The following is a 72,089-nucleotide window of genomic DNA, read 5'->3' as shown; positions in this document are numbered from 1 at the left end:
AAAAAATATTTGCTGAGATTGCTGGAGACTCGTAACTTTTTTAAGCTTGGCAACCCCTTTCAATGAAAGTGTTTCTCGCCAGTCACTCCTTAGGGCTACATCAAGAGGAAACAAAACATAGAGATAGAACTTGAAACTACTTTATTGTGTCAAGTTTCAAGAAGCTAGCACAAACCGTGTTGGATTTAGAGTTCCAAATACATCTATCAATATAGGAGAAAACAGTGTGAAACGCCAAAATTCAAACTGTTTCTGGAAATGAACGCTTCAACATAGAAGAACGAAATTTGGGGAACCAAGTGGGCTGATGGTACTGATCATTACCTGAAAGTATCATCCAGTTTGGGTGAAAAAATATTTGCTGAGATTGCTGGAGACTCATAATTTTTGGAAGCTTGGCAACCCCTTTCAATGAAAGTGTTTCTCGCCAGTCACTGCTTTGGGCTACATCAAGAGGAAACAAAACATAGCGATAGAACTTGAAACTACTTTATTGTGTGAAGTTTCAAGAAGATAGCACAAACCATGTTGAATTTGCAGTTCCAAATACATCTATCAATATAGGAGAAAACAGTGTGAAACGCCAAAATTCAAACTGTTACAGGAAATCGAACGCTTCTACATAGAAGAACAGAATTTGGGGATCCAAGTGTGCCTAGTGTACTGATCATTACCTGAAAGTATCATCCAGTTTGGGTGAAAAAATATTTGCTGAGATTGCTGGAGACTCGTAATTTTTTGAGGCTCGGCAACCCCTTTCAATGAAAGTGTTTCTCGCCAGTCACTCCTTAGGGCTACATCAAGAGGAAAGAAAACATAGAGAGAGAACTTGATACTACTTTATTGTGTCAAGTTTCAAGAAGCTAGCACAAACCGTGTTGGATTTGCAGTTCCAAATACATCTATCAATATAGGAGAAAACGGTGTGAAACGCCAAAATTCAAACTGTTACTGGAAACGAACGCTTCAACAAAGAAGAACGAAATTTGGGTAACCAAGTCGCCTTATTGTACTGATCATTACCTGAAAGTATCATCCAGTTTGGGTGAAAAAATATTTGCTGAGATTTCTGGAGATTCGTAATTTTTGGAAGCTTGGCAACCCCTTTCCATGAAAGTGTTTCTCTCTAGTCACTGATTAGGGCTACATCAACAGGTTACAAAACATAGAGATAGAACTTGAAACTACTTTCTTGTGTCAAGTTTCAAGAAGCTAGCACAAACCGTGTTGGATTTAGAGTTCCAAATATATCTATCAATATAGGAGAAAACAGTGTGAAACGCCAAAATTCAAACTGTTACTGGAAATGAACGCTTCAACATAGAAGAAAGAAATTTGGAAAACCAAGTGGGCTTAGTGTACTGATCATTACCTGAAAGTATCATCCAGTTTGGGTGAAAAAATATTTGCTGAGATTGCTGGAGACTCCTAATTTTTGGAAGCTTGGCAACCCCTTTCAATGAAAGTGTTTCTCGCCAGGCATCTGCTTAGGGCTACATCAAGAGGAGACAAAACATAGAGATAGAACTTGAAACTATGTTATTGTGTCAAGTTTCAAGAACCTAGCACAAACCGTGTTGGATTTCGAGTTCCAAATACATCTATCAATATAGGAGAAAACAGTGTGAAACCCCAAAATTCAAACTGTTACTGTAAACGAACGATTCAACATAGAAGAACGAAATTTGGGGAACCAAGTGGCCTGAGGGTACTGATCATTACGTGAAAGTATCATCCAGTGTGGGTGAAAAAATATTTGATGAGATTGCTGGAGACTCGTAATTTTTGGAAGTTGGCAACCACTTTCAATGAAAGTGTTTCTCGCAAGTCACTGCTTAGGGCTACATCAAGAGGAAACAAAACATAGAGATAGCACTTGAAACTACTTTATTGTGTCAAGTTTCAAGAAGCTAGCACAAACCGTGTTGGATTTAGAGTTCCAAATACATCTATCAATATAGGAGAAAACAGTGTGAAACGCCAAAATTCAAACTATGACAGAAAACGAACGCTTCACATAGAAGAACAAAATTTGGGGAACCAAGTGGGCTGAGTGTACTGATCATTACCTGAAAGTATCATCCAGTTTGGGTGAAAAAATATTTGCTGAGATTGCTGGAGACTCCTAATTTTTGGAAGCTTGGCAACCCCTTTCAATGAAAGTGTTTCTCGCCAGGCATCTGCTTAGGGCTACATCAAGAGGAAACAAAACATAGAGATAGAACTTGAAAATATGTTATTGTGTCAAGTTTCAAGAAGCTAGCAGAAACTGTCTTGGATTTAGAGTTCCAAATACATCTATCAATATAGGAGAAAACAGTGTGAAACGCCAAAATTCAAAGGGTTACTGGAAACGAACGCTTCTACATAGAAGAACGAAATTTGGGGAACAGAGTGGGCTTAGTGTACTTATCATTACCTGACATTATCATCCAGTATGGGTGAAAAAATATTTGCTGAGATTGCTGGACATAATTTTTGGTAGCTTATGAAAGTGTTTCTCGCCAACACTGCTTAGGGCTACATCAAGAGGAAAGAAAACATAGAGATAGAACTTGAAACTGCTTTATTGTGTCAAGTATCAAAAAGCTAGCACAAACCGTGTTGGATTTCGAGTTCCAAATACATCTATCAATATAGGAGAAAACAGTGTGAAACCCCAAAATTCAAACTGTTACTGTAAACGAACGATTCAACATAGAAGAACGAAATTGGGGGAACCAAGTGGCCTGAGGGTCCTGATCATTACGTGAAAGTATCATCCAGTGTGGGTGAAAAAATATTTGATGAGATTGCTGGAGTCTCGTAATTTTTGGAAGTTGGCAACCACTTTCAATGAAAGTGTTTCTCGCAAGTCACTGCTTAGGGCTACATCAAGTGGAAACAAAACATAGAGATAGCACTTGAAACTACTTTTTTCTATCAAGTTTCAAGAAGCTAGCACAAACCGTGTTGGATTTAGAGTTCCAAATACATCCACCAATATAGGAGAAAACAGTGTGAAATGCCAAAATTCAAACGGTTACTGGAAACGAACGATTCAACATAGAAGAACGTAATTCGGGGATCCAAGTGGGCTTAGTGTACTGATCATTACCTGGGTGTATCATCCAGTTTGGGTGAAAAAATATTTGCTGAGATTGCTGGATACTCGTAATTTTTGGAAGCTTGGCAACCCCTTTCAATGAAAGTGTTTCTCGCCAGTCACTCCTTAGGGCTACATCAAGAGGAAACAACACATAGAGATAGAACTTGAAACTACTTTATTGTGTCAAGTTTCAAGAAGCTAGCACAAACCGTGTTGGATTTAGAGTTCCAAATACATCTATCAATATAGGAGAAAACAGTGTGAAACGCCAAAATTCAAACTGTTTCTGGAAACGAACGCTTCAACATAGAAGAACGAAATTTGGGGAACCAAGTGGGCAGAGGGTACTGATCATTACCTGAAAGTATCATCCAGTTTGGGTGAAACAATATTTGCTGAGATTTCTGGAGATTCGTAATTTTTGGAAGCTTGGCAACCCCTTCCCATGAAAGTGTTTCTCGCCAGTCACTGCTTAGGGCTACATCAAGAGGAAACAAAACGTAGAGATAGAACGTGAAACTACTTTGTTGTGACAAGTTTCAAGAAGCTAGCACAAACCCTGTTGGATTTAGACTTCCAAATACATCTATTAATATAGGAGAAAACAGAGTGAAACGAAAAAATTCAAACTGTTACTGGAAATGAACGCTTCAACATACAAGAACGAAATTTGGGGAACCAAGTCGCCTTAGTGTACTGATCATTACCTGAAAGTATCATCCAGTTTGGGTGAAAAAATATTTGCTGAGATTTCTGGAGATTCGTAATTTTTGGAAGCTTGGCAACCCCGTTCCATGAAAGGGTTTCTCGCCAGTCACTGCTTAGGGCTACATCAAGAGGAAACAAAACATAGAGATAGAACTTGAAACTACTTTGTTGTGTCAAGTTTCAAGAAGCTAGCAGAAACCGTGTTGGATTTAGAGTTCCAAATACATCTATCAATATAGGAGAAAACAGTGTGAAACGCCAAAATTCAAACTGTTACAGGAAATCGAACGCTTCTACATAGAAGAACAAAATTTGGGGATCCAAGTGTGCCTAGTGTACTGTTCATTACTTGAAAGTATCATCCAGTTTGGGTGCAAAAATATTTGCTGAGATTGCTGGAGACTCGTAATTTTTGGAAGTTGGCAACCACTTTCAATGAAAGTGTTTCTCGCCAGTAACTGTTTTGTGCTACATCAAGAGGAAGCAACACATAGAGATATAACTTTAAACTACTTTATTGTTTCAAGTTTCAAGAAGCCAGCACAAACCCGTTGGATTTGGAATTCCAAATAAAACTATCAATATAGGAGAAAACACTGTGAAACGCCAAATTTCAAACGGTTACTGGAAACGAACGCTTCAACATAGAAGAAAAAAATTTGGGGATCCAAGTGAGCCTAGTGTACTGATCATTACCTGAAAGTATCATCCAGTTTGGGTGAAAAAATATTTGCTGAGATTTCTGGAGATCCGTAATTTTTGGAAGCTTGGCAACCCCTTTCCATGAAAGTGTTTCTCGCAAGTCACTGCTTAGGGCTACATCAAGAGGAAACAAAACATAGAGATAGAACGTGAAACTACTTTGTTGTGACAAGTTTCAAGAAGCTAGCACAAACCCTGTTGGATTTAGACTTCCAAATACATCTATTAATATAGGAGAAAACAGAGTGAAACCTAAAAATTCAAACTGTTACTGGAAATGAACGCTTCAACATAGAAGAACGAAATTTGGGGAACCAAGTCGCCTTATTGTACTGATCATTACCTGAAAGTATCATCCAGTTTGGGTGAAAAAATATTTGCTGAGATTGCTGGAGACTCCTAATTTTTGGAAGCTTGGCAACCCCTTTCAATGAAAGTGTTTCTCGCCAGGCATCTGCTTAGGGCTACATCAAGTGGAGACAAAACATAGAGATAGAACTTGAAACTATGTTATTGTGTCAAGTTTCAAGAACCTAGCACAAACCGTGTTGGATTTCGAGTTCCAAATACATCTATCAATATAGGAGAAAACAGTGTGAAACCCCAAAATTCAAACTGTTACTGTAAACGAACGATTCAACATAGAAGAACGAAATTTGGGGAACCAAGTGGCCTGAGGGTACTGATCATTACGTGAAAGTATCATCCAGTGTGGGTGAAAAAATATTTGATGAGATTGCTGGAGACTCGTAATTTTTGGAAGTTGGCAACCACTTTCAATGAAAGTGTTTCTCGCAAGTCACTGCTTAGGGCTACATCAAGAGGAAACAAAACATAGAGATAGCACTTGAAACTACTTTATTGTGTCAAGTTTCAAGAAGCTAGCACAAACCGTGTTGGATTTAGAGTTCCAAATACATCTATCAATATAGGAGAAAACAGTGTGAAACGCCAAAATTCAAACTATGACAGAAAACGAACGCTTCACATAGAAGAACAAAATTTGGGGAACCAAGTGGGCTGAGTGTACTGATCATTACCTGAAAGTATCATCCAGTTTGGGTGAAAAAAATATTTGCTGAGATTGCTGGAGACTCCTAATTTTTGGAAGCTTGGCAACCCCTTTCAATGAAAGTGTTTCTCGCCAGGCATCTGCTTAGGGCTACATCAAGAGGAAACAAAACATAGAGATAGAACTTGAAAATATGTTATTGTGTCAAGTTTCAAGAAGCTAGCAGAAACTGTCTTGTATTTAGAGTTCCAAATACATCTATCAATATAGGAGAAAACAGTGTGAAACGCCAAAATTCAAAGGGTTACTGGAAACGAACGCTTCTACATAGAAGAACGAAATTTGGGGAACAGAGTGGGCTTAGTGTACTTATCATTACCTGACATTATCATCCAGTATGGGTGAAAAAATATTTGCTGAGATTGCTGGACATAATTTTTGGTAGCTTATGAAAGTGTTTCTCGCCAACACTGCTTAGGGCTACATCAAGAGGAAAGAAAACATAGAGATAGAACTTGAAACTGCTTTATTGTGTCAAGTATCAAAAAGCTAGCACAAACCGTGTTGGATTTCGAGTTCCAAATACATCTATCAATATAGGAGAAAACAGTGTGAAACCCCAAAATTCAAACTGTTACTGTAAACGAACGATTCAACATAGAAGAACGAAATTTGGGGAACCAAGTGGCCTGAGGGTCCTGATCATTACGTGAAAGTATCATCCAGTGTGGGTGAAAAAATATTTGATGAGATTGCTGGAGTCTCGTAATTTTTGGAAGTTGGCAACCACTTTCAATGAAAGTGTTTCTCGCAAGTCACTGCTTAGGGCTACATCAAGTGGAAACAAAACATAGAGATAGCACTTGAAACTACTTTTTTCTATCAAGTTTCAAGAAGCTAGCACAAACCGTGTTGGATTTAGAGTTCCAAATACATCCACCAATATAGGAGAAAACAGTGTGAAATGCCAAAATTCAAACGGTTACTGGAAACGAACGATTCAACATAGAAGAACGTAATTCGGGGATCCAAGTGGGCTTAGTGTACTGATCATTACCTGGGTGTATCATCCAGTTTGGGTGAAAAAATATTTGCTGAGATTGCTGGATACTCGTAATTTTTGGAAGCTTGGCAACCCCTTTCAATGAAAGTGTTTCTCGCCAGTCACTCCTTAGGGCTACATCAAGAGGAAACAACACATAGAGATAGAACTTGAAACTACTTTATTGTGTCAAGTTTCAAGAAGCTAGCACAAACCGTGTTGGATTTAGAGTTCCAAATACATCTATCAATATAGGAGAAAACAGTGTGAAACGCCAAAATTCAAACTGTTTCTGGAAACGAACGCTTCAACATAGAAGAACGAAATTTGGGGAACCAAGTGGGCAGAGGGTACTGATCATTACCTGAAAGTATCATCCAGTTTGGGTGAAACAATATTTGCTGAGATTTCTGGAGATTCGTAATTTTTGGAAGCTTGGCAACCCCTTCCCATGAAAGTGTTTCTCGCCAGTCACTGCTTAGGGCTACATCAAGAGGAAACAAAACGTAGAGATAGAACGTGAAACTACTTTGTTGTGACAAGTTTCAAGAAGCTAGCACAAACCCTGTTGGATTTAGACTTCCAAATACATCTATTAATATAGGAGAAAACAGAGTGAAACGAAAAAATTCAAACTGTTACTGGAAATGAACGCTTCAACATACAAGAACGAAATTTGGGGAACCAAGTCGCCTTAGTGTACTGATCATTACCTGAAAGTATCATCCAGTTTGGGTGAAAAAATATTTGCTGAGATTTCTGGAGATTCGTAATTTTTGGAAGCTTGGCAACCCCGTTCCATGAAAGGGTTTCTCGCCAGTCACTGCTTAGGGCTACATCAAGAGGAAACAAAACATAGAGATAGAACGTGAAACTACTTTGTTGTGTCAAGTTTCAAGAAGCTAGCAGAAACCGTGTTGGATTTAGAGTTCCAAATACATCTATCAATATAGGAGAAAACAGTGTGAAACGCCAAAATTCAAACTGTTACAGGAAATCGAACGCTTCTACATAGAAGAACAAAATTTGGGGATCCAAGTGTGCCTAGTGTACTGTTCATTACCTGAAAGTATCATCCAGTTTGGGTGAAAAAATATTTGCTGAGATTGCTGGAGACTCGTAATTTTTTGAGGCTCGGCAACCCCTTTCAATGAAAGTGTTTCTCGCCAGTCACTCCTCAGGGCTACATCAAGAGGAAAGAAAACATAGAGAGAGAACTTGATACTACTTTATTGTGTAAAGTTTCAAGAAGCTAGCACAAACCGTGTTGGATTTGCAGTTCCAAATACATCTATCAATATAGGAGAAAACGGTGTGAAACACCAAAATTCAAACTGTTACTGGAAACGAACGCTTCAACAAAGAAGAACGAAATTTGGGTAACCAAGTGGGCTTAGTGTACTGACCATTACTTGAAAGTATCATCCAGTTTGGGTGCAAAAATATTTGCTGAGATTGCTGGAGACTCGTAATTTTTGGAAGTTGGCAACCACTTTCAATGAAAGTGTTTCTCGCCAGTAACTGTTTTGTGCTACATCAAGAGGAAGCAACACATAGAGATAGAACTTTAAACTACTTTATTGTTTCAAGTTTCAAGAAGCCAGCACAAACCCGTTGGATTTGGAATTCCAAATAAAACTATCAATATAGGAGAAAACACTGTGAAACGCCAAATTTCAAACGGTTACTGGAAACGAACGCTTCAACATAGAAGAAAAAAATTTGGGGATCCAAGTGAGCCTAGTGTACTGATCATTACCTGAAAGTATCATCCAGTTTGGGTGAAAAAATATTTGCTGAGATTTCTGGAGATCCGTAATTTTTGGAAGCTTGGCAACCCCTTTCCATGAAAGTGTTTCTCGCAAGTCACTGCTTAGGGCTACATCAAGAGGAAACAAAACATAGAGATAGAACGTGAAACTACTTTGTTGTGTAAGTTTCAAGAAGCTAGCACAAACCGTGTTGGATTTAGAGTTCCAAATACATCTATCAATATATGAGAAAACAGAGTGAAACCTAAAAATTCAAACTGTTACTGGAAATGAACGCTTCAACATAGAAGAACGAAATTTGGGGAACCAAGTCGCCTTATTGTACTGATCATTACCTGAAAGTATCATCCAGTTTGGGTGAAAAAATATTTGCTGAGATTGCTGGAGACTCCTAATTTTTGGAAGCTTGGCAACCCCTTTCAATGAAAGTGTTTCTCGCCAGGCATCTGCTTAGGGCTACATCAAGTGGAGACAAAACATAGAGATAGAACTTGAAACTATGTTATTGTGTCAAGTTTCAAGAACCTAGCACAAACCGTGTTGGATTTCGAGTTCCAAATACATCTATCAATATAGGAGAAAACAGTGTGAAACCCCAAAATTCAAACTGTTACTGTAAACGAACGATTCAACATAGAAGAACGAAATTTGGGGAACCAAGTGGCCTGAGGGTACTGATCATTACGTGAAAGTATCATCCAGTGTGGGTGAAAAAATATTTGATGAGATTGCTGGAGACTCGTAATTTTTGGAAGTTGGCAACCACTTTCAATGAAAGTGTTTCTCGCAAGTCACTGCTTAGGGCTACATCAAGAGGAAACAAAACATAGAGATAGCACTTGAAACTACTTTATTGTGTCAAGTTTCAAGAAGCTAGCACAAACCGTGTTGGATTTAGAGTTCCAAATACATCTATCAATATAGGAGAAAACAGTGTGAAACGCCAAAATTCAAACTATGACAGAAAACGAACGCTTCACATAGAAGAACAAAATTTGGGGAACCAAGTGGGCTGAGTGTACTGATCATTACCTGAAAGTATCATCCAGTTTGGGTGAAAAAAATATTTGCTGAGATTGCTGGAGACTCCTAATTTTTGGAAGCTTGGCAACCCCTTTCAATGAAAGTGTTTCTCGCCAGGCATCTGCTTAGGGCTACATCAAGAGGAAACAAAACATAGAGATAGAACTTGAAAATATGTTATTGTGTCAAGTTTCAAGAAGCTAGCAGAAACTGTCTTGGATTTAGAGTTCCAAATACATCTATCAATATAGGAGAAAACAGTGTGAAACGCCAAAATTCAAAGGGTTACTGGAAACGAACGCTTCTACATAGAAGAACGACATTTGGGGAACAGAGTGGGCTTAGTGTACTTATCATTACCTGACATTATCATCCAGTATGGGTGAAAAAATATTTGCTGAGATTGCTGGACATAATTTTTGGTAGCTTATGAAAATGTTTCTCGCCAACACTGCTTAGGGCTACATCAAGAGGAAAGAAAACATAGAGATAGAACTTGAAACTGCTTTATTGTGTCAAGTATCAAAAAGCTAGCACAAACCGTGTTGGATTTCGAGTTCCAAATACATCTATCAATATAGGAGAAAACAGTGTGAAACCCCAAAATTCAAACTGTTACTGTAAACGAACGATTCAACATAGAAGAACGAAATTTGGGGAACCAAGTGGCCTGAGGGTCCTGATCATTACGTGAAAGTATCATCCAGTGTGGGTGAAAAAATATTTGATGAGATTGCTGGAGTCTCGTAATTTTTGGAAGTTGGCAACCACTTTCAATGAAAGTGTTTCTCGCAAGTCACTGCTTAGGGCTACATCAAGTGGAAACAAAACATAGAGATAGCACTTGAAACTACTTTTTTCTATCAAGTTTCAAGAAGCTAGCACAAACCGTGTTGGATTTAGAGTTCCAAATACATCCACCAATATAGGAGAAAACAGTGTGAAATGCCAAAATTCAAACGGTTACTGGAAACGAACGATTCAACATAGAAGAACGTAATTCGGGGATCCAAGTGGGCTTAGTGTACTGATCATTACCTGGGTGTATCATCCAGTTTGGGTGAAAAAATATTTGCTGAGATTGCTGGATACTCGTAATTTTTGGAAGCTTGGCAACCCCTTTCAATGAAAGTGTTTCTCGCCAGTCACTCCTTAGGGCTACATCAAGAGGAAACAACACATAGAGATAGAACTTGAAACTACTTTATTGTGTCAAGTTTCAAGAAGCTAGCACAAACCGTGTTGGATTTAGAGTTCCAAATACATCTATCAATATAGGAGAAAACAGTGTGAAACGCCAAAATTCAAACTGTTTCTGGAAACGAACGCTTCAACATAGAAGAACAAAATTTGGGAAACCAAGTGGGCAGAGGGTACTGATCATTACCTGAAAGTATCATCCAGTTTGGGTGAAACAATATTTGCTGAGATTTCTGGAGATTCGTAATTTTTGGAAGCTTGGCAACCCCTTCCCATGAAAGTGTTTCTCGCCAGTCACTGCTTAGGGCTACATCAAGAGGAAACAAAACGTAGAGATAGAACGTGAAACTACTTTGTTGTGACAAGTTTCAAGAAGCTAGCACAAACCCTGTTGGATTTAGACTTCCAAATACATCTATCAATATAGGAGAAAACACGGTGAAACGCCAAATTTCAAACGGTTACTGGAAACGAACGCTTCAACATAGAAGAAAAAAATTTGGGGATCCAAGTGAGCCTAGTGTACTGATCATTACCTGAAAGTATCATCCAGTTTGGGTGAAAAAATATTTGCTGAGATTTCTGGAGATCCGTAATTTTTGGAAGCTTGGCAACCCCTTTCCATGAAAGTGTTTCTCGCAAGTCACTGCTTAGGGCTACATCAAGAGGAAACAAAACATAGAGATAGAACGTGAAACTACTTTGTTGTGTAAGTTTCAAGAAGCTAGCACAAACTGTGTTGGATTTAGAGTTCCAAATACATCTATCAATATATGAGAAAACAGAGTGAAACCTAAAAATTCAAACTGTTACTGGAAATGAACGCTTCAACATAGAAGAACGAAATTTGGGGAACCAAGTCGCCTTATTGTACTGATCATTACCTGAAAGTATCATCCAGTTTGGGTGAAAAAATATTTGCTGAGATTGCTGGAGACTCCTAATTTTTGGAAGCTTGGCAACCCCTTTCAATGAAAGTGTTTCTCGCCAGGCATCTGCTTAGGGCTACATCAAGTGGAGACAAAACATAGAGATAGAACTTGAAACTATGTTATTGTGTCAAGTTTCAAGAACCTAGCACAAACCATGTTGGATTTCGAGTCCAAATACATCTATCAATATAGGAGAAAACAGTGTGAAACCCCAAAATTCAAACTGTTACTGTAAACGAACGATTCAACATAGAAGAACGAAATTTGGGGAACCAAGTGGCCTGAGGGTACTGATCATTACGTGAAAGTATCATCCAGTGTGGGTGAAAAAATATTTGATGAGATTGCTGGAGACTCGTAATTTTTGGAAGTTGGCAACCACTTTCAATGAAAGTGTTTCTCGCCAGTCACTCCTTAGGGCTACATCAAGAAGAAACAAAACATAGAGATAGCACTTGAAACTACTTTGTTGTGTCAAGTTTCAAGAAGCTAGCACAAACCGTGTTGGATTTAGAGTTCCAAATACATCTATCAATATAGGAGAAAACAGTGTGAAACGCCAAAATTCAAACTATGACAGAAAACGAACGCTTCACATAGAAGAACAAAATTTGGGGAACCAAGTGGGCTGAGTGTACTGATCATTACCTGAAAGTATCATCCAGTTTGGGTGAAAAAAATATTTGCTGAGATTGCTGGAGACTCCTAATTTTTGGAAGCTTGGCAACCCCTTTCAATGAAAGTGTTTCTCGCCAGGCATCTGCTTAGGGCTACATCAAGAGGAAACAAAACATAGAGATAGAACTTGAAAATATGTTATTGTGTCAAGTTTCAAGAAGCTAGCAGAAACTGTCTTGGATTTAGAGTTCCAAATACATCTATCAATATAGGAGAAAACAGTGTGAAACGCCAAAATTCAAAGGGTTACTGGAAACGAACGCTTCTACATAGAAGAACGAAATTTGGGGAACAGAGTGGGCTTAGTGTACTTATCATTACCTGACATTATCATCCAGTATGGGTGAAAAAATATTTGCTGAGATTGCTGGACATAATTTTTGGTAGCTTATGAAAGTGTTTCTCGCCAACACTGCTTAGGGCTACATCAAGAGGAAAGAAAACATAGAGATAGAACTTGAAACTGCTTTATTGTGTCAAGTATCAAAAAGCTAGCACAAACCGTGTTGGATTTCGAGTTCCAAATACATCTATCAATATAGGAGAAAACAGTGTGAAACCCCAAAATTCAAACTGTTACTGTAAACGAACGATTCAACATAGAAGAACGAAATTTGGGGAACCAAGTGGCCTGAGGGTCCTGATCATTACGTGAAAGTATCATCCAGTGTGGGTGAAAAAATATTTGATGAGATTGCTGGAGTCTCGTAATTTTTGGAAGTTGGCAACCACTTTCAATGAAAGTGTTTCTCGCAAGTCACTGCTTAGGGCTACATCAAGTGGAAACAAAACATAGAGATAGCACTTGAAACTACTTTATTCTATCAAGTTTCAAGAAGCTAGCACAAACCGTGTTGGATTTAGAGTTCCAAATACATCCATCAATATAGGAGAAAACAGTGTGAAATGCCAAAATTCAAACGGTTACTGGAAACGAACGATTCAACATAGAAGAATGTAATTCGGGGATCCAAGTGGGCTTAGTGTACTGATCATTACCTGGGTGTATCATCCAGTTTGGGTGAAAAAATATTTGCTGAGATTGCTGGATACTCGTAATTTTTGGAAGCTTGGCAACCCCTTTCAATGAAAGTGTTTCTCGCCAGTCACTCCTTAGGGCTACATCAAGAGGAAACAACACATAGAGATAGAACTTGAAACTACTTTATTGTGTCAAGTTTCAAGAAGCTAGCACAAACCGTGTTGGATTTAGAGTTCCAAATACATCTATCAATATAGGAGAAAACAGTGTGAAACGCCAAAATTCAAACTGTTTCTGGAAACGAACGCTTCAACATAGAAGAACGAAATTTGGGGAACCAAGTGGGCTGAGCGTACTGATCATTACCTGAAAGTATCATCCAGTTTGGGTGAAAAAATATTTGCTGAGATTGCTGGAGACTCATAATTTTTGGAAGCTTGGCAACCCCTTTCAATGAAAGTGTTTCTCGCCAGTCACTGCTTTGGGCTACATCAAGAGGAAACAAAACATAGCGATAGAACTTGAAACTACTTTATTGTGTGAAGTTTCAAGAAGCTAGCGCAAACCATGTTGAATTTGCAGTTCCAAATACATCTATCAATATAGGAGAAAACAGTGTGAAACGCCAAAATTCAAACTGTTACTGGAAATGAACGCTTCAACATAGAAGAAAGAAATTTGGAAAACCAAGTGGGCTTAGTGTACTGATCATTACCTGAAAGTATCATCCAGTTTGGGTGAAAAAATATTTGCTGAGATTGCTGGAGACTCCTAATTTTTGGAAGCTTGGCAACCCCTTTCAATGAAAGTGTTTCTCGCCAGGCATCTGCTTAAGGCTACATCAAGAGGAGACAAAACATAGAGATAGAACTTGAAACTATGTTATTGTGTCAAGTTTCAAGAACCTAGCACAAACCGTGTTGGATTTCGAGTTCCAAATACATCTATCAATATAGGAGAAAACAGTGTGAAACCCCAAAATTCAAACTGTTACTGTAAACGAACGATTCAACATAGAAGAACGAAATTTGGGGAACCAAGTGGCCTGAGGGTACTGATCATTACGTGAAAGTATCATCCAGTGTGGGTGAAAAAATATTTGATGAGATTGCTGGAGACTCGTAATTTTTGGAAGTTGGCAACCACTTTCAATGAAAGTGTTTCTCGCCAGTCACTGCTTAGGGCTACATCAAGAGGAAACAAAACATAGAGATAGCACTTGAAACTACTTTATTCTGTCAAGTTTCAAGAAGCTTGCACAAACCGTTTTGGATTATGAGTTCCAAATACTTCTTCAATATAGGAGAAAACAGTGTGAAATGCCAAAATTCAAACGGTTACTGGAAACGAACGATTCAACATAGAAGAACGTAATTAGGGGAACCAAGTGGGCTTAGTGTACTGATCATTACCTGAAAGTATCATCCAGTTTGGGTGAAAAAATATTTGCTGAGATTGCTGGAGACTCGTAATTTTTGGAAGCTTGGCAACCCCTTTCAATGAAAGTGTTTCTCGCCTGTCACTCCTTAGGGCTACATCAAGAGGAAACAAAACATAGAGATAGAACTTGAAACTACTTTATTGTGTCAAGTTTCAAGAAGCTAGCACAAACCGTGTTGGATTTAGAGTTCCAAATACATCTATCAATATATGAGAAAACAGAGTGAAACCTAAAAATTCAAACTGTTACTGGAAATGAACGCATCAACATAGAAGAACGAAATTTGGGGAACCAAGTCGCCTTATTGTACTGATCATTACCTGAAAGTATCATCCATTGTGGGTGAAAAAATATTTGCTGAGATTTCTGGAGATGCATAATTTTTGGATGCTTGGCAACCCCTTTCCATGAAAGTGTTTCTCTCTAGTCACTGCTTAGGGCTACATCAACAGGTTACAAAACATAGAGATAGAACTTGAAACTACTTTCTTGTGTCAAGTTTCAAGAAGCTAGCACAAACCGTGTTGGATTTAGAGTTCCAAATATATCTATCAATATAGGAGAAAACAGTGTGAAACGCCAAATTTCAAACTGTTACTGGAAACGAACGCTTCAACATAGAAGAAAGAAACTTGGAAAACCAAGTGGGCTTAGTGTACTGATCATTACCTGAAAGTATCATCCAGTTTGGGTGAAAAAATATTTGCTGAGATTGCTGGAGACTCCTAATTTTTGGAAACTTGGCAACCCTTTTCAATGAAAGTGTTTCTCGCCAGGCATCTGCTTAGGGCTACATCAAGAGGAAACAAAACATAGAGATAGAACTTGAAACTATGTTATTGTGTCAAGTTTCAAGAACCTAGCACAAACCGTGTTGGATTTCGAGTTCCAAATACATCTATCAATATAGGAGAAAACAGTGTGAAACCCCAAAATTCAAACTGTTACTGTAAACGAACGATTCAACATAGAAGAACGAAATTTGGGGAACCAAGTGGCCTGAGGGTACTGATCATTACGTGAAAGTATCATCCAGTGTGGGTGAAAAAATATTTGATGAGATTGCTGGAGACTCGTAATTTTTGGAAGTTGGCAACCACTTTCAATGAAAGTGTTTCTCGCAAGTCACTGCTTAGGGCTACATCAAGTGGAAACAAAACATAGAGATAGCACTTGAAACTACTTTATTCTATCAAGTTTCAAGAAGCTAGCACAAACCGTGTTGGATTTAGAGTTCCAAATACATCCATCAATATAGGAGAAAACAGTGTGAAATGCCAAAATTCAAACGGTTACTGGAAACGAACGATTCAACATAGAAGAACGTAATTTGGGGATCCAAGTGGGCTTAGTGTACTGATCATACCCTGGGTGTATCATCCAGTTTGGGTGAAAAAATATTTGCTGAGATTGCTGGAGACTCGTAATTTTTGGAAGCTTGGCAACCCCTTTCAATGAAAGTGTTTCTCGCCAGTCACTCCTTAGGGCTACATCAAGAGGAACGAAAACATAGAGATAGAACTTGAAACTACTTTATTGTGTCAACTTTCAAGAAGCTGGCACAAACCATGTTGAATTTGCAGTTCCAAATACATCTATCAATTTAGGAGAAAACAGTGTGAAACGCCAAAATTCAAACTGTTACAGGAAATCGAACGCTTCTACATAGAAGAACAAAATTTGGGGATCAAAGTGGGCCTAGTGTACTGATCATTACCTGAAAGTATCATCCAGTTTGGGTGAAAAAATATTTGCTGAGATTGCGGGAGACTCGTAATTTTTTGAGGCTCGGCAACCCCTTTCAATGAAAGTGTTTCTCGCCAGTCACTCCTTAGGGCTACATCAAGAGGAAAGAAAACATAAAGAGAGAACTTGATACTACTTTATTGTGTCAAGTTTCAAGAAGCTAGCACAAACCGGGTTGGATTTGCTGTTCCAAATACATCTATCAATATAGGAGAAAAGGTGTGAAACGCCAAAATTCAAACTGTTACTGGAAACGAACGCTTCAACAAAGAAGAACGAAATTTGGGTAACCAAGTGGGCTTAGTGTTCTGATCATTACTTGAAAGTATCATCCAGTTTGGGTGAAAAAATATTTGCTGAGATTGCTGGAGACTCGTAATTTTTGGAAGTTGGCAACCTCTTTCAATGAAAGTGTTTCTCGCCAGTCACTGTTTTGTGCTACATCAAGAGGAAGCAAAACATAGAGATAGAACTTGAAACTACTTTATTGTGTCAAGTTTCAAGAAGCTAGCACAAACCGTGTTGGATTTAGAGTTCCAAATACATCCATCAATATAGGAGAAAACAGTGTGAAATGCCAAAATTCAAACGGTTACTGGAAACGAACGATTCAACATAGAAGAATGTAATTTGGGGAACCAAGTGGGATTAGTGTACTGATCCTTACCTGGGTGTATCATCCAGTTTGGGTGAAAAAATATTTGCTGAGATTGCTGGAGACTCGTAATTTTTGGAAGCTTGGCAACCCCTTTCATTGAAAGTGTTTCTCGCCAGTCACTCCTTAGGGCTACATCAAGAGGAAACAAAACATAGAGATAGAACTTGAAAATACTTTATTGTGTCAAGTTTCAAGAAGCTAGCACAAACCGTGTTGGATTTAGAGTTCCAAATACATCTATCAATATAGGAGAAAACAGTGTGAAACGCCAAAATTCAAACTGTTTCTGGAAACGAACGCTTCAACATAGAAGAACGAAATTTGGGGAACCAAGTGGGCTGAGGGTACTGATCATTACCTGAAAGTATCATCCAGTTTGGGTGAAAAAATATTTGCTGAGATTGCTGGAGACTCATAATTTTCGGAAGCTCGGCAAACCCTTTCAATGAAAGTGTTTCTCGCCAGTCACTGCTTTGGGCTACATCAAGAGGAAACAAAACATAGCGATAGAACTTGAAACTACTTTATTGTGTGAAGTTTCAAGAAGCTAGCACAATCCATGTTGAATTTGCAGTTCCAAATACATCTATCAATATAGGAGAAAACAGTGTGAAACGCCAAAATTCAAACTGTTACAGGAAATCGAACGCTTCTACATAGAAGAACAAAATTTGGGGATCCAAGTGTGCCTAGTGTACTGATCATTACCTGAAAGTATCATCTAGTTTCGGTGAAAAAATATTTGCTGAGATTGCTGGAGATTCGTAATTTTTTGAGGCTCGGCAACCCCTTTCAATGAAAGTGTTTCTCGCCAGTCACTCCTTAGGGCTACATCAAGAGGAAAGAAAACATAGAGAGAGAACTTGATACTACTTTATTGTGTCAAGTTTCAAGAAGCTAACACAAACCGTGTTGGATTTGCAGTTCCAAATACATCTATCAATATAGGAGAAAACGGTGTGAAACGCCAAAATTCAAACTGTTACTGGAAACGAACGCTTCAACAAAGAAGAACGAAATTTGGGTAACCAAGTGGGCTTAGTGTACTGACCATTACTTGAAAGTATCATCCAGTTTGGGTGCAAAAATATTTGCTGAGATTGCTGGAGACTCGTAATTTTTGGAAGTTGGCAACCACTTTCAATGAAAGTGTTTCTCGCCAGTAACTGTTTTGTGCTACATCAAGAGGAAGCAACATATAGAGTTAGAACTTTAAACTACTTTATTGTGTCATGTTTCAAGAAGCCAGCATAAACCCGTTGGATTTGGAATTCCAAATACAACTATCAATATAGGAGAAAACACTGTGAAACGCCAAATTTCAAACGGTTACTGGAAACGAACGCTTCAACATAGAAGAAAAAAATTTGGGGATCCAAGTGAGCCTAGTGTACTGATCATTACCTGAAAGTATCATCCAGTTTGGGTGAAAAAATATTTGCTGAGATTTCTGGAGATTCGTAATTTTTGGAAGCTTGGCAACCTCTTTCCATGAAAGTGTTTCTCGCAAGTCACTGCTTGGGGCTACATCAAGAGGAAACAAAACATAGAGATAGAACGTGAAACTACTTTGTTGTGTTAAGTTTCAAGAAGCTAGCACAAACCGTGTTGGATTTAGAGTTCCAAATACATCTATCAATATATGAGAAAACAGAGTGAAACCTAAAAATTCAAACTGTTACTGGAAATGAACGCTTCAAAATAGAAGAACGAAATTTGGGGAACCAAGTTGCCTTATTGTACTGATCATTACCTGAAAGTATCATCCAGTTTGGGTGAAAAAATATTTGCTGAGATTGCTGGAGACTCCTAATTTTTGGAAGCTTGGCAACCCCTTTCAATGAAAGTGTTTCTCGCCAGGCATCTGCTTAGGGCTACATCAAGAGGAAACAAAACATAGAGATAGAACTTGAAACTATGTTATTGTGTCAAGTTTCAAGAACCTAGCACAAACCGTGTTGGATTTCGAGTTCCAAATACATCTATCAATATAGGAGAAAACAGTGTGAAACCCCAAAATTCAAACTGTTACTGTAAACGAACGATTCAACATAGAAGAACGAAATTTGGGTAACCAAGTGGCCTGAGGGTACTGATCATTACGTGAAAGTATCATCCAGTTTGGGTGCAAAAATATTTGCTGAGGTTGCTGGAGACTCGTAATTTTTGGAAGTTGGCAACCACTTTCAATGAAAGTGTTTCTCGCCAGTAACTGTATTGTGCTACATCAAGAGGAAGCAACACATAGAGATAGAACTTTAAACTACTTTATTGTGTCATGTTTCAAGAAGCCAGCACAAACCCGTTGGATTTGGAATTCCAAATACAACTATCAATATAGGAGAAAACACTGTGAAACGCCAAATTTCAAACGGTTACTGGAAACGAACGCTTCAACATAGAAGAAAAAAATTTGGGGATCCAAGTGAGCCTAGTGTACTGATCATTACCTGAAAGTATCATCCAGTTTGGGTGAAAAAATATTTGCTGAGATTTCTGGAGATTCGTAATTTTTGGAAGCTTGGCAACCTCTTTCCATGAAAGTGTTTCTCGCAAGTCACTGCTTGGGGCTACATCAAGAGGAAACAAAACATAGAGATAGAACGTGAAACTACTTTGTTGTGTTAAGTTTCAAGAAGCTAGCACAAACCGTGTTGGATTTAGAGTTCCAAATACATCTATCAATATATGAGAAAACAGAGTGAAACCTAAAAATTCAAACTGTTACTGGAAATGAACGCTTCAAAATAGAAGAACGAAATTTGGGGAACCAAGTTGCCTTATTGTACTGATCATTACCTGAAAGTATCATCCAGTTTGGGTGAAAAAATATTTGCTGAGATTTCTGGAGATTCGTAATTTTTGGAAGCTTGCAACCCCTTTCCATGAAAGTGTTTCTCTCTAGTCACTGATTAGGGCCACATCAACAGGTTACAAAACATAGAGATAGAACTTGAAACTACTTTCTTGTGTCAAGTTTCAAGAAGCTAGTACAAACCGTGTTGGATTTAGAGTTCCAAATATATCTATCAATATAGGAGAAAACAGTGTGAAACGCCAAATTTCAAACTGTTACTGGAAACGAACGCTTCAACATAGAAGAAAGAAATTTGAAAACCAGGTGGGCTTAGTGTACTGATCATTACCTGAAAGTATCATCCAGTTTGGGTGAAAAAATATTTGCTGAGATTGCTGGAGACTCCTAATTTTTGGAAGCTTGGCAACCCCTTTCAATGAAAGTGTTTCTCGCCAGGCATCTGCTTAGGGCTACATCAAGAGGAAACAAAACATAGAGATAGAACTTGAAACTATGTTATTGTGTCAAGTTTCAAGAACCTAGCACAAACCGTGTTGGATTTCGAGTTCCAAATACATCTATCAATATAGGAGAAAACAGTGTGAAACCCCAAAATTCAAACTGTTACTGTAAACGACCGATTCAACATAGAAGAACGAAATTTGGGGAACCAAGTGGCCTGAGGGTACTGATCATTACGTGAAAGTATCATCCAGTGTGGGTGAAAAAATATTTGATGAGATTGCTGGAGACTCGTAATTTTTGGAAGTTGGCAACCACTTTCAATGAAAGTGTTTCTCGCAAGTCACTGCTTAGGGCTACATCAAGTGGAAACAAAACATAGAGATAGCACTTGAAACTACTTTATTCTATCAAGTTTCAAGAAGCTAGCACAAACCGTGTTGGATTTAGAGTTCCAAATACATCCATCAATATAGGAGAAAACAGTGTGAAATGCCAAAATTCAAACGGTTACTGGAAACGAACGATTCAACATAGAAGAACGTAATTTGGGGATCCAAGTGGGCTTAGTGTACTGATCATTACCTGGGTGTATCATCCAGTTTGGGTGAAAAAATATTTGCTGAGATTGCTGGAGACTCGTAATTTTTGGAAGCTTGGCAACCCCTTTCAATGAAATTGTTTCTCGCCAGTCACTCCTTAGGGCTACATCAAGAGGAACCAAAACATAGAGATAGAACTTGAAACTACTTTATTGTGTCAAGTTTCAAGAAGCTAGCACAAACCGTGTTGGATTTAGAGTTCCAAATACATCTATCAATATAGGAGAAAATAGTGTGAAACGCCAAAATTCAAACTGTTTCTGGAAACGAACGCTTCAACATAGAAGAACGAAATTTGGGGAACCAAGTGGGCTGAGGGTACTGATCATTACCTGAAAGTATCATCCAGTTTGGGTGAAAAAATATTTGCTGAGATTGCTGGAGACTCCTAATTTTTGGAAGCTTGGCAACCCCTTTCAATGAAAGTGTTTCTCGCCAGTCACTGCTTTGGGCTACATCAAGAGGAAAGAAAACATAGAGATAGAACTTGAAACTACTTTATTGTGTGAAGTTTCAAGAAGCTGGCACAAACCATGTTGAATTTGCAGTTCCAAATACATCTATCAATATAGGAGAAAACAGTGTGAAACGCCAAAATTCAAACTGTTACAGGAAATCGAACGCTTCTACATAGAAGAACAAAATTTGGGGATCAAAGTGGGCCTAGTGTACTGATCATTACCTGAAAGTATCATCCAGTTTGGGTGAAAAAATATTTGCTGAGATTGCGGGAGACTCGTAATTTTTGGAAGTTGGCAACCACTTTCAATGAAAGTGTTTCTCGCCAGTCACTGTTTTGTGCTACATCAAGAGGAAGCAAAACATAGAGATAGAACTTGAAACTACTTTATTGTGTCAAGTTTCAAGAAGCTAGCACAAACCGTGTTGGATTTAGAGTTCCAAATACATCTATCAATATAGGAGAAAACAGTGTGAAACGCCAAAATTCAAACTGTTACTGTAAACGAACGCTTCAACAAAGAAGAACGAAATTTGGGTAACCAAGTGGGCTTAGTGTACTGATCATTACTTGAAAGTATCATCCAGTTTGGGTGAAAAAATATTTGCTGAGATTGCTGGAGACTCGTAATTTTTGGAAGTTGGCAACCACTTTCAATGAAAGTGTTTCTCGCCAGTCACTGTTTTGTGGTACATCAAGAGGAAGCAAAACATAGAGATAGATCTTGAAACTACTTTATTGTGTCAAGTTTCAAGAAGGTAGCACAAACCGTGTTGGATTTAGAGTTCCAAATACATCCATCAATATATGAGAAAACAGTGTGAAATGCCAAAATTCAAACGGTTACTGGAAACGAACGATTCAACATAGAAGAATGTAATTTGGGGAACCAAGTGGGATTAGTGTACTGATCCTTACCTGGGTGTATCATCCAGTTTGGGTGAAAAAATATTTGCTGAGATTGCTGGAGACTCGTAACTTTTGGAAGCTTGGCAACCCCTTTCAATGAAAGTGTTTCTCGCCAGTCACTCCTTAGGGCTACATCAAGAGGAAACAAAACATAGAGATAGAACTTGAAACTACTTTATTGTGTCAAGTTTCAAGAAGCTAGCACAAACCGTGTTGGATTTAGAGTTCCAAATACATCTATCAATATAGGAGAAAACAGTGTGAAACGCCAAAATTCAAACTGTTTCTGGAAATGAACGCTTCAACATACAAGAACGAAATTTGGGGAACCAAGTGGGCTGATGGTACTGATCATTACCTGAAAGTATCATCCAGTTTGGGTGAAAAAATATTTGCTGAGATTGCTGGAGACTCATAATTTTTGGAAGCTTGGCAACCCCTTTCAATGAAAGTGTTTCTCGCCAGTCACTGCTTTGGGCTACATCAAGAGGAAACAAAACATAGCGATAGAACTTGAAACTACTTTATTGTGTGAAGTTTCAAGAAGATAGCACAAACCATGTTGAATTTGCAGTTCCAAATACATCTATCAATATAGGAGAAAACAGTGTGAAACGCCAAAATTCAAACTGTTACAGGAAATCGAACGCTTCTACATAGAAGAACAGAATTTGGGGATCCAAGTGTGCCTAGTGTACTGATCATTACCTGAAAGTATCATCCAGTTTGGGTGAAAAAATATTTGCTGAGATTGCTGGAGACTCGTAATTTTTTGAGGCTCGGCAACCCCTTTCAATGAAAGTGTTTCTCGCCAGTCACTCCTTAGGGCTACATCAAGAGGAAAGAAAACATAGAGAGAGAACTTGATACTACTTTATTGTGTCAAGTTTCAAGAAGCTAGCACAAACCGTGTTGGATTTGCAGTTCCAAATACATCTATCAATATAGGAGAAAACGGTGTGAAATGCCAAAATTCAAACTGTTACTGGAAACGAACGCTTCAACAAAGAAGAACGAAATTTGGGTAACCAAGTCGCCTTATTGTACTGATCATTACCTGAAAGTATCATCCAGTTTGGGTGAAAAAATATTTGCTGAGATTTCTGGAGATTCGTAATTTTTGGAAGCTTGGCAACCCCTTTCCATGAAAGTGTTTCTCTCTAGTCACTGATTAGGGCTACATCAACAGGTTACAAAACATAGAGATAGAACTTGAAACTACTTTCTTGTGTCAAGTTTCAAGAAGCTAGCACAAACCCTGTTGGATTTAGAGTTCCAAATATATCTATCAATATAGGAGAAAACAGTGTGAAACGCCAAAATTCAAACTGTTACTGGAAATGAACGCTTCAACATAGAAGAAAGAAATTTGGAAAACCAAGTGGGCTTAGTGTACTGATCATTACCTGAAAGTATCATCCAGTTTGGGTGAAAAAATATTTGCTGAGATTGCTGGAGACTCCTAATTTTTGGAAGCTTGGCAACCCCTTTCAATGAAAGTGTTTCTCGCCAGGCATCTGCTTAGGGCTACATCAAGAGGAGACAAAACATAGAGATAGAACTTGAAACTATGTTATTGTGTCAAGTTTCAAGAACCTAGCACAAACCGTGTTGGATTCAGAGTTCCAAATACATCTATCCATATAGGAGAAAACAGTGTGAAACGCCAAAATTCAAACTATGACAGAAAACGAACGCTTCACATAGAAGAACGAAATTTGGGGAACCAAGTGGGCTGAGTGTACTGATCATTACCTGAAAGTATCATCCAGTTTGGGTGAAAAAAATATTTGCTGAGATTGCTGGAGACTCGTAATTTTTGGAAGCTTGGCAACCACTTTCAATGAAAGTGTTTCTCGCCAGGCATCTGCTTAGGGCTACATCAAGAGGAAACAAAACATAGAGATAGAACTTGAAAATATGTTATTGTGTCAAGTTTCAAGAAGCTAGCAGAAACTGTCTTGGATTTAGAGTTCCAAATACATCTATCAATATAGGAGAAAACAGTGTGAAACGCCAAAATTCAAAGGGTTACTGGAAACGAACGCTTCTACATAGAAGAACGAAATTTGGGGAACAGAGTGGGCTTAGTGTACTTATCATTACCTGACATTATCATCCAGTATGGGTGAAAAAATATTTGCTGAGATTGCTGGACATAATTTTTGGTAGCTTATGAAAGTGTTTCTCGCCAACACTGCTTAGGGCTACATCAAGAGGAAAGAAAACATAGAGATAGAACTTGAAACTGCTTTATTGTGTCAAGTATCAAAAAGCTAGCACAAACCGTGTTGGATTTCGAGTTCCAAATACATCTATCAATATAGGAGAAAACAGTGTGAAACCCCAAAATTCAAACTGTTACTGTAAACGAACGATTCAACATAGAAGAACGAAATTTGGGGAACCAAGTGGCCTGAGGGTCCTGATCATTACGTGAAAGTATCATCCAGTGTGGGTGAAAAAATATTTGATGAGATTGCTGGAGTCTCGTAATTTTTGGAAGTTGGCAACCACTTTCAATGAAAGTGTTTCTCGCAAGTCACTGCTTAGGGCTACATCAAGTGGAAACAAAACATAGAGATAGCACTTGAAACTACTTTTTTCTATCAAGTTTCAAGAAGCTAGCACAAACCGTGTTGGATTTAGAGTTCCAAATACATCCACCAATATAGGAGAAAACAGTGTGAAATGCCAAAATTCAAACGGTTACTGGAAACGAACGATTCAACATAGAAGAACGTAATTCGGGGATCCAAGTGGGCTTAGTGTACTGATCATTACCTGGGTGTATCATCCAGTTTGGGTGAAAAAATATTTGCTGAGATTGCTGGATACTCGTAATTTTTGGAAGCTTGGCAACCCCTTTCAATGAAAGTGTTTCTCGCCAGTCACTCCTCAGGGCTACATCAAGAGGAAACAACACATAGAGATAGAACTTGAAACTACTTTATTGTGTCAAGTTTCAAGAAGCTAGCACAAACCGTGTTGGATTTAGAGTTCCAAATACATCTATCAATATAGGAGAAAACAGTGTGAAACGCCAAAATTCAAACTGTTTCTGGAAACGAACGCTTCAACATAGAAGAACGAAATTTGGGGAACCAAGTGGGCAGAGGGTACTGATCATTACCTGAAAGTATCATCCAGTTTGGGTGAAACAATATTTGCTGAGATTTCTGGAGATTCGTAATTTTTGGAAGCTTGGCAACCCCTTCCCATGAAAGTGTTTCTCGCCAGTCACTGCTTAGGGCTACATCAAGAGGAAACAAAACGTAGAGATAGAACGTGAAACTACTTTGTTGTGACAAGTTTCAAGAAGCTAGCACAAACCCTGTTGGATTTAGACTTCCAAATACATCTATTAATATAGGAGAAAACAGAGTGAAACGAAAAAATTCAAACTGTTACTGGAAATGAACGCTTCAACATACAAGAACGAAATTTGGGGAACCAAGTCGCCTTAGTGTACTGATCATTACCTGAAAGTATCATCCAGTTTGGGTGAAAAAATATTTGCTGAGATTTCTGGAGATTCGTAATTTTTGGAAGCTTGGCAACCCCGTTCCATGAAAGGGTTTCTCGCCAGTCACTGCTTAGGGCTACATCAAGAGGAAACAAAACATAGAGATAGAACGTGAAACTACTTTGTTGTGTCAAGTTTCAAGAAGCTAGCAGAAACCGTGTTGGATTTAGAGTTCCAAATACATCTATCAATATAGGAGAAAACAGTGTGAAACGCCAAAATTCAAACTGTTACAGGAAATCGAACGCTTCTACATAGAAGAACAAAATTTGGGGATCCAAGTGTGCCTAGTGTACTGTTCATTACCTGAAAGTATCATCCAGTTTGGGTGAAAAAATATTTGCTGCGATTGCTGGAGACTCGTAATTTTTTGAGGCTCGGCAACCCCTTTCAATGAAAGTGTTTCTCGCCAGTCACTCCTCAGGGCTACATCAAGAGGAAAGAAAACATAGAGAGAGAACTTGATACTACTTTATTGTGTAAAGTTTCAAGAAGCTAGCACAAACCGTGTTGGATTTGCAGTTCCAAATACATCTATCAATATAGGAGAAAACGGTGTGAAACACCAAAATTCAAACTGTTACTGGAAACGAACGCTTCAACAAAGAAGAACGAAATTTGGGTAACCAAGTGGGCTTAGTGTACTGACCATTACTTGAAAGTATCATCCAGTTTGGGTGCAAAAATATTTGCTGAGATTGCTGGAGACTCGTAATTTTTGGAAGTTGGCAACCACTTTCAATGAAAGTGTTTCTCGCCAGTAACTGTTTTGTGCTACATCAAGAGGAAGCAACACATAGAGATAGAACTTTAAACTACTTTATTGTTTCAAGTTTCAAGAAGCCAGCACAAACCCGTGGGATTTGGAATTCCAAATAAAACTATCAATATAGGAGAAAACACTGTGAAACGCCAAATTTCAAACGGTTACTGGAAACGAACGCTTCAACATAGAAGAAAAAAATTTGGGGATCCAAGTGAGCCTAGTGTACTGATCATTACCTGAAAGTATCATCCAGTTTGGGTGAAAAAATATTTGCTGAGATTTCTGGAGATCCGTAATTTTTGGAAGCTTGGCAACCCCTATCCATGAAAGTGTTTCTCGCAAGTCACTGCTTAGGGCTACATCAAGAGGAAACAAAACATAGAGATAGAACGTGAAACTACTTTGTTGTGTAAGTTTCAAGAAGCTAGCACAAACCGTGTTGGATTTAGAGTTCCAAATACATCTATCAATATATGAGAAAACAGAGTGAAACCTAAAAATTCAAACTGTTACTGGAAATGAACGCTTCAACATAGAAGAACGAAATTTGGGGAACCAAGTCGCCTTATTGTACTGATCATTACCTGAAAGTATCATCCAGTTTGGGTGAAAAAATATTTGCTGAGATTGCTGGATACTCGTAATTTTTGGAAGCTTGGCAACCCCTTTCAATGAAAGTGTTTCTCGCCAGGCATCTGCTTAGGGCTACATCAAGTGGAGACAAAACATAGAGATAGAACTTGAAACTATGTTATTGTGTCAAGTTTCAAGAACCTAGCACAAACCGTGTTGGATTTCGAGTTCCAAATACATCTATCAATATAGGAGAAAACAGTGTGAAACCCCAAAATTCAAACTGTTACTGTAAACGAACGATCAACATAGAAGAACGAAATTTGGGGAACCAAGTGGCCTGAGGGTACTGATCATTACGTGAAAGTATCATCCAGTGTGGGTGAAAAAATATTTGATGAGATTGCTGGAGACTCGTAATTTTTGGAAGTTGGCAACCACTTTCAATGAAAGTGTTTCTCGCAAGTCACTGCTTAGGGCTACATCAAGAGGAAACAAAACATAGAGATACCACTTGAAACTACTTTATTGTGTCAAGTTTCAAGAAGGTAGCACAAACCGTGTTGGATTTAGAGTTCCAAATACATCTATCAATATAGGAGTAAACAGTGTGAAACGCCAAAATTCAAACTATGACAGAAAACGAACGCTTCACATAGAAGAACAAAATTTGGGGAACCAAGTGGGCTGAGTGTACTGATCATTACCTGAAAGTATCATCCAGTTTGGGTGAAAAAAATATTTGCTGAGATTGCTGGAGACTCCTAATTTTTGGAAGCTTGGCAACCCCTTTCAATGAAAGTGTTTCTCGCCAGGCATCTGCTTAGGGCTACATCAAGAGGAAACAAAACATAGAGATAGAACTTGAAAATATGTTATTGTGTCAAGTTTCAAGAAGCTAGCAGAAACTGTCTTGGATTTAGAGTTCCAAATACATCTATCAATATAGGAGAAAACAGTGTGAAACGCCAAAATTCAAAGGGTTACTGGAAACGATCGCTTCTACATAGAAGAACGAAATTTGGGGAACAGAGTGGGCTTAGTGTACTTATCATTACCTGACATTATCATCCAGTATGGGTGAAAAAATATTTGCTGAGATTGCTGGACATAATTTTTGGTAGCTTATGAAAGTGTTTCTCGCCAACACTGCTTAGGGCTACATCAAGAGGAAAGAAAACATAGAGATAGAACTTGAAACTGCTTTATTGTGTCAAGTATCAAAAAGCTAGCACAAACCGTGTTGGATTTCGAGTTCCAAATACATCTATCAATATAGGAGAAAACAGTGTGAAACCCCAAAATTCAAACTGTTACTGTAAACGAACGATTCAACATAGAAGAACGAAATTTGGGGAACCAAGTGGCCTGAGGGTCCTGATCATTACGTGAAAGTATCATCCAGTGTGGGTGAAAAAATATTTGATGAGATTGCTGGAGTCTCGTAATTTTTGGAAGTTGGCAACCACTTTCAATGAAAGTGTTTCTCGCAAGTCACTGCTTAGGGCTACATCAAGTGGAAACAAAACATAGAGATAGCACTTGAAACTACTTTTTTCTATCAAGTTTCAAGAAGCTAGCACAAACCGTGTTGGATTTAGAGTTCCAAATACATCCACCAATATAGGAGAAAACAGTGTGAAATGCCAAAATTCAAACGGTTACTGGAAACGAACGATTCAACATAGAAGAACGTAATTCGGGGATCCAAGTGGGCTTAGTGTACTGATCATTACCTGGGTGTATCATCCAGTTTGGGTGAAAAAATATTTGCTGAGATTGCTGGATACTCGTAATTTTTGGAAGCTTGGCAACCCCTTTCAATGAAAGTGTTTCTCGCCAGTCACTCCTCAGGGCTACATCAAGAGGAAACAACACATAGAGATAGAACTTGAAACTACTTTATTGTGTCAAGTTTCAAGAAGCTAGCACAAACCGTGTTGGATTTAGAGTTCCAAATACATCTATCAATATAGGAGAAAACAGTGTGAAACGCCAAAATTCAAACTGTTTCTGGAAACGAACGCTTCAACATAGAAGAACGAAATTTGGGGAACCAAGTGGGCAGAGGGTACTGATCATTACCTGAAAGTATCATCCAGTTTGGGTGAAACAATATTTGCTGAGATTTCTGGAGATTCGTAATTTTTGGAAGGTTGGCAACCCCTTCCCATGAAAGTGTTTCTCGCCAGTCACTGCTTAGGGCTACATCAAGAGGAAACAAAACGTAGAGATAGAACGTGAAACTACTTTGTTGTGACAAGTTTCAAGAACCTAGCACAAACCCTGTTGGATTTAGACTTCCAAATACATCTATTAATATAGGAGAAAACAGAGTGAAACGAAAAAATTCAAACTGTTACTGGAAACGAACGCTTCAACATACAAGAACGAAATTTGGGGAACCAAGTCGCCTTAGTGTACTGATCATTACCTGAAAGTATCATCCAGTTTGGGTGAAAAAATATTTGCTGAGATTGCTGGAGACTCGTAATTTTTGGAAGCTTGGCAACCCCTTTCAATGAAAGTGTTTCTCGCCTGTCACTCCTTAGGGCTACATCAAGAGGAAACAAAACATAGAGATAGAACTTGAAACTACTTTATTGTGTCAAGTTTCAAGAAGCTAGCACAAACCGTGTTGGATTTAGAGTTCCAAATACATCTATCAATATATGAGAAAACAGAGTGAAACCTAAAAATTCAAACTGTTACTGGAAATGAACGCATCAACATAGAAGAACGAAATTTGGGGAACCAAGTCGCCTTATTGTACTGATCATTACCTGAAAGTATCATCCATTGTGGGTGAAAAAATATTTGCTGAGATTTCTGGAGATGCATAATTTTTGGATGCTTGGCAACCCCTTTCCATGAAAGTGTTTCTCTCTAGTCACTGCTTAGGGCTACATCAACAGGTTACAAAACATAGAGATAGAACTTGAAACTACTTTCTTGTGTCAAGTTTCAAGAAGCTAGCACAAACCGTGTTGGATTTAGAGTTCCAAATATATCTATCAATATAGGAGAAAACAGTGTGAAACACCAAAATTCAAACTGTTACTGGAAACGAACGCTTCAACATAGAAGAAAGAAATTTGGAAAACCAAGTGGGCTTAGTGTACTGATCATTACCTGAAAGTATCATCCAGTTTTTGTGAAAAAATATTTGCTGAGATTGCTGGAGACTCCTAATTTTTGGAAGCTTGGCAACCCCTTTAAATGAAAGTGTTTCTCGCCAGGCATCTGCTTAGGGCTACATCAAAAGGAAACAAAACATAGAGATAGAACTTGAAACTATGTTATTGTGTCAAGTTTCAAGAACCTAGCACAAACCGTGTTGGATTTCGTGTTCCAAATACATCTATCAATATAGGAGAAAACAGTGTGAAACGCCAAAATTCAAACTGTTACTGGAAATGAACGCTTCAACATAGAAGAACGAAATTTGGGGAACCAAGTGGGCTTAGTGTACTGATCATTACCTGAAAGTATCTTCCAGTATGGGTGAAAAAATATTTGCTGAGATTGCTGGAGACTCCTAATTTTTGGAAGCTTGGCAACCCCTTTCAATGAAAGTGTTTCTCGCCAGTCACTCCTTAGGGCTACATCAAGAGGAAACAAAACATAGAGATAGCACTTGAAACTACTTTATTCTATCAAGTTTCAAGAAGCTAGCACAAACCGTGTTGGATTTAGAGTTCCAAATACATCCATCAATATAGGAGAAAACAGTGTGAAATGCCAAAATTCAAACGGTTACTGGAAACGAACGATTCAACATAGAAGAACGTAATTTGGGGATCCAAGTGGGCTTAGTGTACTGATCATTACCTGGGTGTATCATCCAGTTTGGGTGAAAAAATATTTGCTGTGATTGCTGGAGACTCGTAATTTTTGGAAGCTTGGCAACCCCTTTCAATAAAAGTGTTTCTCGCCAGTCACTCCTTAGGGCTACATCAAGAGGAACCAAAACATAGAGATAGAACTTGAAACTACTTTATTGTGTCAAGTTTCAAGAAGCTAGCACAAACCGTGTTGGATTTAGAGTTCCAAATACATCTATCAATATAGGAGAAAACAGTGTGAAACGCCAAAATTCAAACTGTTTCTGGAAACGAACGCTTCAACATAGAAGAACGAAATTTGGGGAACCAAGTGGGCTGAGGGTACTGATCATTACCTGAAAGTATCATCCAGTTTGGGTGAAAAAATATTTGCTGAGATTGCTGGAGACTCATAATTTTTGGAAGCTTGGCAACCCCTTTCAATGAAAGTGTTTCTCGCCAGTCACTGCTTTGGGCTACATCAAGAGGAAACAAAACATAGAGATAGAACTTGAAACTACTTTATTGTGTGAAGTTTCTAGAAGCTGGCACAAACCATGTTGAATTTGCAGTTCCAAATACATCTATCAATATAGGAGAAAACAGTGTGAAACGCCAAAATTCAAACTGTTACAGGAAATCGAACGCTTCTACATAGAAGAACAAAATTTGGGGATCAAAGTGGGCCTAGTGTACTGAACATTACCTGAAAGTATCATCCAGTTTGGGTGAAAAAATATTTGCTGAGATTGCGGGAGACTCGTAATTTTTTGAGGCTCGGCAACCCCTTTCAATGAAAGTGTTTCTCGCCAGTCACTCCTTAGGGCTACAACAAGAGGAAAGAAATCATAGAGAGAGAAAATGATACTACTTTATTGTGTCAAGTTTCAAGAAGCTAGCACAAACCGTGTTGGATTTGCAGTTCCAAATACATCTATCAATATAGGAGAAAACGGTGTGAAACGCCAAAATTCAAACTGTTACTGGAAACGAACGCTTCAACAAAGAAGAACGAAATTTGGGTAACCAAGTCGCCTTATTGTACTGATCATTACCTGAAAGTATCATCCAGTTTGGGTGAAAAAATATTTGCTGAGATTTCTGGAGATTCGTAATTTTTGGAAGCTTGGCAACCCCTTTCCATGAAAGTGTTTCTCTCTAGTCACTGATTAGGGCTACATCAACAGGTTACAAAACATAGAGATAGAACTTGAAACTACTTTCTTGTGTCAAGTTTCAAGAAGCTAGCACAAACCGTGTTGGATTTAGAGTTCCAAATATATCTATCAATATAGGAGAAAACAGTGTGAAACGCCAAAATTCAAACTGTTACTGGAAACGAACGCTTCAACATAGAAGAAAGAAATTTGGAAAACCAAGTGGGCTTAGTGTACTGATCATTACCTGAAAGTATCATCCAGTTTGGGTGAAAAAATATTTGCTGAGATTGCTGGAGACTCCTAATTTTTGGAAGCTTGGCAACCCCTTTCAATGAAAGTGTTTCTCGCCAGGCATCTGCTTAGGGCTACATCAAGAGGAGACAAAACATAGAGATAGAACTTGAAACTATGTTATTGTGTCAAGTTTCAAGAACCTAGCACAAACCGTGTTGGATTTCGAGTTCCAAATACATCTATCAATATAGGAGAAAACAGTGTGAAACCCCAAAATTCAAACTGTTACTGTAAACGAACGATTCAACATAGAAGAACGAAATTTGGGGAACCAAGTGGCCTGAGGGTACTGATCATTACGTGAAAGTATCATCCAGTGTGGGTGAAAAAATATTTGATGAGATTGCTGGAGACTCGTAATTTTTGGAAGTTGGCAACCACTTTCAATGAAAGTGTTTCTCGCAAGTCACTGCTTAGGGCTACATCAAGAGGAAACAAAACGTAGAGATAGCACTTGAAACTACTTTATTCTGTGAAGTTTCAAGAAGCTTGCACAAACCGTGTTGGATTTAGAGTTCCAAATACTTCCATCAATATAGGAGAAAACAGTGTGAAATGCCAAAATTCAAACGGTTACTGGAAACGAACGATTCAACATAGAAGAACGTAATTAGGGGAACCAAGTGGGCTTAGTGTACTGATCATTACCTGGGTGTATCATCCAGTTTGGGTGAAAAAATATTTGCTGAGATTGCTGGAGACTCGTAATTTTTGGAAGCTTGGCAACCCCTTTCAATGAAAGTGTTTCTCGCCTGTCACTCCTTAGGGCTACATCAAGAGGAAACAAAACATAGAGATAGAACTTGAAACTACTTTATTGTGTCAAGTTTCAAGAAGCTAGCACAAACCGTGTTGGATTTAGAGTTCCAAATACATCTATCAATATATGAGAAAACAGAGTGAAACCTAAAAATTCAAACTGTTACTGGAAATGAACGCATCAACATAGAAGAACGAAATTTGGGGAACCAAGTCGCCTTATTGTACTGATCATTACCTGAAAGTATCATCCATTGTGGGTGAAAAAATATTTGCTGAGATTTCTGGAGATGCATAATTTTTGGATGCTTGGCAACCCCTTTCCATGAAAGTGTTTCTCTCTAGTCACTGCTTAGGGCTACATCAACAGGTTACAAAACATAGAGATAGAACTTGAAACTACTTTCTTGTGTCAAGTTTCAAGAAGCTAGCACAAACCGTGTTGGATTTAGAGTTCCAAATATATCTATCAATATAGGAGAAAACAGTGTGAAACACCAAAATTCAAACTGTTACTGGAAACGAACGCTTCAACATAGAAGAAAGAAATTTGGAAAACCAAGTGGGCTTAGTGTACTGATCATTACCTGAAAGTATCATCCAGTTTTTGTGAAAAAATATTTGCTGAGAATGCTGGAGACTCCTAATTTTTGGAAGCTTGGCAACCCCTTTAAATGAAAGTGTTTCTCGCCAGGCATCTGCTTAGGGCTACATCAAGAGGAAACAAAACATAGAGATAGAACTTGAAACTATGTTATTGTGTCAAGTTTCAAGAACCTAGCACAAACCGTGTTGGATTTCGTGTTCCAAATACATCTATCATTATAGGAGAAAACAGTGTGAAACGCCAAAATTCAAACTGTTACTGGAAATGAACGCTTCAACATAGAAGAACGAAATTTGGGGAACCAAGTGGGCTTAGTGTACTGATCATTACCTGAAAGTATCTTCCAGTATGGGTGAAAAAATATTTGCTGAGATTGCTGGAGGCTCATAATTTTTGGAAGCTTGGCAACCCCTTTCAATGAAAGTGTTTCTCGCCAGTCACTCCTTAGGGCTACATCAAGAGGAAACAAAACATAGAGAGAGAACGTGAAACTACTTTCTTGTGTCAAGTTTCAAGAAGCTACCACAAACCGTGTTGGATTTAGAGTTCCAAATACATCTATCAATATAGGAGAAAATAGTGTGAAACGCAAAAATTCAAACTGTTACTGGAAACGAACGCTTCAACATAGAAGAACGAAATTTGGGGAACCAAGTCGCCTTAGTGTACTGATCAATACCTGAAAGTATCATCCAGTTTGGGTGAAAAAATATTTTCTGAGATTTCTGGAGATTCGTAATTTTTGGAAGCTTGGCAACCCCTTTCCATGAAAGTGTTTCTCGCCAGGCATCTGCTTACGGCTACATCAAGAGGAAACAAAACATAGAGATAGAACTTGAAACTACTTTATTGTGTCAAGTTTCAAGATGCTAGCACAAACCTTGTTGGATTTAGAGTTCCAAATACATCTATCAATATAGGAGAAAACAGTGTGAAACGCCAAAATTCAAACTGTTACTGGAAACGAACGCTTCAACATAGAAGAACAAAATTTGGGGAACCAAGTGGGCTTAGTGTACTGATCATTACCTGGGTGTATCATCCAGTTTGGGTGAAAAAATATTTGCTGAGATTGCAGGAGACTCGTAATTTTTGGAAGTTGGCAACCCCTTTCAATGAAAGTGTTTCTCGCCAATGACTCCTTAGGGCTATATCAAGAGGAAACAAAACATAGAGACAGAACATGAATCTACTTTATTGTGTCAAGTTTCAAGAAGCTAGCACAAACCGTGTTGGATTTAGAGTTCCAAATACATCTATCAATATAGGAGAAAACACTGTGAAACGCCAAAATTCAAACGGTTACTGGAAATGAACGCTTCAACATAGAAGAACGAAATTTGGGGAACCAAGTCGCCTTAGTGTACTGATCATTACCTGAAAGTATCATCCAGTTTGGGTGAAAAAATATTTGCTGAGATTTCTGGTAGAATCGTAATATTTGGAAGCTTGGCAAACACTTTCAATGAAAGTGTTTCTCGCCAGTCGCTGCTTAGGGCTACATAAAGAGGAAAGAAAACATAGAGATAGAACTTGAAACTACTTTATTGTGTAAAGTTTCAAGAAGCTAGCACAAACCGTGTTGGATTTAGAGTTCCAATTTGATCTATCAATATAGGAGAAAACAGTGTGAAATCCCAAAATTCAAACTGTTACTGTAAACGAACGATTCAACATAGAAGAACAAAATTTTGGGAACCAAGTGGCCTGAGGGTACTGATCATTACGTGAAAGTATCATCCAGTGTGGGTGAAAAAATATTTGATGATATTGCTGGAGACTCGTAATTTTTGGAATTTGGCAACCACTTTCAATGAAAGTGTTTCTCACCAGTCACTGCTTAGGGCTACATCAAGAGGAAACAAAACATAGAGATAACACTTGAAACTACTTTATTCTGTCAAGTTTCAAGAAGCTAGCACAAACAGTGTTGGATTTAGAGTTCCAAATACATCCATCAATATAGGAGAAAACAGTGTGAAATGCCAAAATTCAAACGGTTACTGGAAATGAACAATTCAACATAGAGAACGTAATTTGGGGAACCAAGTGGGCTTAGTGTACTGATCCTTACCTGGGTGTATCATCCAGTTTGGGTGAAAAAATATTTGCTGAGATTGCTGGAGACTCCTAATTTTTGGAAGCTTGGCAACCCCTTTCAATGAAAGTGTTTCTCGCCAGTCACTTCTTAGGGCTACATCAAGAGGAAACAAAACATAGAGATAGAACTTGAAACTACTTTATTGTGTCAAGTTTCAAGAAGCTAGCACAAACTGTGTTGGATTTAGAGTTCCAAATACATCTATCAATATAGGAGAAAATAGTGTGAAACGCAAAAATTCAAACTGTTACTGGAAACGAACGCTGCAACATAGAAGAACGAAATTTGGGGAACCAAGTCGCCTTAGTGCACTGATCAATACCTGAAAGTATCATCCAGTTTGGGTGAAAAAATATTTTCTGAGATTTCTGGAGATTCGTAATTTTTGGAAGCTTGGCAACCCCTTTCCATGAAAGTGTTTTTCGCCAGGCATCTGCTTAGGGCTACATTAAGAGGAAACAAAACATAGAGATAGAACTTGAAACTACTTTATTGTGTCAAGTTTCAAGATGCTAGCACAAACCTTGTTGGATTTAGAGTTCCAAATACATCTATCAATATAGGAGAAAATAGTGTGAAACGCCAAAATTCAAACTGTTACTGGAAACGACCGCTTCAACATAGAAGAACAAAATTTGGGGAAGCAAGTGGGCTTAGTGTACTGATCATTACCTGGGTGTATCATCCAGTATGGGTGAAAAAATATTTGCTGAGATTGCTGGAGACTCATAATTTTTGGAAGTTGGCAACCCCTTTCAATGAAAGTGTTTCTCGCCAATCACTCCTTAGGTGTATATCAAGAGGAAACAAAACATAGAGACAGAACTTGAATCTACTTTATTGTGTCAAGTTTCAAGAAGCTAGCACAAACCGTGTTGGATTTAGAGTTCCTAATACATCTATCCATATAGGAGAAAACAGTGTGAAACGCCAAAATTCAAACTGTTACTGGAAACGAACACTTCAACATAGAAGAATGAAATTTGGGGAACCAAGTGGGCTTAGTGTACTGATCGTTACCTGGGTGTATCATCAGGTTTGGGTGAAAAAATATTTGCTGAGATTTCTGGTAGAATCGTAATATTTGGAAGCTTGGCAAACACTTTCAATGAAAGTGTTTCTCGCCAGTCGCTGCTTAGGGCTACATCAAGAGGAAACAAAACATAGAGATAGAACTTCAAATTACTTTATTTTGTCAAGTTTCAAGAAGCTAGCACAAACCGTGTTGGATTTAGAGTTCCAAATACATCTGTCAATATAGGAGAAATAATGTGAAACGCCAAAATTCAAACTATTACAGAAAACGAACGCTTCACATAGAAGAACAAAATTTGGGGAACCAAGTGGGTTGAGTGTACTGTCATTACCTGAAAGTGTCATTCAGTTTGGGTGAAAAAAATATTTGCTGAGATTGCTGGAGACTCCTAATTTTTGGAAGCTTGGCAACCCCTTTCAATGAAAGTGTTTCTCGCCAGGCATCTGCTTAGGGCTACATAAAGAGGAAACAAAACATAGAGATAGCACTTGAAACTACTTTATTCTGTCAAGCTTCAAGAAGCTAGCACAAACCGTGTTGGATTTAGAGTTCCAAATACATCTATCAATATAGGAGAAAACAGTGTGAAATGTCAAAATTCAAACTGTTACTGGAAACGAACGATTCAACATAGAAGAACGTAATTTGGGGAACCATGTGGGCTTAGTGTACTGATCATTACCTGGGGGTATCATCCAGTTTGTGTGAAAAAATATTTGCTGAGATTGTTGGAGACTTGTAATTTTTGGAAGCTTGGCAACCCCTTTCAATGAAAGTGTTTCTCGCTAGTCACTGCTTAGGGCTACATCAACAGGTTAGAAAACATAGAGATAGAACTTGAAACTACTTTATTGTGTCAAGTTTCAAGAAGCTAGCACAAACCGTGTTGGATTTAGAGTTCCAAATACATCTATCAATATAGGAGAAAACAGTGCGAAACGGCAAAATTCAAACTATTACAGAAAACGAACGCTTCACATAGAAGAACGAAATATGGGGAACCACGTGGGCTGAGTGTACTGATCATTACCTGAAAGTATCATCCAGTTTGGGTGAAAAAATATTTGCTGAGATTGCTGGAGACTCCTAATTTTTGGAAGCTTGGCAACCGATTTCAATGAAAGTGTTTCTCGCCAGGCATCTGCTTAGGGCTACATCAAGAGGAAACAAAACATAGAGATAGAACTTGAAACTATGTTATTGTGTCAAGTTTCAAGAACCTAGCACAAACCGTGTTGGATTTCGAGTTCCAAATACATCTATCATTATAGGAGAAAACAGTATGAAACCCCAAAATTCAAACTGTTACTGTAAACGAACGATTCAACATAAAGAACAAAATTTGGGGAACCAAGTGGCCTGAGGGTACTTTTCATTACGTGAAAGTATCATCCAGTGTGGGTGAAAAAATATTTGATGAGATTGCTGGACACTCGTAATTTTTGGAAGCTTGGCAACCGCTTCCCATGAAATAGTATCTCGCCAGTCACTGCTTAGGGCTACATCAAGAGGAAACAAAATGTAGAGGTACAACGTGAAACTACTTTGTTGTGTCAAGTTTCAAGAAGCTAGCACAAACCGTGTTGGATTTAGAGTTCCACATGCATCTATTAATATAGGAGAAAACAGATTGAAACCTAAAAATTCAAACTGTTACTGGAAATGAACGCTTCAACATAGAAGAACGAAATTTGGGGAACCACGTCGCCATAGTGTACTGATCATTACCTGAAAGTATCATCCAGTTTGGGTGAAAAAATATTTGCTGAGATTTCTGGAGATTCGTAATTTTTGGAAGCTTGGCAACCCCTTCCCATGAAAGTGTTTCTCGCCAGTCACTGCTTAGGGCTACATCAAGAGGAAACAAAACGTAGAGATAGAACGTGAAACTACTTTGTTGTGTCAAGTTTCAAGAAGCTAGCACAAACCGTGTTGGATTTAGAGATCAAAATACATCTATCAATATAGGAGAAAACAGACTGAAACCTAAACATTCAAACTGTTACTGGAAATGAACGCTTCAACATAGAAGAACGAAATTTGGGGAACCAAGTCGCCTTAGTGTACTGATCATTACCTGAAAGTATCATCCAGTTTGGGTAAAAAAATATTTGCTGAGATTTCTGGAGATTCGTAATTTTTGGAAACTTGGCAACCCCTTCCCATGAAAGTGTTTCTTGCCAGTCACTGCTTAGGGCTACATTAAGAGGAAACAATACGTAGAGATAGAACGTGAAACTACTTTGTTGTGTCAAGTTTCAAGAAGCTAGCACAAACCGTGTTGGATTTAGAGTTCCAAATACATCTATCAATATAGGAGAGAACAGAGTGAAACCTAAAAATTCAAACTGTTACTGGAAATGAACGCTTCAACATAGAAGAACGAAATTTGGGGAACCAAGTCGCCTTAGTGTACTGATCATTACCTGAAAGTATCATCCAGTTTGGGTGAAAAAATATTTGCTGAGATTTCTGGAGATTCGTAATTTTTGGAAGCTAGGCAACCCCGTTCCAAGAAAGTGTTTCTCGCCACTCACTGCTTAGGGCTACATCAAGAGGAAACAAAGCGTAGAGATAGAACGTGAAACTACATTGTTGTGTCAAGTTTCAAAAAGCTAGCACAAACCGTGTTGGATTTAGAGTTCCAAATACATCTATTAATATAGGAGAAAACAGAGTGAAACCTAAAAATACAAACTGTTACTGGAAATGAACGCTGCAACATAGAAGAACGAAATTTGTGGAACCAAGTCGCCTTAGTGTACTGATCATTGCCTGAAAGTATCATCCAGTTTGGGTGAAAAAATATTTGCTGAGATTTCTGGAGATTCGTAATTTTTGGAAGTTTGGCAACCCCGTTCCATGAAAGTGTTTCTCGCCAGTCACTGCTTAGGGCTACATCAAGAGGAAACAAAGCGTAGAGATAGAACGGGAAACTACTTTGTTGTGTCAAGTTTCAAAAAGCTAGCACAAACCGTGTTGGATTTAGAGTTCAAAATACATCTATTAATATAGGAGAAAGCAGAGTGAAACCTAAAAATACAAACTGTTACTGGAAATGAACACTGCAACATAGAAGAACGAAATTTGGGGAACCAAGTCGCCTTAGTGTACTGACCATTACCTGAAAGTATCATCCAGTTTGGGTGAAAAAATATTTGCTGAGATTTCTGGAGATTCGTAATTTTTGGAAGCTTGGCAACCCCTTCCCATGAAAGTGTTTCTCGCCAGTGACTGCTTAGGGCTACATCAAGAGGAAACAAAACATAGAGATAGAACGTGAAACTACTTTGTTGTGTCAAGTTTCAAGAAGCTAGCACAAACCGTGTTGGATTTAGAGATCCAAATACATCTATCAATATAGGAGAAAACAGAGTGAAACCTAAAATTTCAAACTGTTACTGGAAATGAACGCTTCAACATAGAAGAACGAAATTTGGGGAACCAAGTCGCCTTAGTGTACTGATCATTACCTGAAAGTATCATCCAGTTTGGTGAAAAAATATCTGCTGAGATTTCTGGAGATTCGTAATTTTTGGAAGCTTGGCAACCCCTTCCCATGAAAGTGTTTCTTGCCAGTCACTGCTTAGGGCTACATCAAGAGGAAAAAATACGTAGAGATAGAACGTGAAACTACTTTGTTGTGTCAAGTTTCAAGAAGCTAGCACAAACCGTGTTGGATTTAGAGTTCCAAATACATCTATCAATATAGGAGAGAACAGAGTGAAACCTAAAATTTCAAACTGTTACTGGAAATGAACGCTTCAACATAGAAGAACGAAATTTGGGGAACCAATTCGCCTTAGTGTACTGATCATTACCTGAAAGTATCATCCAGTTTGGGTGAAAAAAGTATTTGATGAGATTTCTTGAGATTCGTAATTTTTGGAAGCTTGGCAACCCCTTTCCATGTAAGTGTTTCTCGCCAGTCACTGCTTAGGGCTACATCAAGAGGATACAAAACGTAGAGAGAGAATGTGAAACCACTTTGTTGTGTCAAGTTTCAAGAAGCTAGCACAAACCGTGTTGGATTTAGAGTTCCAAATACATCTATCAATATAGGAGAAAACAGAGTGAAACCTAAAAATTGAAACTGTTAGTGGAAAGGAACGCTTCAACATAGAAGAACGAAATTTGGGGAACCAAGTCACCTTAGTGTACTGATCATTACCTGAAAGTGTCATCCAGTTTGGGTGAAAAAATATTTGCTGAGATTTCTGGAGTTTCGTAATTTTTGGAGGCTTGGCAACCCCGTTCCATGAAAGTGTTTCTCGCCGGTCACTGCTTAGGGCTACATTAAGAGGAAACAATACGTAGAGATAGAACATGAAACTACTTTGTTGTGTCAAGTTTCAAAAAGCTAGCACAAACCGTGTTGGATTTAGAGTTCAAAATACATCTATTAATATAGGAGAAAACAGAGTGAAACCTAAAAATTCAAACTGTTACTGGAAATGAACGCTTCAACATAGAAGAACGAAATTTGGGGAACCAAGTCGCCTTAGTGTACTGATCATTACCTGAAAGTATCATCCAGTTTGGGTGAAAAAATATTTGCTGAGATTTCTGTAGATTCGTAATTTTTGGAAGCTTGGCAACCCCTTCCCATGAAAGAGTTTCTTGCCAGTCACTGCTTAGGGCTACATCAAGAGGAAACAATACGTAGAGATAGAACGTGAAACTACTTTGTTGTGTCAAGTTTCAAGAAGCTAGCACAAACCGTGTTGGATTTAGAGTTCCAAATACATCTATCAATATAGGAGAGAACAGAGTGAAACCTAAAATTTCAAACTGTTACTGGAAATGAACGCTTCAACATAGAAGAACGAAATTTGGGGAACCAAGTAGCCTTAGTGTACAGATCATTACCTGAAAGTATCATCCAGTTTGGGTGAAAAAAGTATTTGATGAGATTTCTTGAGATTCGTAATTTTTGGAAGCTTGGCAACCCCTTTCCATGTAAGTGTTTCTCGCCAGTCACTGCTTAGGGCTACATCAAGAGGAAACAAAACGTAGAGAGAGAATGTGAAACCACTTTGTTGTGTCAAGTTTCAAGAAGCTAGCACAAACCGTGTTGGATTTAGAGTTTCAAATACATCTATCAATATAGGAGAAAACAGAGTGAAACCTAAAAATTGAAACTGTTAGTGGAAAGGAACGCTTCAACATAGAAGAACGAAATTTGGGGAACCAAGTCGCCTTAGTGTACTGATCATTACCTGAAAGTATCATCCAGTTTGGGTGAAAAAATATTTGCTGAGATTTCTGGAGTTTCGTAATTTTTGGAGGCTTGGCAACCCCGTTCCATGAAAGTGTTTCTCGCTGGTCACTGCTTAGGGCTACATTAAGAGGAAACAATACGTAGAGATAGAACATGAAACTACTTTGTTGTGTCAAGTTTCAAAAAGCTAGCACAAACCGTGTTGGATTTAGAGTTCAAAATACATCTATTAATATAGGAGAAAACAGAGTGAAACCTAAAAATTCAAACTGTTACTGGAAATGAACGCTTCAACATAGAAGAAAGAAATTTGGGGAACCAAGTCGCCTTAGTGTACTGATCATTACCTGAAAGTATCAGCCAGTTTGGGTGAAAAAATATTTGCTGAGACTTCTGGAGATTCGTAATTTTTGGAAGCTTGGCAACCCCTTTCCATGAAAGTGTTTCTCGCCAGTCACTGCTTAGGGCTACATCAAGAGGAAACAAAACGTAGAGATAGAACGTGAAACTACTTTGTAGTGTCAAGTTTCAAGAAGCTAGCACAAACCGTGTTGGATTTAGAATTCCAAATACATCTATGAATATAGGAGAAAACAGAGTGAAACCTAAAAATTCAAACTGTTACTGGAAATGAACGCTTCAACATAGAAGAACGAAATTTGGGGAACCACTTCGCCATAGTGTACTGATCATTACCTGAAAGTATCGTCCAGTTTGGGTGAAAAAATATTTGCTGAGATTTCTGGAGATTCGTAATTTTTGGAAGCTTGGCAACCCCTTCCCATGAAAGTGTTTCTCGCCAGTCACTGCTTAGGGCTACATCAAGAGGAAACAAAACGTAGAGATAGAACGTGAAACTACTTTGTTGTGTCAAGTTTCAAGAAGCTAGCACAAACCGTGTTGGATTTAGAGATCAAAATACATCTATCAATATAGGAGAAAACAGACTGAAACCTAAACATTCAAACTGTTACTGGAAATGAACGCTTCAACATAGAAGAACGAAATTTGGGGAACCAAGTCGCCTTAGTGTACTGATCATTACCTGAAAGTATTATCCAGTTTGGGTAAAAAAATATTTGCTGAGATTTCTGGAGATTCGTAATTTTTGGAAGCTTGGCAACCCCTTCCCATGAAAGTGTTTCTTGCCAGTCACTGCTTAGGGCTACATTAAAAGGAAACAATACGTAGAGATAGAACGTGAAACTACTTTGTTGTGTCAAGTTTCAAGAAGCTAGCACAAACCGTGTTGGATTTAGAGTTCCAAATACATCTATCAATATAGGAGAGAACAGAGTGAAACCTAAAAATTCAAACTGTTACTGGAAATGAACGCTTCAACATAGAAGAACGAAATTTGGGGAACCAAGTCGCCTTAGTGTACTGATCATTACCTGAAAGTATCATCCAGTTTGGGTGAAAAAATATTTGCTGAGATTTCTGGAGATTCGTAATTTTTGGAAGCTAGGCAACCCCGTTCCAAGAAAGTGTTTCTCGCCACTCACTGCTTAGGGCTACATCAAGAGGAAACAAAGCGTAGAGATAGAACGTGAAACTACATTGTTGTGTCAAGTTTCAAAAAGCTAGCACAAACCGTGTTGGATTTAGAGTTCCAAATACATCTATTAATATAGGAGAAAACAGAGTGAAACCTAAAAATACAAACTGTTACTGGAAATGAACGCTGCAACATAGAAGAACGAAATTTGGGGAACCAAGTCGCCTTAGTGTACTGATCATTACCTGAAAGTATCATCCAGTTTGGGTGAAAAAATATTCTCTGAGATTTCTGGAGATTCGTAATTTTTGGAAGCTTGGCAACCCCTTCCCATGAAAGTGTTTCTCGCCAGTCACTGCTTAGGGCTACATCAAGAGGAAACAAAACGTAGAGAGAGAACGTGAAACTACTTTGTTGTGTCAAGTTTCAAGAAGCTAGCACAAACCGTGTTGGATTTAGAATTCCAAATACATCTATGAATATAGGAGAAAACAGAGTGAAACCTAAAAATTCAAACTGTTACTGGAAATGAACGCTTCAACATAGAAGAACGAAATTTGGGGAACCAAGTCGCCTTAGTGTACTGATCATTACCTGAAAGTATCATCCAGTTTGGGTGAAAAAATATTTGCTGAGATTTCTGGAGATTCGTAATTTTTGGAAGCTTGGCAACCCCGTTCCATGAAAGTGTTTCTCGCCAGTCACTGCTTAGGGCTACATCAAGAGGAAACAAAACGTAGAGATAGAATGTGAAACTACTTTGTTGTTTCAAGTTTCAAGAAGCTAGCACAAACCGTGTTGGATTTAGAGTTCCAAATACATCTATCAATATAGGAGAAAACAGAGTGAAACCTAAAAATTCAAACTGTTACTGGAAATGAACGCTTCAACATAGAAGAACGAAATTTGGGGAACCAAGTCTCCTTAGTGTACTGATCATTACCTGAAAGTATCATCCAGTTTGGGTGAAAAAATATTTGCTGAGATTTCTGGAGATTCGTAATTTTTGGAAGCTTGGCAACCCCTTCCCATGAAAGTGTTTCTCGCCAGTCACTGCTTAGGGCTACATCAAGAGGAAACAAAACATAGAGATAGAATGTGAAATTACTTTGTTGTGTCAAGTTTCAAGAAGCTAGCACAAACCGTGTTGGATTTAGAGTTCCAAATACATCTATCAATATAGGAGAAAACAGAGTGAAACCTAAAAATTCAAACTGTTACTGGAAATGAACGCTTCAACATAGAAGAACGAAATTTGGGGAACCAAGTCGCCTTAGTGTACTGATCATTACCTGAAAGTATCATCCAGTTTGGGTGAAAAAATATTTGCTGAGATTTCTGGAGATTCGTAATTTTTGGAAGCTTGGCAACCCCTTCCCATGAAAGTGTTTCTCGCCAGTCACTGCTTAGGGCTACATCAAGAGGAAACAAAACGTAGAGATAGAATGTGAAATTACTTTGTTGTGTCACGTTTCAAGAAGCTAGCACAAACCGTGTTGGATTTAGAGTTCCAAATACATCTATCAATATAGGAGAAAACAGAGTGAAACCTAAAAATTCAAACTGTTACTGGAAATGAACGCTTCAACATAGAAGAACGAAATTTGGGGAACCAAGTCGCCTTAGTGTACTGATCATTACCTGAAAGTATCATCCAGTTTGGGTGAAAAAATATTTGCTGAGATTTCTGGAGATTCGTAATTTTTGGAAGCTTGGCAACCCCGTTCCATGAAAGTGTTTCTCGCCAGTCACTGCTTAGGGCTACATCAAGAGGAAACAAAACATAGAGATAGAACGTGAAACTACTTTGTTGTGTCAAGTTTCAAGAAGCTAGCACAAACCGTGTTGGATTTAGAGTTCCAAATACATCTATCAATATAGGAGAAAACAGAGTGAAACCTAAAAATTCAAACTGTTACTGGAAATGAAAGCTTCAACATAGAAGAACGAAATTTGGGGAACCACTTGGCCTTAGTGTACTGATCATTACCTGAAAGTATCATCCAGTTTGGGTGAAAAAATATTTGCTGAGATTTCTGGAGATTCGTAATTTTTGGAAGCTTGGCAACCCCTTCCCATGAAAGTGTTTCTCGCCAGTCACTGCTTAGGGCTACATCAAGAGGAAACAAAACGTAGAGATAGAACGTGAAACTACTTTGTTGTGTCAAGTTTCAAGAAGCTAGCACAAACCGTGTTGGATTTAGAGTTCCAAATACATCTATCAATATAGGAGAAAACAGAGTGAAACCTAAAAATTCAAACTGTTACTGGAAATGAACGCTTCAACATAGAAGAACGAAATTTGGGGAACCAAGTCGCCTTAAGTGTACTGATCATTACCTGAAAGTATCATCCAGTTTGGGTGAAAAAATATTTGCTGAGATTTCTGGAGATTCGTAATTTTTGGAAGCTTGGCAACCCCTTCCCATGAAAGTGTTTCTCGCCAGTCACTGCTTAGGGCTACATCAAGAGGAAACAAAACGTAGAGATAGAACGTGAAACTACTTTGTTGTGTCAAGTTTCAAGAAGCTAGCACAAACCGTGTTGGATTTAGAGTTCCAAATACATCTATCAATATAGGAGAAAACAGAGTGAAACCTAAAAATTCAAACTGTTACTGGAAATGAACGCTTCAACATAGAAGAACGAAATTTGGGGAACCAAGTCGCCTTAAGTGTACTGATCATTACCTGAAAGTATCATCCAGTTTGGGTGAAAAAATATTTGCTGAGATTTCTGGAGATTCGTAATTTTTGGAAGCTTGGCAACCCCTTCCCATGAAAGTGTTTCTTGCCAGTCACTGCTTAGGGCTACATCAAGAGGAAACAATACGTAGAGATAGAACGTGAAACTACTTTGTTGTGTCAAGTTTCAAGAAGCTATCACAAACCGTGTTGGATTTAGAGTTCCAAATACATCTATCAATATAGGAGAGAACAGAGTGAAACCTAAAAATTCAAACTGTTACTGGAAATGAACGCTTCAACATAGAAGAACGAAATTTGGGGAACCATGTCGCCTTAGTGTACTGATCATTACCTGAAAGTATCATCCAGTTTGGGTGAAAAAATATTTGCTGAGATTTCTGGAGATTCGTAATTTTTGGAAGCTTGGCAACCCCTTCCAATGAAAGTGTTTCTCGCCAGTCACTGCTTAGGGCTACATCAAGAGGAAACAAAACGTAGAGATAGAATGTGAAATTACTTTGTTGTGTCAAGTTTCAAGAAGCTAGCACAAACCGTGTTGGATTTAGAGTTCCAAATACATCTATCAATATAGGAGAAAACAGAGTGAAACCTAAAAATTCAAACTGTTACTGGAAATGAACGCTTCAACATAGAAGAACGAAATTTGGGGAACCAAGTCGCCTTAGTGTACTGATCATTACCTGAAAGTATCATCCAGTTTGGGTGAAAAAATATTTACTGAGATTTCTGGAGATTCGTAATTTTTGGAAGCTTGGCAACCCCGTTCCATGAAAGTGTTTCTCGCCAGTCACTGATTAGGGCTACATCAAGAGGAAAGAAAACATAGAGATAGAATGTGAAACTACTTTGTTGTGTCAAGTTTCAAGAAGCTAGCACAAACCGTGTTGGATTTAGAGTTCCAAATACATCTATCAATATAGGAGAAAACAGAGTGAAACCTAAAAATTCAAACTGTTACTGGAAATGAACGCTTCAACATAGAAGAACGAAATTTGGGGAACCAAGTCTCCTTAGTGTACTGATCATTACCTGAAAGTATCATCCAGTTTGGGTGAAAAAATATTTGCTGAGATTTCTGGAGATGCGTAATTTTTGGAAGCTTGGCAACCCCTTCCCATGAAAGTGTTTCTTGCCAGTCACTGCTTAGGGCTACATCAAGAGGAAACAATACGTAGAGATAGAACGTGAAACTACTTTGTTGTGTCAAGTTTCAAGAAGCTAGCACAAACCGTGTTGGATTTAGAGTTCCAAATACATCTATCAATATAGGAGAAAACAGAGTGAAACCTAAAAATTCAAACTGTTACTGGAAATGAACGCTTCAACATAGAAGAACGAAATTTGGGGAACCAAGTCGCCTTAGTGTACTGATCATTGCCTGAAAGTATCATCCAGTTTGGGTGAAAAAATATTTGCTGAGATTTCTGGAGATTCGTAATTTTTGGAAGCTTGGCAACCCCGTTCCATGAAAGTGTTTCTCGCCAGTCACTGCTTAGGGCTATATCAAGAGGAAACAAAACGTAGAGATAGAATGTGAAACTACTTTGTTGTGTCAAGTTTCAAGAAGCTAGCACAAACCGTGTTGGATTTAGAGTTCCAAATACATCTATCAATATAGGAGAAAACAGAGTGAAACCTAAAAATTCAAACTGTTACTGGAAATGAACGCTTCAACATAGAAGAACGAAATTTGGGGAACCAAGTCTCCTTAGTGTACTGATCATTACCTGAAAGTATCATCCAGTTTGGGTGAAAAAATATTTGCTGAGATTTCTGGAGATTCGTAATTTTTGGAAGCTTGGCAACCCCTTCCCATGAAAGTGTTTCTCGCCAGTCACTGCTTAGGGCTACATCAAGAGGAAACAAAACATAGAGATAGAATGTGAAATTACTTTGTTGTGTCAAGTTTCAAGAAGCTAGCACAAACCGTGTTGGATTTAGAGTTCCAAATACATCTATCAATATAGGAGAAAACAGAGTGAAACCTAAAAATTCAAACTGTTACTGGAAATGAACGCTTCAACATAGAAGAACGAAATTTGGGGAACCAAGTCGCCTTAGTGTACTGATCATTACCTGAAAGTATCATCCAGTTTGGGTGAAAAAATATTTGCTGAGATTTCTGGAGATTCGTAATTTTTGGAAGCTTGGCAACCCCGTTCCATGAAAGTGTTTCTCGCCAGTCACTGCTTAGGGCTACATCAAGAGGAAAGAATACGTAGAGATAGAATGTGAAACTAATTGTTGTGTCAAGTTTCAAGAAGCTAGCACAAACCGTGTTGGATTTAGAGTTCCAAATACATCTATCAATATAGGAGAAAACAGAGTGAAACCTAAAAATTCAAACTGTTACTGGAAATGAACGCTTCAACATAGAAGAAAGAAATTTGGGGAACCAAGTCGCCTTAGTGTACTGATCATTACCTGAAAGTATCATCCAGTTTGGGTGAAAAAATATTTGCTGAGATTTCTGGAGATTCGTAATTTTTGGAAGCTTGGCAACCCCTTCCCATGAAAGTGTTTCTCGCCAGTCACTGCTTAGGGCTACATCAAGAGGAAACAAAACGTAGAGATAGAACGTGAAACTACTTTGTTGTGTCAAGTTTCAAGAAGCTAGCACAAACCGTGTTGGATTTAGAGTTCCAAATACATCTATCAATATAGGAGAAAACAGAGTGAAACCTAAAAATTCAAACTGTTACTGGAAATGAACGCTTCAACATAGAAGAACGAAATTTGGGGAACCAAGTCGCCTTAAGTGTACTGATCATTACCTGAAAGTATCATCCAGTTTGGGTGAAAAAATATTTGCTGAGATTTCTGGAGATTCGTAATTTTTGGAAGCTTGGCAACCCCTTCCCATGAAAGTGTTTCTCGCCAGTCACTGCTTAGGGCTACATCAAGAGGAAACAAAACGTAGAGATAGAATGTGAAACTACTTTGTTGTGTCAAGTTTCAAGAAGCTAGCACAAACCGTGTTGGATTTAGAGTTCCAAATACATCTATCAATATAGGAGAGAACAGAGTGAAACCTAAAAATTCAAACTGTTACTGGAAATGAACGCCTCAACATAGAAGAACGAAATTTGGGGAACCAAGTCGCCTTAGTGTACTGATCATTACCTGAAAGTATCATCCAGTTTGGGTGAAAAAATATTTGCTGAGATTTCTGGAGATTCGTAATTTTTGGAAGCTTGGCAACCCCTTCCCATGAAAGTGTTTCTCGCCAGTCACTGCTTAGGGCTACATCAAGAGGAAACAAAACGTAGAGATAGAACGTGAAACTACTTTGTTGTGTCAAGTTTCAAGAAGCTAGCACAAACCGTGTTGGATTTAGAGTTCCAAATACACTATCAATATCGGAGAAAACAGAGTGAAACCTAAAAATTCAAACTGTTACTGGAAATGAACGCTTCAACATAGAAGAACGAAATTTGGGGAACCAAGTCGCCTTAGTGTACTGATCATTACCTGAAAGTATCATCCAGTTTGGGTGAAAAAATATTTGCTGAGATTTCTGGAGATTCGTAATTTTTGGAAGCTTGGCAACCCCTTCCCATGAAAGTGTTTCTCGCCAGTCACTGCTTAGGGCTACATCAAGAGGAAACAAAACATAGAGATAGAATGTGAAATTACTTTGTTGTGTCAAGTTTCAAGAAGCTAGCACAACCGTGTTGGATTTAGAGATCAAAATACATCTATCAATATAGGAGAAAACAGACTGAAACCTAAACATTCAAACTGTTACTGGAAATGAACGCTTCAACATAGAAGAAAGAAATTTGGGGAACCAAGTCGCCTTAGTGTACTGATCATTACCTGAAAGTATCATCCAGTTTGGGTAAAAAAATATTTGCTGAGATTTCTGGAGATTCGTAATTTTTGGAAGCTTGGCAACCCCGTTCCATGAAAGTGTTTCTCGCCAGTCACTGCTTAGGGCTACATCAAGAGGAAAGAATACGTAGAGATAGAATGTGAAACTAATTGTTGTGTCAAGTTTCAAGAAGCTAGCACAAACCGTGTTGGATTTAGAGTTCCAAATACATCTATCAATATAGGAGAAAACAGAGTGAAACCTAAAAATTCAAACTGTTACTGGAAATGAACGCTTCAACATAGAAGAAAGAAATTTGGGGAACCAAGTCGCCTTAGTGTACTGATCATTACCTGAAAGTATCATCCAGTTTGGGTGAAAAAATATTTGCTGAGATTTCTGGAGATTCGTAATTTTTGGAAGCTTGGCAACCCCTTCCCATGAAAGTGTTTCTCGCCAGTCACTGCTTAGGGCTACATCAAGAGGAAACAAAACGTAGAGATAGAACCTGAAACTACTTTGTTGTGTCAAGTTTCAAGAAGCTAGCACAAACCGTGTTGGATTTAGAGTTCCAAATACATCTATCAATATAGGAGAAAACAGAGTGAAACCTAAAAATTCAAACTGTTACTGGAAATGAACGCTTCAACATAGAAGAACGAAATTTGGGGAACCAAGTCGCCTTAAGTGTACTGATCATTACCTGAAAGTATCATCCAGTTTGGGTGAAAAAATATTTGCTGAGATTTCTGGAGATTCGTAATTTTTGGAAGCTTGGCAACCCCTTCCCATGAAAGTGTTTCTCGCCAGTCACTGCTTAGGGCTACATCAAGAGGAAACAAAACGTAGAGATAGAATGTGAAACTACTTTGTTGTGTCAAGTTTCAAGAAGCTAGCACAAACCGTGTTGGATTTAGAGTTCCAAATACATCTATCAATATAGGAGAGAACAGAGTGAAACCTAAAAATTCAAACTGTTACTGGAAATGAACGCCTCAACATAGAAGAACGAAATTTGGGGAACCAAGTCGCCTTAGTGTACTGATCATTACCTGAAAGTATCATCCAGTTTGGGTGAAAAAATATTTGCTGAGATTTCTGGAGATTCGTAATTTTTGGAAGCTTGGCAACCCCTTCCCATGAAAGTGTTTCTCGCCAGTCACTGCTTAGGGCTACATCAAGAGGAAACAAAACGTAGAGATAGAACGTGAAACTACTTTGTTGTGTCAAGTTTCAAGAAGCTAGCACAAACCGTGTTGGATTTAGAGTTCCAAATACACTATCAATATCGGAGAAAACAGAGTGAAACCTAAAAATTCAAACTGTTACTGGAAATGAACGCTTCAACATAGAAGAACGAAATTTGGGGAACCAAGTCGCCTTAGTGTACTGATCATTACCTGAAAGTATCATCCAGTTTGGGTGAAAAAATATTTGCTGAGATTTCTGGAGATTCGTAATTTTTGGAAGCTTGGCAACCCCTTCCCATGAAAGTGTTTCTCGCCAGTCACTGCTTAGGGCTACATCAAGAGGAAACAAAACATAGAGATAGAATGTGAAATTACTTTGTTGTGTCAAGTTTCAAGAAGCTAGCACAAACCGTGTTGGATTTAGAGATCAAAATACATCTATCAATATAGGAGAAAACAGACTGAAACCTAAACATTCAAACTGTTACTGGAAATGAACGCTTCAACATAGAAGAAAGAAATTTGGGGAACCAAGTCGCCTTAGTGTACTGATCATTACCTGAAAGTATCATCCAGTTTGGGTAAAAAAATATTTGCTGAGATTTCTGGAGATTCGTAATTTTTGGAAGCTTGGCAACCCCTTCCCATGAAAGTGTTTCTTGCCAGTCACTGCTTAGGGCTACATTAAGAGGAAACAATACGTAGAGATAGAACGTGAAACTACTTTGTTGTGTCAAGTTTCAAGAAGCTAGCACAAACCGTGTTGGATTTAGAGTTCCAAATACATCTATCAATATAGGAGAGAACAGAGTGAAACCTAAAAATTCAAACTGTTACTGGAAATGAACGCTTCAACATAGAAGAACGAAATTTGGGGAACCAAGTCGCCTTAGTGTACTGATCATTACCTGAAAGTATCATCCAGTTTGGGTGAAAAAATATTTGCTGAGATTTCTGGAGATTCGTAATTTTTGGAAGCTTGGCAACCCCGTTCCATGAAAGTGTTTCTCGCCAGTCACTGATTAGGGCTACATTAAGAGGAAAGAAAACGTAGAGATAGAATGTGAAACTACTTTGTTGTGTCAAGTTTCAAGAAGCTAGCACAAACCGTGTTGGATTTAGAGTTCCAAATACATCTATCAATATAGGAGAAAACAGAGTGAAACCTAAAAATTCAAACTGTTACTGGAAATGAACGCTTCAACATAGAAGAAAGAAATTTGGGGAACCAAGTCGCCTTAGTGTACTGATCATTACCTGAAAGAATCATCCAGTTTGGGTGAAAAAATATTTGCTGAGATTTCTGGAGATTCGTAATTTTTGGAAGCTTGGCAACCCCTTCCCATGAAAGAGTTTCTTGCCAGTCACTGCTTAGGGCTACATCAAGAGGAAACAATACGTAGAGATAGAACGTGAAACTACTTTGTTGTGTCAAGTTTCAAGAAGCTAGCACAAACCGTGTTGGATTTAGAGTTCCAAATACATCTATCAATATAGGAGAGAACAGAGTGAAACCTAAAAATTCAAACTGTTACTGGAAATGAACGCTTCAACATAGAAGAACGAAATTTGGGGAACCAAGTCGCCTTAGTGTACTGATCATTACCTGAAAGTATCATCCAGTTTGGGTGAAAAAATATTTGCTGAGATTTCTGGAGATTCGTAATTTTTGGAAGCTAGGCAACCCCGTTCCAAGAAAGTGTTTCTCGCCACTCACTGCTTAGGGCTACATCAAGAGGAAACAAAGCGTAGAGATAGAACGTGAAACTACATTGTTGTGTCAAGTTTCAAAAAGCTAGCACAAACCGTGTTGGATTTAGAGTTCCAAATACATCTATTAATATAGGAGAAAACAGAGTGAAACCTAAAAATACAAACTGTTACTGGAAATGAACGCTGCAACATAGAAGAACGAAATTTGGGGAACCAAGTCGCCTTAGTGTACTGATCATTACCTGAAAGTATCATCCAGTTTGGGTGAAAAAATATTCTCTGAGATTTCTGGAGATTCGTAATTTTTGGAAGCTTGGCAACCCCTTCCCATGAAAGTGTTTCTCGCCAGTCACTGCTTAGGGCTACATCAAGAGGAAACAAAACGTAGAGAGAGAACGTGAAACTACTTTGTTGTGTCAAGTTTCAAGAAGCTAGCACAAACCGTGTTGGATTTAGAATTCCAAATACATCTATGAATATAGGAGAAAACAGAGTGAAACCTAAAAATTGAAACTGTTAGTGGAAATGAACGCCTCAACATAGAAGAACGAAATTTGGGGAACCAAGTCGCCTTAGTGTACTGATCATTACCTGAAAGTATCATCCAGTTTGGGTGAAAAAATATTTGCTGAGATTTCTGGAGATTCGTAATTTTTGGAAGCTTGGCAACCCCTTCCCATGAAAGTGTTTCTCGCCAGTCACTGCTTAGGGCTACATCAAGAGGAAACAAAACGTAGAGATAGAACGTGAAACTACTTTGTTGTGTCAAGTTTCAAGAAGCTAGCACAAACCGTGTTGGATTTAGAGTTCCAAATACACTATCAATATCGGAGAAAACAGAGTGAAACCTAAAAATTCAAACTGTTACTGGAAATGAACGCTTCAACATAGAAGAACGAAATTTGGGGAACCAAGTCGCCTTAGTGTACTGATCATTACCTGAAAGTATCATCCAGTTTGGGTGAAAAAATATTTGCTGAGATTTCTGGAGATTCGTAATTTTTGGAAGCTTGGCAACCCCTTCCCATGAAAGTGTTTCTCGCCAGTCACTGCTTAGGGCTACATCAAGAGGAAACAAAACATAGAGATAGAATGTGAAATTACTTTGTTGTGTCAAGTTTCAAGAAGCTAGCACAAACCGTGTTGGATTTAGAGATCAAAATACATCTATCAATATAGGAGAAAACAGACTGAAACCTAAACATTCAAACTGTTACTGGAAATGAACGCTTCAACATAGAAGAACGAAATTTGGGGAACCAAGTCGCCTTAGTGTACTGATCATTACCTGAAAGTATCATCCAGTTTGGGTAAAAAAATATTTGCTGAGATTTCTGGAGATTCGTAATTTTTGGAAGCTTGGCAACCCCTTCCCATGAAAGTGTTTCTTGCCAGTCACTGCTTAGGGCTACATTAAGAGGAAACAATACGTAGAGATAGAACGTGAAACTACTTTGTTGTGTCAAGTTTCAAGAAGCTAGCACAAACCGTGTTGGATTTAGAGTTCCAAATACATCTATCAATATAGGAGAGAACAGAGTGAAACCTAAAAATTCAAACTGTTACTGGAAATGAACGCTTCAACATAGAAGAACGAAATTTGGGGAACCAAGTCGCCTTAGTGTACTGATCATTACCTGAAAGTATCATCCAGTTTGGGTAAAAAAATATTTGCTGAGATTTCTGGAGATTCGTAATTTTTGGAAGCTTGGCAACCCCTTCCCATGAAAGTGTTTCTTGCCAGTCACTGCTTAGGGCTACATTAAGAGGAAACAATACGTAGAGATAGAATGTGAAACTACTTTGTTGTGTCAAGTTTCAAGAAGCTAGCACAAACCGTGTTGGATTTAGAGTTCCAAATACATCTATCAATATAGGAGAGAACAGAGTGAAACCTAAAAATTCAAACTGTTACTGGAAATGAACGCTTCAACATAGAAGAATGAAATTTGGGGAACCAAGTCGCCTTAGTGTACTGATCATTACCTGAAAGTATCATCCAGTTTGGGTGAAAAAATATTTGCTGAGATTTCTGGAGATTCGTAATTTTTGGAAGCTTGGCAACCCCTTCCCATGAAAGAGTTTCTTGCCAGTCACTGCTTAGGGCTACATCAAGAGGAAACAATACGTAGAGATAGAACGTGAAACTACTTTGTTGTGTCAAGTTTCAAGAAGCTAGCACAAACCGTGTTGGATTTAGAGTTCCAAACACATCTATCAATATAGGAGAAAACAGAGTGAAACCTAAAAATTCAAACTGTTACTGGAAATGAACGCTTCAACATAGAAGAACGAAATTTGGGGAACCAAGTCGCCTTAGTGTACTGATCATTACCTGAAAGTATCATCCAGATTGGGTGAAAAAATATTTGCTGAGATTTCTGGAGATTCGTAATTTTTGGAAGCTTGGCAACCCCTTCCCATGAAAGTGTTTCTCGCCAGTCACTGCTTAGGGCTACATCAAGAGGAAACAAAACCTAGAGATAGAACGTGAAACTACTTTGTTGTGTCAAGTTTCAAGAAGCTAGCACAAACCGTGTTGGATTTAGAGTTCCAAATACATCTATCAATATAGGAGAAAACAGAGTGAAACCTAAAAATTCAAACTGTTACTGGAAATGAACGCTTCAACATAGAAGAACGAAATTTGGGGAACCAAGTCGCCTTAAGTGTACTGATCATTACCTGAAAGTATCATCCAGTTTGGGTGAAAAAATATTTGCTGAGATTTCTGGAGATTCGTAATTTTTGGAAGCTTGGCAACCCCTTCCCATGAAAGTGTTTCTTGCCAGTCACTGCTTAGGGCTACATCAAGAGGAAACAATACGTAGAGATAGAACGTGAAACTACTTTGTTGTGTCAAGTTTCAAGAAGCTATCACAAACCGTGTTGGATTTAGAGTTCCAAATACATCTATCAATATAGGAGAGAACAGAGTGAAACCTAAAAATTCAAACTGTTACTGGAAATGAACGCTTCAACATAGAAGAACGAAATTTGGGGAACCATGTCGCCTTAGTGTACTGATCATTGCCTGAAAGTATCATCCAGTTTGGGTGAAAAAATATTTGCTGAGATTTCTGGAGATTCGTAATTTTTGGAAGCTTGGCAACCCCTTCCAAGGAAAGTGTTTCTCGCCAGTCAATGCTTAGGGCTACATCAAGAGGAAACAAAACGTAGAGATAGAATGTGAAATTACTTTGTTGTGTCAAGTTTCAAGAAGCTAGCACAAACCGTGTTGGATTTAGAGTTCCAAATACATCTATCAATATAGGAGAAAACAGAGTGAAACCTAAAAATTCAAACTGTTACTGGAAATGAACGCTTCAACATAGAAGAACGAAATTTGGGGAACCAAGTCGCCTTAGTGTACTGATCATTACCTGAAAGTATCATCCAGTTTGGGTGAAAAAATATTTACTGAGATTTCTGGAGATTCGTAATTTTTGGAAGCTTGGCAACCCCGTTCCATGAAAGTGTTTCTCGCCAGTCACTGATTAGGGCTACATCAAGAGGAAAGAAAACATAGAGATAGAATGTGAAACTACTTTGTTGTGTCAAGTTTCAAGAAGCTAGCACAAACCGTGTTGGATTTAGAGTTCCAAATACATCTATCAATATAGGAGAAAACAGAGTGAAACCTAAAAATTCAAACTGTTACTGGAAATGAACGCTTCAACATAGAAGAACGAAATTTGGGGAACCAAGTCTCCTTAGTGTACTGATCATTACCTGAAAGTATCATCCAGTTTGGGTGAAAAAATATTTGCTGAGATTTCTGGAGATGCGTAATTTTTGGAAGCTTGGCAACCCCTTCCCATGAAAGTGTTTCTCGCCCGTCACTGTTTAGGGATACATCAAGAGGAAACAAAACGTAGAGATAGAATATGAAACTACTTTGTTGTGTCAAGTTTCAAGAAGCTTGCACAAACCGTGTTGGATTTAGAGTTCCAAATACATCTATGAATATAGGAGAAAACAGAGTGAAACCTAAAAATTCAAACTGTTACTGGAAATGAACGCTTCAACATAGAAGAACAAAATTTGGGGAACCAAGTCGCCTTAGTGTACTGATCATTACCTGAAAGTATCATCCAGTTTGGGTGAAAAAATATTTGCTGAGATTTCTGGAGATTCGTAATTTTTGGAAGCTTGGCAACCCCTTCCCATGAAAGTGTTTCTTGCCAGTCACTGCTTAGGGCTACATCAAGAGGAAACAATACGTAGAGATAGAACGTGAAACTACTTTGTTGTGTCAAGTTTCAAGAAGCTAGCACAAACCGTGTTGGATTTAGAGTTCCAAATACATCTATCAATATAGGAGAAAACAGAGTGAAACCTAAAAATTCAAACTGTTACTGGAAATGAACGCTTCAACATAGAAGAACGAAATTTGGGGAACCAAGTCGCCTTAGTGTACTGATCATTACCTGAAAGTATCATCCAGTTTGGGTGAAAAAATATTTGCTGAGATTTCTGGAGATTCGTAATTTTTGGAAGCTTGGCAACCCCGTTCCATGAAAGTGTTTCTCGCCAGTCACTGCTTAGGGCTACATCAAGAGGAAAGAATACGTAGAGATAGAATGTGAAACTAATTGTTGTGTCAAGTTTCAAGAAGCTAGCACAAACCGTGTTGGATTTAGAGTTCCAAATACATCTATCAATATAGGAGAAAACAGAGTGAAACCTAAAAATTCAAACTGTTACTGGAAATGAACGCTTCAACATAGAAGAAAGAAATTTGGGGAACCAAGTCGCCTTAGTGTACTGATCATTACCTGAAAGTATCATCCAGTTTGGGTGAAAAAATATTTGCTGAGATTTCTGGAGATTCGTAATTTTTGGAAGCTTGGCAACCCCTTCCCATGAAAGTGTTTCTCGCCAGTCACTGCTTAGGGCTAAATCAAGAGGAAACAAAACGTAGAGATAGAACGTGAAACTACTTTGTTGTGTCAAGTTTCAAGAAGCTAGCACAAACCGTGTTGGATTTAGAGTTCCAAATACATCTATCAATATAGGAGAAAACAGAGTGAAACCTAAAAATTGAAACTGTTACTGGAAATGAACGCTTCAACATAGAAGAACGAAATTTGGGGAACCAAGTCGCCTTAAGTGTACTGATCATTACCTGAAAGTATCATCCAGTTTGGGTGAAAAAATATTTGCTGAGATTTCTGGAGATTCGTAATTTTGGAAGTTTGGCAACCCCTTCCCATGAAAGTGTTTCTCGCCAGTCACTGCTTAGGGCTACATCAAGAGGAAACAAAACGTAGAGATAGAATGTGAAACTACTTTGTTGTGTCAAGTTTCAAGAAGCTAGCACAAACCGTGTTGGATTTAGAGTTCCAAATACATCTATCAATATAGGAGAGAACAGAGTGAAACCTAAAAATTCAAACTGTTACTGGAAATGAACGCCTCAACGTAGAAGAACGAAATTTGGGGAACCAAGTCGCCTTAGTGTACTGATCATTACCTGAAAGTATCATCCAGTTTGGGTGAAAAAATATTTGCTGAGATTTCTGGAGATTCGTAATTTTTGGAAGCTTGGCAACCCCTTCCCATGAAAGTGTTTCTCGCCAGTCACTGCTTAGGGCTACATCAAGAGGAAACAAAACGTAGAGATAGAACGTGAAACTACTTTGTTGTGTCAAGTTTCAAGAAGCTAGCACAAACCGTGTTGGATTTAGAGTTCCAAATACACTATCAATATCGGAGAAAACAGAGTGAAACCTAAAAATTCAAACTGTTACTGGAAATGAACGCTTCAACATAGAAGAACGAAATTTGGGGAACCAAGTCGCCTTAGTGTACTGATCATTACCTGAAAGTATCATCCAGTTTGGGTGAAAAAATATTTGCTGAGATTTCTGGAGATTCGTAATTTTTGGAAGCTTGGCAACCCCTTCCCATGAAAGTGTTTCTCGCCAGTCACTGCTTAGGGCTACATCAAGAGGAAACAAAACATAGAGATAGAATGTGAAATTACTTTGTTGTGTCAAGTTTCAAGAAGCTAGCACAAACCGTGTTGGATTTAGAGATCAAAATACATCTATCAATATAGGAGAAAACAGACTGAAACCTAAACATTCAAACTGTTACTGGAAATGAACGCTTCAACATAGAAGAACGAAATTTGGGGAACCAAGTCGCCTTAGTGTACTGATCATTACCTGAAAGTATCATCCAGTTTGGGTAAAAAAATATTTGCTGAGATTTCTGGAGATTCGTAATTTTTGGAAGCTTGGCAACCCCTTCCCATGAAAGTGTTTCTTGCCAGTCACTGCTTAGGGCTACATTAAGAGGAAACAATACGTAGAGATAGAACGTGAAACTACTTTGTTGTGTCAAGTTTCAAGAAGCTAGCACAAACCGTGTTGGATTTAGAGTTCCAAATACATCTATCAATATAGGAGAGAACAGAGTGAAACCTAAAAATTCAAACTGTTACTGGAAATGAACGCTTCAACATAGAAGAACGAAATTTGGGGAACCAAGTCGCCTTAGTGTACTGATCATTACCTGAAAGTATCATCCAGTTTGGGTGAAAAAATATTTGCTGAGATTTCTGGAGATTCGTAATTTTTGGAAGCTTGGCAACCCCTTCCCATGAAAGAGTTTCTTGCCAGTCACTGCTTAGGGCTACATCAAGAGGAAACAAAACGTAGAGATAGAACGTGAAACTACTTTGTTGTGTCAAGTTTCAAGAAGCTAGCACAAACCGTGTTGGATTTAGAGTTCCAAATACATCTATCAATATAGGAGAAAACAGAGTGAAACCTAAAAATTCAAACTGTTAATGGAAATGAACGCTTCAACATAGAAGAACGAAATTTGGGGAACCAAGTCACCTTAGTGTACTGATCATTACCTGAAAGTATCATCCAGATTGGGTGAAAAAATATTTGCTGAGATTTCTGGAGATTCGTAATTTTTGGAAGCTTGGCAACCCCTTCCCATGAAAGTGTTTCTCGCCAGTCACTGCTTAGGGCTACATCAAGAGGAAACAAAACCTAGAGATAGAACGTGAAACTACTTTGTTGTGTCAAGTTTCAAGAAGCTAGAACAAACCGTGTTGGATTTAGAGTTCCAAATACATCTATCAATATAGGAGAAAACAGAGTGAAACCTAAAAATTCAAACTGTTACTGGAAATGAACGCTTCAACATAGAAGAACGAAATTTGGGGAACCAAGTCGCCTTAGTGTACTGATCATTACCTGAAAGTATCATCCAGTTTGGGTGAAAAAATATTTGCTGAGATTTCTGGAGATTCGTAATTTTTGGAAGCTTGGCAACCCCTTTCCATGAAAGTGTTTCTCGCCAGTGACTGCTTAGGGCTACATCAAGAGGAAACAAAACATAGAGATAGAACGTGAAACTACTTTGTTGTGTCAAGTTTCAAGAACCTAGCACAAACCGTGTTGGATTTAGAGTTCCAAACACATCTATCAATATAGGAGTAAACAGAGTGAAACCTAAAAATTCAAACTGTTACTGGAAATGAAAGCTTCAACATAGAAGAACGAAATTTGGGGAACCACTTGGCCTTAGTGTACTGATCATTACCTGAAAGTATCATCCAGTTTGGGTGAAAAAATATTTGCTGAGATTTCTGGAGATTCGTAATTTTTGGAAGCTTGGCAACCCCTTCCCATGAAAGTGTTTCTCGCCAGTCACTGCTTAGGGCTACATCAAGAGGAAACAAAACCTAGAGATAGAACGTGAAACTACTTTGTTGTGTCAAGTTTCAAGAAGCTAGCACAAACCGTGTTGGATTTAGAGTTCCAAATACATCTATCAATATAGGAGAAAACAGAGTGAAACCTAAAAATTCAAACTGTTACTGGAAATGAACGCTTCAACATAGAAGAACGAAATTTGGGGAACCAAGTCGCCTTAAGTGTACTGATCATTACCTGAAAGTATCATCCAGTTTGGGTGAAAAAATATTTGCTGAGATTTCTGGAGATTCGTAATTTTTGGAAGCTTGGCAACCCCTTCCCATGAAAGTGTTTCTTGCCAGTCACTGCTTAGGGCTACATCAAGAGGAAACAATACGTAGAGATAGAACGTGAAACTACTTTGTTGTGTCAAGTTTCAAGAAGCTATCACAAACCGTGTTGGATTTAGAGTTCCAAATACATCTATCAATATAGGAGAGAACAGAGTGAAACCTAAAAATTCAAACTGTTACTGGAAATGAACGCTTCAACATAGAAGAACGAAATTTGGGGAACCATGTCGCCTTAGTGTACTGATCATTACCTGAAAGTATCATCCAGTTTGGGTGAAAAAATATTTGCTGAGATTTCTGGAGATTCGTAATTTTTGGAAGCTTGGCAACCCCTTCCAAGGAAAGTGTTTCTCGCCAGTCAATGCTTAGGGCTACATCAAGAGGAAACAAAACGTAGAGATAGAATGTGAAATTACTTTGTTGTGTCAAGTTTCAAGAAGCTAGCACAAACCGTGTTGGATTTAGAGTTCCAAATACATCTATCAATATAGGAGAAAACAGAGTGAAACCTAAAAATTCAAACTGTTACTGGAAATGAACGCTTCAACATAGAAGAACGAAATTTGGGGAACCAAGTCGCCTTAGTGTACTGATCATTACCTGAAAGTATCATCCAGTTTGGGTGAAAAAATATTTACTGAGATTTCTGGAGATTCGTAATTTTTGGAAGCTTGGCAACCCCGTTCCATGAAAGTGTTTCTCGCCAGTCACTGATTAGGGCTACATCAAGAGGAAAGAAAACATAGAGATAGAATGTGAAACTACTTTGTTGTGTCAAGTTTCAAGAAGCTAGCACAAACCGTGTTGGATTTAGAGTTCCAAATACATCTATCAATATAGGAGAAAACAGAGTGAAACCTAAAAATTCAAACTGTTACTGGAAATGAACGCTTCAACATAGAAGAACGAAATTTGGGGAACCAAGTCTCCTTAGTGTACTGATCATTACCTGAAAGTATCATCCAGTTTGGGTGAAAAAATATTTGCTGAGATTTCTGGAGATGCGTAATTTTTGGAAGCTTGGCAACCCCTTCCCATGAAAGTGTTTCTCGCCCGTCACTGTTTAGGGATACATCAAGAGGAAACAAAACGTAGAGATAGAATATGAAACTACTTTGTTGTGTCAAGTTTCAAGAAGCTTGCACAAACCGTGTTGGATTTAGAGTTCCAAATACATCTATGAATATAGGAGAAAACAGAGTGAAACCTAAAAATTCAAACTGTTACTGGAAATGAACGCTTCAACATAGAAGAACAAAATTTGGGGAACCAAGTCGCCTTAGTGTACTGATCATTACCTGAAAGTATCATCCAGTTTGGGTGAAAAAATATTTGCTGAGATTTCTGGAGATTCGTAATTTTTGGAAGCTTGGCAACCCCTTCCCATGAAAGTGTTTCTTGCCAGTCACTGCTTAGGGCTACATCAAGAGGAAACAATACGTAGAGATAGAACGTGAAACTACTTTGTTGTGTCAAGTTTCAAGAAGCTAGCACAAACCGTGTTGGATTTAGAGTTCCAAATACATCTATCAATATAGGAGAAAACAGAGTGAAACCTAAAAATTCAAACTGTTACTGGAAATGAACGCTTCAACATAGAAGAACGAAATTTGGGGAACCAAGTCGCCTTAGTGTACTGATCATTACCTGAAAGTATCATCCAGTTTGGGTGAAAAAATATTTGCTGAGATTTCTGGAGATTCGTAATTTTTGGAAGCTTGGCAACCCCGTTCCATGAAAGTGTTTCTCGCCAGTCACTGCTTAGGGCTACATCAAGAGGAAAGAATACGTAGAGATAGAATGTGAAACTAATTGTTGTGTCAAGTTTCAAGAAGCTAGCACAAACCGTGTTGGATTTAGAGTTCCAAATACATCTATCAATATAGGAGAAAACAGAGTGAAACCTAAAAATTCAAACTGTTACTGGAAATGAACGCTTCAACATAGAAGAAAGAAATTTGGGGAACCAAGTCGCCTTAGTGTACTGATCATTACCTGAAAGTATCATCCAGTTTGGGTGAAAAAATATTTGCTGAGATTTCTGGAGATTCGTAATTTTTGGAAGCTTGGCAACCCCTTCCCATGAAAGTGTTTCTCGCCAGTCACTGCTTAGGGCTAAATCAAGAGGAAACAAAACGTAGAGATAGAACGTGAAACTACTTTGTTGTGTCAAGTTTCAAGAAGCTAGCACAAACCGTGTAGGATTTAGAGTTCCAAATACATCTATCAATATAGGAGAAAACAGAGTGAAACCTAAAAATTGAAACTGTTACTGGAAATGAACGCTTCAACATAGAAGAACGAAATTTGGGGAACCAAGTCGCCTTAAGTGTACTGATCATTACCTGAAAGTATCATCCAGTTTGGGTGAAAAAATATTTGCTGAGATTTCTGGAGATTCGTAATTTTTGGAAGTTTGGCAACCCCTTCCCATGAAAGTGTTTCTCGCCAGTCACTGCTTAGGGCTACATCAAGAGGAAACAAAACGTAGAGATAGAATGTGAAACTACTTTGTTGTGTCAAGTTTCAAGAAGCTAGCACAAACCGTGTTGGATTTAGAGTTCCAAATACATCTATCAATATAGGAGAGAACAGAGTGAAACCTAAAAATTCAAACTGTTACTGGAAATGAACGCCTCAACATAGAAGAACGAAATTTGGGGAACCAAGTCGCCTTAGTGTACTGATCATTACCTGAAAGTATCATCCAGTTTGGGTGAAAAAATATTTGCTGAGATTTCTGGAGATTCGTAATTTTTGGAAGCTTGGCAACCCCTTCCCATGAAAGTGTTTCTCGCCAGTCACTGCTTAGGGCTACATCAAGAGGAAACAAAACGTAGAGATAGAACGTGAAACTACTTTGTTGTGTCAAGTTTCAAGAAGCTAGCACAAACCGTGTTGGATTTAGAGTTCCAAATACACTATCAATATCGGAGAAAACAGAGTGAAACCTAAAAATTCAAACTGTTACTGGAAATGAACGCTTCAACATAGAAGAACGAAATTTGGGGAACCAAGTCGCCTTAGTGTACTGATCATTACCTGAAAGTATCATCCAGTTTGGGTGAAAAAATATTTGCTGAGATTTCTGGAGATTCGTAATTTTTGGAAGCTTGGCAACCCCTTCCCATGAAAGTGTTTCTCGCCAGTCACTGCTTAGGGCTACATCAAGAGGAAACAAAACATAGAGATAGAATGTGAAATTACTTTGTTGTGTCAAGTTTCAAGAAGCTAGCACAAACCGTGTTGGATTTAGAGATCAAAATACATCTATCAATATAGGAGAAAACAGACTGAAACCTAAACATTCAAACTGTTACTGGAAATGAACGCTTCAACATAGAAGAACGAAATTTGGGGAACCAAGTCGCCTTAGTGTACTGATCATTACCTGAAAGTATCATCCAGTTTGGGTAAAAAAATATTTGCTGAGATTTCTGGAGATTCGTAATTTTTGGAAGCTTGGCAACCCCTTCCCATGAAAGTGTTTCTTGCCAGTCACTGCTTAGGGCTACATTAAGAGGAAACAATACGTAGAGATAGAATGTGAAACTACTTTGTTGTGTCAAGTTTCAAGAAGCTAGCACAAACCGTGTTGGATTTAGAGTTCCAAATACATCTATCAATATAGGAGAGAACAGAGTGAAACCTAAAAATTCAAACTGTTACTGGAAATGAACGCTTCAACATAGAAGAACGAAATTTGGGGAACCAAGTCGCCTTAGTGTACTGATCATTACCTGAAAGTATCATCCAGTTTGGGTAAAAAAATATTTGCTGAGATTTCTGGAGATTCGTAATTTTTGGAAGCTTGGCAACCCCTTCCCATGAAAGTGTTTCTTGCCAGTCACTGCTTAGGGCTACATTAAGAGGAAACAATACGTAGAGATAGAACGTGAAACTACTTTGTTGTGTCACGTTTCAAGAAGCTAGCACAAACCGTGTTGGATTTAGAGTTCCAAATACATCTATCAATATAGGAGAGAACAGAGTGAAACCTAAAAATTCAAACTGTTACTGGAAATGAACGCTTCAACATAGAAGAACGAAATTTGGGGAACCAAGTCGCCTTAGTGTACTGATCATTACCTGAAAGTATCATCCAGTTTGGGTGAAAAAATATTTGCTGAGATTTCTGGAGATTCGTAATTTTTGGAAGCTAGGCAACCCCGTTCCAAGAAAGTGTTTCTCGCCACTCACTGCTTAGGGCTACATCAAGAGGAAACAAAGCGTAGAGATAGAACGTGAAACTACATTGTTGTGTCAAGTTTCAAAAAGCTAGCACAAACCGTGTTGGATTTAGAGTTCCAAATACATCTATTAATATAGGAGAAAACAGAGTGAAACCTAAAAATACAAACTGTTACTGGAAATGAACGCTGCAACATAGAAGAACGAAATTTGGGGAACCAAGTCGCCTTAGTGTACTGATCATTACCTGAAAGTATCATCCAGTTTGGGTGAAAAAATATTCTCTGAGATTTCTGGAGATTCGTAATTTTTGGAAGCTTGGCAACCCCTTCCCATGAAAGTGTTTCTCGCCAGTCACTGCTTAGGGCTACATCAAGAGGAAACAAAACGTAGAGAGAGAACGTGAAACTACTTTGTTGTGTCAAGTTTCAAGAAGCTAGCACAAACCGTGTTGGATTTAGAATTCCAAATACATCTATGAATATAGGAGAAAACAGAGTGAAACCTAAAAATTCAAACTGTTACTGGAAATGAACGCTTCAACATAGAAGAACGAAACTTGGGGAACCACGTCGCCTTAGTGTACTGATCATTACCTGAAAGTATCATCCAGTTTGGGTGAAAAAATATTTGCTGAGATTTCTGGAGATTCGTAATTTTTGGAAGCTTGGCAACCCCTTCCAATGAAAGTGTTTCTCGCCAGTCACTGCTTAGGGCTACATCAAGAGGAAACAAAACGTAGAGATAGAATGTGAAATTACTTTGTTGTGTCAAGTTTCAAGAAGCTAGCACAAACCGTGTTGGATTTAGAGTTCCAAATACATCTATCAATATAGGAGAAAACAGAGTGAAACCTAAAAATTCAAACTGTTACTGGAAATGAACGCTTCAACATAGAAGAACGAAATTTGGGGAACCAAGTCGCCTTAGTGTACTGATCATTACCTGAAAGTATCATCCAGTTTGGGTGAAAAAATATTTGCTGAGATTTCTGGAGATTCGTAATTTTTGGAAGCTTGGCAACCCCGTTCCATGAAAGTGTTTCTCGCCAGTCACTGATTAGGGCTACATCAAGAGGAAAGAAAACGTAGAGATAGAATGTGAAACTACTTTGTTGTGTCAAGTTTCAAGAAGCTAGCACAAACCGTGTTGGATTTAGAGTTCCAAATACATCTATCAATATAGGAGAAAACAGAGTGAAACCTAAAAATTCAAACTGTTACTGGAAATGAACGCTTCAACATAGAAGAAAGAAATTTGGGGAACCAAGTCGCCTTAGTGTACTGATCATTACCTGAAAGAATCATCCAGTTTGGGTGAAAAAATATTTGCTGAGATTTCTGGAGATTCGTAATTTTTGGAAGCTTGGCAACCCCTTCCCATGAAAGAGTTTCTTGCCAGTCACTGCTTAGGGCTACATCAAGAGGAAACAATACGTAGAGATAGAACGTGAAACTACTTTGTTGTGTCAAGTTTCAAGAAGCTAGCACAAACCGTGTTGGATTTAGAGTTCCAAATACATCTATCAATATAGGAGAGAACAGAGTGAAACCTAAAAATTCAAACTGTTACTGGAAATGAACGCTTCAACATAGAAGAACGAAATTTGGGGAACCAAGTCGCCTTATTGTACTGATCATTACCTGAAAGTATCATCCAGTTTGGGTGAAAAAATATTTGCTGAGATTTCTGGAGATTCGTAATTTTTGGAAGCTAGGCAACCCCGTTCCAAGAAAGTGTTTCTCGCCACTCACTGCTTAGGGCTACATCAAGAGGAAACAAAGCGTAGAGATAGAACGTGAAACTACATTGTTGTGTCAAGTTTCAAAAAGCTAGCACAAACCGTGTTGGATTTAGAGTTCCAAATACATCTATTAATATAGGAGAAAACAGAGTGAAACCTAAAAATACAAACTGTTACTGGAAATGAACGCTGCAACATAGAAGAACGAAATTTGGGGAACCAAGTCGCCTTAGTGTACTGATCATTACCTGAAAGTATCATCCAGTTTGGGTGAAAAAATATTCTCTGAGATTTCTGGAGATTCGTAATTTTTGGAAGCTTGGCAACCCCTTCCCATGAAAGTGTTTCTCGCCAGTCACTGCTTAGGGCTACATCAAGAGGAAACAAAACGTAGAGAGAGAACGTGAAACTACTTTGTTGTGTCAAGTTTCAAGAAGCTAGCACAAACCGTGTTGGATTTAGAATTCCAAATACATCTATGAATATAGGAGAAAACACAGTGAAACCTAAAAATTCAAACTGTTACTGGAAATGAACGCTTCAACATAGAAGAACGAAATTTGGGGAACCAAGTCGCCTTAGTGTACTGATCATTACCTGAAAGTATCATCCAGTTTGGGTGAAAAAATATTTGCTGAGATTTCTGGAGATTCGTAATTTTTGGAAGCTTGGCAACCCCTTCCCATGAAAGTGTTTCTCGCCAGTCACTGCTTAGGGCTACATCAAGAGGAAACAAAACATAGAGATAGAATGTGAAATTACTTTGTTGTGTCAAGTTTCAAGAAGCTAGCACAAACCGTGTTGGATTTAGAGATCAAAATACATCTATCAATATAGGAGAAAACAGACTGAAACCTAAACATTCAAACTGTTACTGGAAATGAACGCTTCAACATAGAAGAACGAAATTTGGGGAACCAAGTCGCCTTAGTGTACTGATCATTACCTGAAAGTATCATCCAGTTTGGGTAAAAAAATATTTGCTGAGATTTCTGGAGATTCGTAATTTTTGGAAGCTTGGCAACCCCTTCCCATGAAAGTGTTTCTTGCCAGTCACTGCTTAGGGCTACATTAAGAGGAAACAATACGTAGAGATAGAACGTGAAACTACTTTGTTGTGTCAAGTTTCAAGAAGCTAGCACAAACCGTGTTGGATTTAGAGTTCCAAATACATCTATCAATATAGGAGAGAACAGAGTGAAACCTAAAAATTCAAACTGTTACTGGAAATGAACGCTTCAACATAGAAGAACGAAATTTGGGGAACCAAGTCGCCTTAAGTGTACTGATCATTACCTGAAAGTATCATCCAGTTTGGGTGAAAAAATATTTGCTGAGATTTCTGGAGATTCGTAATTTTTGGAAGCTTGGCAACCCCTTCCCATGAAAGTGTTTCTCGCCAGTCACTGCTTAGGGCTACATCAAGAGGAAACAAAACGTAGAGAGAGAATGTGAAACCACTTTGTTGTGTCAAGTTTCAAGAAGCTAGCACAAACCGTGTTGGATTTAGAGTTCCAAATACATCTATCAATATAGGAGAAAACAGAGTGAAACCTAAAAATTGAAACTGTTAGTGGAAATGAACGCCTCAACATAGAAGAACGAAATTTGGGGAACCAAGTCGCCTTAGTGTACTGATCATTACCTGAAAGTATCATCCAGTTTGGGTGAAAAAATATTTGCTGAGATTTCTGGAGATTCGTAATTTTTGGAAGCTTGGCAACCCCTTCCCATGAAAGTGTTTCTCGCCAGTCACTGCTTAGGGCTACATCAAGAGGAAACAAAACGTAGAGATAGAACGTGAAACTACTTTGTTGTGTCAAGTTTCAAGAAGCTAGCACAAACCGTGTTGGATTTAGAGTTCCAAATACACTATCAATATCGGAGAAAACAGAGTGAAACCTAAAAATTCAAACTGTTACTGGAAATGAATGCTTCAACATAGAAGAACGAAATTTGGGGAACCAAGTCGCCTTAGTGTACTGATCATTACCTGAAAGTATCATCCAGTTTGGGTGAAAAAATATTTGCTGAGATTTCTGGAGATTCGTAATTTTTGGAAGCTTGGCAACCCCTTCCCATGAAAGTGTTTCTCGCCAGTCACTGCTTAGGGCTACATCAAGAGGAAACAAAACATAGAGATAGAATGTGAAATTACTTTGTTGTGTCAAGTTTCAAGAAGCTAGCACAAACCGTGTTGGATTTAGAGATCAAAATACATCTATCAATATAGGAGAAAACAGACTGAAACCTAAACATTCAAACTGTTACTGGAAATGAACGCTTCAACATAGAAGAACGAAATTTGGGGAACCAAGTCGCCTTAGTGTACTGATCATTACCTGAAAGTATCATCCAGTTTGGGTAAAAAAATATTTGCTGAGATTTCTGGAGATTCGTAATTTTTGGAAGCTTGGCAACCCCTTCCCATGAAAGTGTTTCTTGCCAGTCACTGCTTAGGGCTACATTAAGAGGAATCAATACGTAGAGATAGAACGTGAAACTACTTTGTTGTGTCAAGTTTCAAGAAGCTAGCACAAACCGTGTTGGATTTAGAGTTCCAAATACATCTATCAATATAGGAGAGAACAGAGTGAAACCTAAAAATTCAAACTGTTACTGGAAATGAACGCTTCAACATAGAAGAACGAAATTTGGGGAACCAAGTCGCCTTAGTGTACTGATCATTACCTGAAAGTATCATCCAGTTTGGGTGAAAAAATATTTGCTGAGATTTCTGGAGATTCGTAATTTTTGGAAGCTTGGCAACCCCGTTCCATGAAAGTGTTTCTCGCCAGTCACTGCTTAGGGCTACATCAAGAGGAAACAAAACGTAGAGATAGAATGTGAAACTACTTTGTTGTTTCAAGTTTCAAGAAGCTAGCACAAACCGTGTTGGATTTAGAGTTCCAAATACATCTATCAATATAGGAGAAAACAGAGTGAAACCTAAAAATTCAAACTGTTACTGGAAATGAACGCTTCACCATAGAAGAACGAAATTTGGGGAACCAAGTCTCCTTAGTGTACTGATCATTACCTGAAAGTATCATCAAGTTTGGGTGAAAAAATATTTGCTGAGATTTCTGGAGATTCGTAATTTTTGGAAGCTTGGCAACCCCTTCCCATGAAAGTGTTTCTCGCCAGTCACTGCTTAGGGCTACATCAAGAGGAAACAAAACATAGAGATAGAATGTGAAATTACTTTGTTGTGTCAAGTTTCAAGAAGCTAGCACAAACCGTGTTGGATTCAGAGTTCCAAATACATCTATCAATATAGGAGAAAACAGAGTGAAACCTAAAAATTCAAACTGTTACTGGAAATGAACGCTTCAACATAGAAGAACGGAATTTGGGGAACCAAGTCGCCTTAGTGTACTGATCATTACCTGAAAGTATCATCCAGTTTGGGTGAAAAAATATTTGCTGAGATTTCTGGAGATTCATAATTTTTGGAAGCTTGGCAACCCCGTTCCATGAAAGTGTTTCTCGCCAGTCACTGCTTAGTGCTACATCAAGAGGAAAGAAAACGTAGAGATAGAATGTGAAACTAATTGTTGTGTCAAGTTTCAAGAAGCTAGCACAAACCGTGTTGGATTTAGAGTTCCAAATACATCTATCAATATAGGAGAAAACAGAGTGAAACCTAAAAATTCAAACTGTTACTGGAAATGAACGCTTCAACATAGAAGAAAGAAATTTGGGGAACCAAGTCGCCTTAGTGTACTGATCATTACCTGAAAGTATCATCCAGTTTGGGTGAAAAAATATTTGCTGAGATTTCTGGAGATTCGTAATTTTTGGAAGCTTGGCAACCCCTTCCCATGAAAGAGTTTCTTGCCAGTCACTGCTTAGGGCTACATCAAGAGGAAACAATACGTAGAGATAGAACGTGAAACTACTTTGTTGTGTCAAGTTTCAAGAAGCTAGCACAAACCGTGTTGGATTTAGAGTTCCAAATACATCTATCAATATAGGAGAGAACAGAGTGAAACCTAAAAATTCAAACTGTTACTGGAAATGAACGCTTCAACATAGAAGAACGAAATTTGGGGAACCAAGTCGCCTTAGTGTACTGATCATTACCTGAAAGTATCATCCAGTTTGGGTGAAAAAATATTTGCTGAGATTTCTGGAGATTCGTAATTTTTGGAAGCTAGGCAACCCCGTTCCAAGAAAGTGTTTCTCGCCACTCACTGCTTAGGGCTACATCAAGAGGAAACAAAGCGTAGAGATAGAACGTGAAACTACATTGTTGTGTCAAGTTTCAAAAAGCTAGCACAAACCGTGTTGGATTTAGAGTTCCAAATACATCTATTAATATAGGAGAAAACAGAGTGAAACCTAAAAATACAAACTGTTACTGGAAATGAACGCTGCAACATAGAAGAACGAAATTTGGGGAACCAAGTCTCCTTAGTGTACTGATCATTACCTGAAAGTATCATCCAGTTTGGGTGAAAAAATATTTGCTGAGATTTCTGGAGATTCGTAATTTTTGGAAGCTTGGCAACCCCTTCCCATGAAAGTGTTTCTCGCCAGTCACTGCTTAGGGCTACATCAAGAGGAAACAAAACGTAGAGATAGAATGTGAAATTACTTTGTTGTGTCAAGTTTCAAGAAGCTAGCACAAACCGTGTTGGATTTAGAGTTCCAAATACATCTATCAATATAGGAGAAAACAGAGTGAAACCTAAAAATTCAAACTGTTACTGGAAATGAACGCTTCAACATAGAAGAACGAAATTTGGGGAACCAAGTCGCCTTAGTGTACTGATCATTACCTGAAAGTATCATCCAGTTTGGGTGAAAAAATATTTGCTGAGATTTCTGGAGATTCGTAATTTTTGGAAGCTTGGCAACCCCTTCCCATGAAAGTGTTTCTCGCCAGTCACTGCTTAGGGCTACATCAAGAGGAAACAAAACCTAGAGATAGAACGTGAAACTACTTTGTTGTGTCAAGTTTCAAGAAGCTAGCACAAACCGTGTTGGATTTAGAGTTCCAAATACATCTATCAATATAGGAGAAAACAGAGTGAAACCTAAAAATTCAAACTGTTACTGGAAATGAAAGCTTCAACATAGAAGAACGAAATTTGGGGAACCACTTGGCCTTAGTGTACTGATCATTAC

This window comes from Spermophilus citellus (genome assembly GCF_964194105.1).
Source record: "Spermophilus citellus genome assembly, chromosome: 2".
NCBI lineage: Eukaryota > Metazoa > Chordata > Mammalia > Rodentia > Sciuridae > Spermophilus > Spermophilus citellus.
The sequence above is the reverse complement of the archived record's forward strand: the minus strand, read 5'-3'. Positions refer to the sequence as shown.